Consider the following 71,784-nt stretch of genomic DNA (forward strand, 5'->3'; position numbering starts at 1 on the left):
ACACACGGTGTGACTCTCACTCCTGAAATGAAGCCGGGCGTACTTGGTGCCAAGAGTGTGACACAGTTGGGCATTTAGGCCAAATGAGAACTGAGGGGGCCAGAGTTCATCAGGCACCCCTGTAGTAGGGATGCTGCTCACGGGAGGGGGCCTGCAGGCTCTGTCAATACAGATAGAGCAGGAGGACATTCCAGAATGGTGAAACATCGTAATCATGGCTAACAGACATATAGTGCTTACTTTATGCTTTGCCCTGTTGGAAGAGCTTCTCATATCTAAGCTCAGTTAAATGTCACTGCAGGCCCATGAGAGAGCCACTTTCATGATTCTCATGTTACAGAGGAGGACACTGAGCGTTTCAGTGATTTGCCTAGGTTCGCGCAGCATGTAAGTAGCAGAGCCAGGATCAAACCAAGACTTTGATAAACTCTTTCTTCTTGCTTGTTCATTTTTTTCCCCCTATTCCTTTTACACTTGCTGTGGACTAGAGAATTTGATAAACTCTTAACCATCCCACCAGACAGTCCCTCCATGGATGGGGTCATCGGACTATATTCATGAACAATAAATGTAGATGATTTTAGCAAGAAAAATGTCCAAAACAATGTAAGCTGAGAGGTTAAAGTGAGATGTTTTGGTGAGTTGGGAAAGAATAAATATGACACATGATATGACCCTTTGACACGTAGCTGTGGTTCATACAGATGGAGTTAATGGAGAATGACTAGGACCTGGCATATGTGAAGGCCAGAGTCCAGGAACACGGCTTTTTTTTTTTTTTTTCTTTTTTTGAGACAGAGTCTCGCTCTGTCACCCAGGCTGGAGTGCAGTGGTGCGATCTCCGCCCACTGTAATCTCCGTCTCCCGGATTCAAGCGATTCTCCTGCCTCAGCCTCCCAAGTAGTTGGAACTACAGGCTCCCGCCACCACGCCTGGCTAATTTTTTGTATTTTTAGTAGAGACGGGGTTTCACTGTGTTAGCCAGGATGGTCTCGATCTCCTGACCTCGTGATCCGCCCTCCTCGGCCTCCCTAAGTGCTGGGATTACAGGTTTGAGCCACTACGCCCGGCCCAGGAACACTGTAAATAATAAATGCCATTTACCGGGCAGCCAGGACTGTGCTGGTGCAGGCAGGTGTCTTATCTCACTCCATCCTCAGAGGTGCCCTCGAGGGAGAAATAATCCCCTCATTTTGTTGATGAGGAAACTGAGGCTCAATGGGGTGAGGGGCTAGGATTTGAACTCCTTTCCATCTGGCCTCCATGCCAAGCCCTTCCCAGGGCTGATTTGTGTCTCCTCTCCCCAGCTCATGTGTTGCAGTCCTAACCCCCTCGGTGCCTCAGAATGTAACTGTATTTGGAGATAGGGTTTTAAAAGAGGTAATTAAGTTAAAGTGAGGTTATTAGAGTGGACCCTAATCCAATAGACTGATATCCTTATAAGAAGAAGAGATTAGGACGCAGACACGCACAGAGGAACGAGCAGGTGAAGGCGGGAGAAGACGGCCATCTATGGGCCAAGAAGAGAGGCCTCGAAAGAAACTGATTCTGTAGATATCTGGATCTTGGACTTCTTGCTGGTAGAACTGCAAGGAAGTAAATTTTTGCTCTTTCAATCATTCTGTCTGTGGCTCTTTGTGATGGCAGCCCTGGAAAGCCAACATGCTATCCTATTATGTCGCCTCCCAGCAATTCCAGGTCTTAGATAGTAAGGGGCACGCTGCCCTGGTACTTCAAGGCCCGGACCTACCATCTCAGATTTAAGATGACACAGGGCTCCCCTGCGTTGGAAGCTTAGCACATCTGGGCCACGCATCACCTTCTGCCTTGCCTTGGGAATGAGCTTCTAGTACACACAGAATAGGTGAGTATGTGAGAAAGTCCCATAGAAAGCCTTCCCAGGTGGGTACAGGGACCAAGGGGACTGGAGGCAGTGAGAGGAGCTGCAATGTGGAGTCAGTGCTCTCTGGGGGTCTTCAGGACTCTGCGATGCCTTCTACTCTTATAGCCCACAGCAAAGGGGAAAGGTGCTTGGTTTATTATATGCTTACAAGCCAGAAGGCCATGGGCTCAGAGGACTGCAGAGAATAGAGTCTAAGGACTCCATCTGGCACTCCTGTCTTCCAGGACCAGGGAGAAGCTGAACATGCTCTGTCTTGGCAAAGCCAGGGCAGGCACCAGTATTCTGAGCCCTCACCGTGTGTGGAATAGGTCATGCCTGCATCCACCAGAGGATGAGTAGAGGCTGGAAGCAGGTCAGCTGAGGAACCAGGATGGAAACGGGGCTGCACCATCTCCATGGCGGGGGTGGGGGGATGACCTGGATTCTGACTCCTTCCAGCTCCAAGTCAATTATTCATGCAGTAGACAGTCTTTGTGTTGGAAAGTCAGGCCTCAGCACATGCCCTTTGGAAGAAAGCATCTACTTCTTGGCATTTCAGGCCTTTTATCATTTCCCCCAATCTTTCCTATCTTACTCTTTCCCCTTTCCCTGCATGTCCTCTGCTCCTGCCACACTGTCCTGCTTACCATCCCTCCATCACACCTTTTCATTTACTCATTCTTGAATTCATTGATTTATTTCTTAAAAAATTTTATTGAGCACCTAATATGTGCTGTGCTAGAGAAGCTGGGAACTCAGAATCAAGCAGGACTTGGTCCATGCCTTTGTGTAGGTTTTGGTCTAGAAAGGAGGGCAGACCTATGTGTTCATCTTGTTGAGCACACAATACCAGGGTGCTGTGTTTTATCAGGAAGTGCTGAGTGTTATGAAAGGCTTTAAATGGCTTCCCAGGCTAGGGGCAGGGCACCAGAGAACACTCCTAGAAGACATATGGTAGAGTTGGTCGGAGGATGAAGTACAGAGAGAACGTTCCACAGAGAAGGTCAGCACACACAAAGGCCTAGGGTCAGAGGGCCCTTGGTGCAGTTGAAGAACTGAGTGGCCACCACTTGCAATCTGAGTGATACCCTGGAGCTGTGGGAAGCCTGTGTGCTTGTTTTGTATTTGGCCGGTGTTGATACATCACTATTCATGGAGCTTTCTCTTTTCTCTTTACCTGTGGTCCTTGCCATCATGGAGCTTTTAGTCTGGAGTAGGGGTTGGCAAACCTTTTTCGTAAAGGACCAGTTCATAATTCTCTTAAGCTTTGCAGGCCACATAGTCTCTGATGCAACTCCTCAACTCTCCCATTGTCCTGTAAAAACAGCCACAGGCAATATGTAAATGAATGAGTGTGGCTGTGTGCCAATAAAACTTTATTTACAGAACCTGGTGGTGGGTTGGATTTGGCTCCTGGGCTATAACTTCTGATCTAGAAGAAAAGATAGACCTCGAACAAATCTTGATAACCTGGTGGCAGCTCTCAGCAATGATTTTTCTTCCACTTTCTGGACCACAGTGCAGAGGGTTGAGTTACTCTGTAGTTCGTGAAACATTACCTCATTGATTCATGCCAGGCTCCTCTTCTCATTTATCTACTTAAATTCCCATCCCATCCCCCTCTTCTCATAGGCAACTGCTCCAACACATCTGCTTTGTATCCTTGAAATTACATGCATCTCTCTAAAGCACGTTGCCTTGTGTGATGTATTCTCAATTTATATAAACGATATTGTGGTATCAACTGTTCTGTTTCTTACTTTTTCCCCATTCAGCATTGTGTTTTTAAAATCTAAGCTGTGTGTACATTTAGTTAATTGTTTCCAAATGCTGCAAAAAATTTCACATCGTGCATCACTAAGTTTTCCTTACTCATTCCTCTGGTGATGGCCACTGAATTTGCTGCTAGTTCCCCCCCAACTCCTGCACATTACAAGCATCCTCCTGAGTTTCCTGTGTGGAGGCTGCACACCCCTGGCTTTCCCCCTTGGCATGCCCCCTTGTTGTAACATTTGTCCACTGGATGGGATCTGGTAAGCCTGGTGCTCAGTAGAGCCAACAGTATTGGGTGAATGAATGAGTTTTCCTGGAAAGAACTCTGCCAGCTTCCTTTTTGTCTGTCAAACAGTCTAGTAGAACACTTGGTTTGTCTTGGTTGCCCCCAAACAGCAGACTGATGACAGCCCCCACCCTGGCGGCACTGTTCTGTGGGGTGTCTTTTCCCTGGCAATGGGAAAATTCCCTGGCAATTTCCCAATAATGGGAAAGTACAATAAAGTACTTTCCCATTATTGCTTCTTATGTAGTAACTGACTGTTGGGTGGGCTGATTCTTTCTCATATTGCAAACTTGGGGAGCATGATAGCTAATTTTGTACGTCAATGTGGCTAGGCTATGGTGCCCATTTCTTTGATCAAATGCCAGTCTAGATGTCACTGTAAAGGTTGTTTTTTTAGATGAGAGTAACATTGAAGTCAGTAGATTCTGAATAAACATATTATCCTCCAGGTCTTAAGAGAAAAGACTGAGGTCCCGCGAAGATGAAGAAATCCTCATGAAGATGAATCCAAAGGCAGATTCAATTCTAGCTGTCTTCGGACTCAAGACTGCAACATCAACACTTCCCAGGGTCTCCAGCCTGTCCGCCTCTCCCGCAAAATTCAGATTTGCCAGTATCCAGAGTCATGAACAATTCCTTAAAGTAAATCTTTTTCTGTTTCTTTCTGGATACGTATAGGTTGTGTTTCTCTGGAGAATCCTGATTAATGCACGAAAGGTCAGGATAAGTCTACTCCAAGGTAAAATCTTTCTCATGATATTTAATACTTGAAAGCGGCTTCAGGAGACTCCGTCTGCGACAGCATCTAGGAGTGACTCCCAGCCTGCCACCCTACACAGACGTGGGAAGTGCCAGCTGATGTTCCTCAAATCTGAGTTGAATCAGTGTGCTTTAAACTCCATGAAGACCCACATCATTTCTTTCCTCCATCTGACTTTAGAATGTGAAATCCCTCCAATGGATTTGGGGTCCAAGCCTCACTTAAGCCTTGGTCATTATGAACCACTCATCAGACTAAGCTTAGCCATCCTAGAAGGATCACAGCAGCAAGCCACATAGTGCTTTACTGCATGGCCCTCAGAGCACACAGCACCATACAATGGTTCCGAGGGGAAAGGCAGTCTGCCATCTGATCCCTGTTATTTTTCCAATTTATGGAAATTGGGTCCCAGGCACTCAGTAAACTGCTTTTAATTTTCACAACAACCTTGCAAAGCAGCCACCTTAGTTCCATTTTATAGATGAGGAGATGGAGGCCGGTGTTGTTAAGTCACTTGTTTGGAGCATTCAGAGGTGGGTAGTGAAGGCGGATGCAAGCCCAGGTTTGGGTTGTGAGGCCAAGACCTGTGATCATTCCATTGTGCCTCAACTTTTATTCATTCATTCATCCATCCATCCATCCATCCATCCACCTACCCACCCCCACCCACCCCGCCATCCATCCATCCATCCTGTCTTCAGTGCCAGGGTATGTTCTAGGAGTAAGAGGGTCTGGAATAAGACATTTCCTCTTTCCTCAAGAGGCTCACAGGCACACTGAGCAATAATGGGATGGTGAGACAGTCCTGACTTGGGGGTGCGGGCAAAATGAGCGTAGAAGTGAAGACACTGTTCTTTCCTGGGATTGTTGGGGGAGGCTGGTAGTTTCAGCAGGAGACTGTGGCAGAGCTCCCAGCCCAGTATGTATACAGGGGGCCATTGGTGGCATTGGAGGAGGGGCTGCCCAGGTGGAGTGGGGACCCCAGAGGCAGCAAGGACATTCCCAGAAGAGGGAAGAGTATGTGCAGAGGCTGTTTGGAGAGCTGGTCACTGGGCTGGAGTGGGTGTGCGGAGCCTGTGCTCAGGGAGGAGGTGAATGTGCCTGGAAATGCAGGCAAAGGAAAGAGCTGGAAGGCTGTGCTGAGTGTCCTGGACTCAGCCATCATCCTGGGGATCACCTGGGGCTTTTGTTGTGGACTAAGACAAGGGTGAGGTGAGCGCAACACTCGTTTTAGGTGTAAATTTTAAGGAGAAGCCAAAAAAAAAAAAAAAAAAACAAACCCCAACTCAGTTATCAAGATAAATGCTATAAAAATCAGTGCAAAAATGTCCATGATGAGCAATGGAGCAAAGAAACTTTGAAATGAGGACGGGAGTTGACCCTGCACTTGGATGGCTCACCTTGCTCATCTCAACCTAAACCTGGCCCTGCTTTTGTTAAAGACCCGGATTCCTGCTTCTCCCCATGGACCTGCTGACTCAGGCTTTGCAGAGGAGAGGCCCTGTTAGTTCCTAGTGCTCCAGGTGATCTTCACGGTGGTGTTTTTTCTTTCTAAACTGGTTCCTGGTTAACAACCACCTGTGGGAACTCAGTAAAAACAGAGATTCTTGAGTCACTCACAGACCTTTTGCCTCTGAATCTGCCGTAAAGCAGCCCAGAAGGCTGGAGATTGAGCACGGGCCTAGGGAGCTTCACACTGTCTGTGCAAGAGGGCAAGCAGTGGAGAATGAAGAGGAGGCTTTTAGGCTAATGGGTCTTGCTTTGGCTGGCCCAGATACGGGCGCCATTCTGGCTGAGTTTTCCCACTTTTCAATTTCCACATGGGAAAACGTCCTGGTTGTTAAAGACTGCACACTACACTCCTACAGCAGGTATTCTAAGAGACTGCTTACACAGAAAGCCCCAACTCCTGGCCCAACTTTCAAGGCCTTACACGTGTGGCCCTCCCTCTGTCTCCAACAGGCTGTCAGCCCAGGAGCCTCGTCACTGTCGCCATCAGGGCTTCTGGCTTGAAGCCTCTTCCCAGGCAGGTCCCCCTGCTAAAGCCCCTCACCATCTCCCCTCTACTACTCTCAATGCTGCTCTATCCTTAAGGCTCAGCTGAGGCCCTTCCTCTCCAGGAAGCTCCTCCACCCCCCGGAATGCCACTGCCATGGCAACAGTTCTGTCTTCTGAAGTCTCCAGCTCTCTCTGGCAAGAACGGTTCTGTCTCTGCTTTCACATGTTCTTGTGTCTTTGTCCTACCCTCGAAGCTTCCTCTCGTTCTTCTGCCTTCCAGGGGTGCTCCTTGGGAAGCAGCGGGGCACTCACCAAGTTTCGTGGCTGCAGAGTCCAAAAACTTGGCTCTAAGTCTTGGCTCCACTTCTTCTGGTGACCTTGGACCCATCCTCTGCCCTCTGGTTTTTTTGGCACAAGATCTAACTACCTCAGTGGGGGCGTGAGAGCCGAAGGAGATGGTGTTACTGGCAGGGGGAAGTGCGTGATGCCAATTAGGTCATTACCATTCCTAAGTTAGAAACCCGCAAGCATTTGCCGAGGGCAGGGTGGGCATCTCAGGGCTCCATCTTCCCCTCCTCATGGACAGCAGTTCCGTGAGCACCAACTCACTGGCTGGGGACTTGCGTCCCAAATCAGTACCTTGTCCTCTTCAGCAGGAGGTTAAGGGGGTGATTCTAGCCATCCATTCTTTCCACAGATAGGGCAAACTTAGGCTGGAAATGTTTTGAGAGGGCTTGTTGATAGCTTACTTTATTCTACAATAAGAGATTTTACAAAGATTCAAAGGGAGGTAGAGAAAGTTCATTTTAAATTGGCTTTGATTCAGTTTTTAGGATTCCAGGAGCTTCTGGAAAGCAGGCTTTTATGGAAGGACACTTGGAAGGAGGTATGTGTTTTAAATTGCTCTGCAACATGAACATCTTTCAAAGAGACACAGTTCTCTCAAGTGACACACTAGGAGGAACAAATGCTGTCTGAGTCAGGTACTCTGTCCTAGGGGCATGGGAAGTGCTGGGAGGCCCAGGATGGAATGGGGGAGCTGGGACCCGGATCCGACCCTCTTGTGTGTTCCGGTACCGGATGCTGGTGTTGGCTGAACAGACCCCGCTCGTGGTTTCATCTCGGTAAAGACAGAGTAAGCGGGTGGGGGCTTGTTTCTTTGTGTAGCGAGCCTGCTGGTGAGTACGAATGGAAAACTCAATTATCAGTGAGGTTAGGGGCAGGGTGAGAGGTCAGGGCCGAATGCCTGCGCTTCCTCTGGGTGCTGAGAGAGTTGCTCCTGTCTGCACTGCTTGGGAGGAGGATGCATTGATCAGGGTCAAAGGTTGTGTGTCATCAAAGGCGGTCCAGGAATAAAGGGAGCCCTTCCCAGGGATTCTAGGATGGCCTGTGGAAACCCAAGGCAATTCATGCTCAGATGTGCCCCGTACCCAACAAGTCAAGAATTCTTATTACAAAATTCAGAAGAGAATGTTGCTTTATCTTAGGATAGCTTTCAAAGACTTCGGATTTGAAGGTGGAGAGTTTGGAAACACTCTCCGTCTATCCTCCTCAGCCAAGAATTCTCCCCCTCTGGGGCAGAGGCTACACATGTCTTCCTTTTTTGAGAGAAAAAAACAATTCATTAAAAAGTTCTTTGTATAAGTCTGGACACCCCAAAGATAGGACCCTGGCTGCCCTTGTTTCACACTTATCTTTTCCCATGGGAATAATTTCTTCGTAGACAAGAAAAAACCACACACACAGTAACTTGAGAATTGGAAGTTAAATTTGAACAATAACATGGCTAAAGGATTGTGTGGAAAAACCATAAAGATGGGAAGAATAAAAGAAAGACAATCTACCAAAAGACAGACAGAGAGGTAAAAAGAAAGACAGAAATTTAGAGGGAAGGAAAGAAAGAAAGTTTATGTGTGAACCCAGACGAAAAAAAAAAGTACCTCACGGGCAGATGCAGCCAACTATCATCTGCTGATTTAAAATACGACAAACATTCCCAAGGGCAAGATTCTGAACTAGAGGGGAGAAAGGAGTTTTCCAGCAGTTATATATATTTTTTAATAATCATTTCTTGTTTTTTACAGCGAAGTGCAAAAAATGAACAAAGAGGCCCGATGATGCATCTGCTGAACTTTTCAGTTGTCAAATGCAAATTGAGCACAAAGAGGACAGAGTTGATGACATATCAGGAACATTTTTTATTTCCAGAGCAGGTCTGAGTCCCAGCGGAAGACTGAGGCCGACTGAGCCAGAGGTACCACTTCAACAGGTCACTGGTCTCTGCAGAGGAAGGAAAAGGTGTAAGAGTTCTCCCTGCATAGATGCTATTTGTGACTTGGATGTTTTCTTTCTAATACAAATGCATCAAAGTGTTCACAGGAATCTAGCTATATGCAAGAAGTCTGGATTTTCTGCCTGAGAGAACTGGCCAGTATCTCACCCATGGGCACCAGAACCCATTTCTAGATTACTAAGAAATGAGCACAAGAATACTGTGTATAAGGCACTGTGTTCCTAGACCTTTCCAAATTTTACTTAATGCAGATTAACTTCATCAACCCTGGTGAAAATGCCACCTCCTCTAGGAAGCCTTCCCCATTTGTCCCATCTCAGAGACATTTGACTCCATGGGCTTCTCTGCAGTTTTGTTCCGTGTAGGACTGCCTAGTGCCTAGCTTTCTTGTGGTGTTCCTTGCTTATGTCTTGTCTCCCCATTTGATTTGGAGGGTCCTGGGAAGGGACCACTGGGCTGGGCTATAGTAGGTCCCCTGTAAAGACCTGTTGAGTAATTAGAAGAGACAGTGGCCCCATCTGGGTGAATCCTGAATTTAATCAATTCCCTGGATCCCTGTTTATCTTGCAAGTAGGGTAAGAATGTCATTGAAATCCTATGATGTAGTCATGGAAGGGCTAATCCAGTCAGTGTACTACTACTAGTCACTAGGCATACTGTTTAGCTCAGCGGTTTTTTGTTTTGTTTTGATAACAAGACTGTCTCGATGAAGGAAGCTGGGCATTGTTTAATATTCTAATGCAGGCTCCTTATTTCACAGCATACTGGTAGTTACACTTGGAGTCGCGGTGAAATAAAACATCTAGGCCAGCGCCGTGGCTCACGTCTGTAATCCCAGCACTTTCAGAGGCTGAGGCAGGTGGATCACTTGAGGTCAAGAGTTCGAGACCAGCTTGGCCAACATGGTGAAATCCCACCTTTACTAAAAATACAAAGATTAGCCTGGCGTGGTGATGCATGCCTATAATCCCAGGTACTCGGGAGGCTGAGGCAGGAGAATTGCTTGAACCTGGAAGGTGGAGGCTGCAGTGAGCCAAGATGGCACCACTGCACTCCAGCCTGGGTGACAGAGCGAGACTCTGTTTCAAAAAAATTAAAAAAAGAAAAAAGAAATAAAACATATAGCATCGCCCTCTTCATTTGACAGATGTGGACTTTGAGGCTGACAGGGAGGTAACTTGTCCATGATTACACAGCAAGAAATAGAGCTGCAGTTGGTACCAGCGCCTTATAACACTGGATCTATAATAATAATAAAACACCACCAGTGTCAGTGCGTGTAAATTTCACACCGCTTATCACACTACATCTACAAAGTAGTGCTGAGAATTAGGCATGGCAGGCATTAGTCTCTCCACAAGGAAACAAGCTCAGAGACTCTAAAGATCCGTCCAAATGCATAGAGTGGGGAAGTGATGAAAAGAGGACGGTAGGACATCCCAGCCCTGCCCATGTTCAGAGCTTGTTCCAACACATTAGTCTTCAGATGAGCTCATATTTTAGTCTTACATGCTCCAGCAATGGCCTGAGAGGTGTAGGTACATACTGAATGTCCAGGCCTCGTTAAAGGTAACTACAGGATGGGCCAGGTGTGATGGCTCACACCTGTAATCCCAGCACTTTGGGAGGCCAAAGCAGGTGGATCATGAGGTCAGGAGTTCGAGACCAGCCTGACCAACATGGTGAAACCCCATCTCTACTAAAAATACAAAAATTAGCGAGGTGTGGTGGTGGGTGCCTGTAATCACAGCTACTCAGGAGGCTGAGGCAGGAGAATCACTTGAACCCGGGAGATGGAGGTTGCAGTGAGCCAAGATGGCGCCATTGCACTCTAGCCTGGGCAACAGAGTGAGACTCTATCTCAAAAAATAAAATAAAATAAAAAATAAAAGATAACTGCAGGATGAATACACAAGTGCTATGTTTAGAAATTGAAATGCTCCAAGTTTTTAGCAGTTTCATCGTAATAGAACTCAGTTTCTAAGAGGCTCTACACCTGTGTCTTCTGGTAACATACCTACTAACTATCTCAAATCTGTTTTTGAACAAAGTATGGGAAAGATAATACATCAAAATGAGCCTTGATTTACACAGCAGCAGGCAAGTTCTCTGACAGAAAATACTTTGTAAATCACGAACCTCATGCAAATGCTAGGTATTACTTATATTTTGAAGCCTGGAACAATCAGATGTTTGACATTTTTCAATTAGAAGTATGGGGCTGAGATACTTGTCCACTGAAAACATAACACAACCCATAAAATCTTAGTTTTTAAATTGTCTTTTCTTTTTCTTTCTTTCTTTTTTTTTTTTTTTGAGACAGAATTCTCACTCTGTCACCCAGGCTGGAGTGTAGTGGCACTGTCTCGGCTCACTGCAACCTCTGATTCTCAGGTTCAGGTAATTTTCCTGCCTCAGCCCCCTGAGTAGCTGGGATTACAGGTGCCCGCCACCATGGCTGGCTAATTTTTGTACTGTTAGTAGAGACAGGGTTTCACCATGTTGCCCAGGCTGGTCTCAAACTCTTGAGCTCAAGTGATCTGCCTGCCTCGGCCTCCCAGAGTGGTGGGATTACAGGCGTGAGCCACCGCATCTGGCCTAAGTTTCATTTTTAACAACACAAATTAGTTCTATCAAATATCTTAAATCTTAAAATGAAATCTTTTTTAACAGAAAACCAAATACCACATGTTCTCACAAGTGGGAGCTAAACATTGGACACTCATGAACATAAAGATGGGAACAGTAGACACTGGGGACTGTTACGGCGGTGAGGAAAGGGGTGGAGGGGGCAAGGGCTGGAAAAGTGTTGGAGACTATGCTTAGTACCTGGGTGACAGGATCAATTGTATGCCAAACCCCAGCATCACACAATATTCCCAGGTAAGAAACCTGCACATATACCCTAAGAATCTATAATAAAAGCAGAAATTAGTAAAAATAAAATAAAATAAATGTAAAAAGATAAAAAATACTTTAAGCAAACCAAGCCACACACAGGAACCAAGAGGATCCTTACAAAGATTGCTTCTTCCTCTGGAGCAGACACCCACCAAGCCGACAGCCACAAGTAAGTTTCCTTGCAATTTTTAAAGCCAAGGATTTGCCACACTTTCGTAGACCTCACATAAGCTCTTCATTGCACATGGGAAACCTATGAACACTTTATTTCTGCTCACAACTTCCTGTCTGGATGTTGGCATTCAGGGGGCCTGGGAAGGGGTTTGTGGCTGCAGGTCCCCCCCTGCTCTGTGGCTGCCACATAAGGCCTTGTTTGTTACAATGAAGTGAATCAAGCTGGATCTGATAGGCCTAAGTTCCCTTTTCTTTTTTTCTCCAGGAGAAGTGAGATTCCTCAAACGTGGGGTCTAGATTTGCTGGCAGGATGCTCAGCTAAACGTAGTCCGCAGAGAAGGATGGGGGAAGATCTTTGTTTCCTAGACCTGCGACTTTTCTAATTTAAGTGGCCAATATATGATCTTTTTAAGGAAGGAGGTCTTAACACCAGCTTGGACTGCAGCGGAAAACTGGGAATTCCTTGGCAGAAAATCTCTACTCGGTTTATTTTATTTATTTATTTATTTATTTTGAGACGGAGTCTCACTCTGTCTCCCAGACTGGAGGGCAGTGGCGCGATCTTGGCTCATGGCAAGCTCCGCCTCCCCGATTCACGCCATTCTCCTGCCTCAGCCTCCCAAAGCTGGGACTACAGGCGCCCGCAATGGCGCCCAGCTAATTTTTTTGTATTTTTTTTTAGTAGAGACGAATTTTCACAGCATTAGCCAGGATGGTCTCGATCTCCTGACCTTGTGATCCACCCGCCTCGGCCTCCCAAAGTGCAGGATTACAGGCATGAGTCACCGTGCCCGGCCTATTTGATTTATTTTTATTTTTAGTTTTAGTTTTTATTTACAGACAAGGTCCCAGCTGACCAACATGGCGAAACCCTGTCTCTACTAAAAATACAAAATTTAGCTGGGTGTGGTGGCACACGCCTGTAATCCCAGCTACTCAGGAGGCTGAAGCAGGAGAATTGCTTGAACCCGGGAGGCAGAGGTTGCACTGAGCCGAGATCTTGAGGCTACAAGACAGAGTGAGACTCTGTCTCAAAAAAAAAAAAAAAGACAAGGTCTTGCCCCAGGCTGGAGTGCTGTGGTGCAATCTCGGCTCACTGCAGCCTCCACCTTGCAGGATCAGGTAATCCTCTTACCTCAGCCTCCAGAGTAGGCGTGCACTACCACGTCTGGCTTTTTTTTTTTTTTTTTTTTTTTGGTATTTTTTGTACAGATGGGGTTTTGCCATGTTGCCCAGGCTGGTCTTGAACTCCTGGCCTAAAGCAATCCACCCCCCCTTAGTTTCCCAAAGTGCTGGGATAACAGGTGTTAGCCACTGCACCGGCTTCTATTTTAATTTTCTTTTTTTTTTTTTTGGAGACAGAGTTTCACTTTTGTTGCCCAGGCTGGAGTGCAATGGCGTGATCTTGGCTCACCACAACCTCTGCCTCCCAGGTTCAATCGATTCTCCTGCCTCAGGCTCCTAAGTAGCTGGGATTACAGGCATGCACCACTACGCCTGGCTAATTTTGTGTTTTTAGTAGAGACGGAGTTTCTCCATGTTGGTCAGGCTGGTCTCGAACTACCGACCTCAGGTAATCTGCCCCCCTCGGCCTCCCGAAGTGCTGGAATTACAGGCATGTGTCACCATGCCCGGCGTTTGATTTTAATTTTAACAGTACTTTGCAAACTCAACTCACACGTTTTCAGAAAGATTTCAAGGTCTGCTGCCTCTGGGATGAAATGGAAACTCCTAGGCTGGGCCTGAGTGAAAGCAGCAGAGCATGGCCATAGGCAGAAGAGCCAGGCTGTGGAGGTGGCTGGAATTTGGTCCCAACCTTGACCGGGTACATCCTAACAGTGAGCCAGGAAGGCTGCCCCACTTCCTGGAGGTTCAAGGTTTTGATATCTGAGATGGGGCCAATGCTAACATCTAAACTCTTAAAGTTATTGTGAAGATTAAAAGAGATAATGAATAAAATGTCTCTTACCCCCGAACACTGATGACCTCGTCCCTCACCCCCTTTTCCTCTTTTTAATTATCTTTCCTGCCTTTTTCTTGCTTCTTAATTCATTGAGGTCATACTCAGAGGAAGGCCCTAGACACGAGGGGATCGTGTTGAATTCCATGAGGTTCCAGTCCTCAAGGAGAACATCTCCTGGGGCAAACACACAAGTGAATGGAAGGATGGGGTACACAGGCTGCCCACGGGCTCGGAGGAGGACCAACTAACCTGGCAGTTCCCACTGTCCTTCTGGGTCTAGGTGACTCCTTTCCCAGCTTTGTGTCTACAGTTTTATCCATACCTATTGTCTGTCTTGCAAGAAATATCCTTCAGGCATTTGGGGGGAAATGGGTGTGTACACAAAGAGAGGGAGAGAGAGCCAGAGCAAGTGCGAGAGAGAGCGATAGCGAGAGAGAGAGAGAGAGAGAGAGAGAGAGAGAGAGAGCGAGACTAATCCTCTGTTCCCTGACCACCCAGGGCTCCAAGGAGAAATTGAATAGGACATGGCAGTCACTGTCCTTCCACTACTGGAAGCACATGAAAGTTGTCCAGAGAGCAGGTCAAGAGTCATTCGTGGGTGACAACATAGGACTCTGGTGCAGGGAAGAAAGGCACGTAGGAGCGTTCTTATGATGTGTGGGTCACAGAAAGGAGGCTCCAACAGGCTAGGGCTGGTGAACTCTCAACCCCTCCTTTGAGTCTTTAGAGGGCCCCAGAAGTGGCTACCTAGGTATTGAGCAGACAGGGTCCTCAGCCAGTCCTGGCCCCACCAAGGTGAGCCACGGGGGCTGTGACCAGGATTCGGGGGCCTTCTCTCCACCCAGCCTTTCGGGCCTTCAAGGGCTGAAGCAGCAGTGGGGCAGGCCACGCCCAGTGGATACGGCTTATCAAATGTCTGGCCCCCATCTCTCTCCTGAGCACAAAAGCCTCTTGTGTGGCTGAGTGCAGAGAGCGGACACAGACCATCCTCTCTTCTCTTTGTCATTAACGTAATCTATTTGATCTTGAGGGTGGTTTTGTTTCAGTTTTCCAAGGGGTAAGGGGGACAGAGGGTGGCATTTCTTCTGACTTTGAAGAGTAGAATGAAAGGGTTAAGCAGGAAAATTAAGCCCCGGAAAAAGATGCATCTGAGATCCTCTTTACCTTGTGAGAAAAGAGCTTATGCTCAGACCTACAGGAAATTCACCTATTCTTTGGAAAGAAAGTGATTTTGTTATTATTGCTGCTACTAATATGATTATACTTGTCTAAATTTCTTTATGTACCTTTTACCTCTTTTTCAAAAGGATTTTAACATACCAGTAAAACAAGTTTACAATGATTAAATAAAGGAATGATGGTCAAGAGAAAATAAGGATAGAAGAACTAAGATAACAGGTAAAAAGTTAGAAGTTAACATTTCCCCTCTGAAGGCCTGGGGAATGACTAGATGTAGATGAGGACTCAGTTCTGAGCTTCCTAGCAGCCACATTAATGAGGGAAACACTCACATGGTTCACAGCATCAGCAAGAAACAAGCTGTGTCAGTAAAAGACAGCACTGTGTGATATATCAAAAATATGTATTATCAATAAAATCCCTTTATAGATTTAAATATTAGAAGATATGGCCCTTTGGGAATTCCCAGCTACCTCTAGAACAGCATTTTCTGTTTTTTTTTTTTTTTCTTTTCTTTTTCTTTTTTGAGACAGAGTCTTGCTCTGTCTCTGCTGCCCAGGCTGGAGTGCAGTGGTGCAATCTCGGCTCATTGCAACCTCCACCTGCTGGGTTCAAATGATTCTCCTGAGTAGCTGGGATTACAGGTGCCTGCCTCCATGCCTGGCCAATTTTTTTGTATTTTTAATAGAGACAAGGTTTCACCATGGTGGCCTGGCTGGTCTTGAACTCCTGACCTCAAGCAATTGCCCACCTTGGCCTCCCAAAGTTCAGAGATTACAGGTGAGAGCCACCAAGATAGGCCTAGAACAACATTTTCTTTTTTTTTCTTTTTCTTTTCTTTCTTTCTTTTTTCTTTCTTTTTTTTTTTTTTTTTTTTGAGACAGAATTTCACTCTTGTTGCCCAGGCTGGAGTGCAATGGCGCGATCTTGGCTCACCACGACCTCCACCTCCCGAGTTCAAGCGATTCTCCTGCCTCAGCCTCCCGAGTAGCTGGAATTACAGGCATGCACCACCATGCCTGGCTGATTTTTCATATTTTTAGTAGAGATGGGGTTTCTCCATGTTAGTCAGGCTGATCTCAAATTCCTGACCTCAGGTGATCCGCCCGCCTCAGCCTCCCAAAGTGCTGAGATTAAAGACGTGAGCCACCGCGCCCGACCAAACATTTTCTGAATTGTGTTTTCTGAAACATTGATTCTGTGAGACACTAACAGGTATTTCTCAAAAGCAGACACTGTTGCCAGATACGCATGGCGAGTCTGACACTGTAGTCCCCTCTCCCCTCTCCAAGATTTGCAATGTAGTCTACTGAGGACTCTGAGAAGTCTGCAGAAAAAAAAGACCCGTTTAATTTTGTTCAAACAATCATTTTCCAAACTCTTTTGATCACAGAGTCAGAATTTGGAGAAATCTCTAATTTCATGTGGCAAAACTGGTTTTCCCAGGACGCTATCTGGGAAATGCGGCACGTCCTTTCTAGGTCCAGTTTCCACACACACATACCAAACAGGTTCTATCTTTTTGGGAGAGTTATGGTGCACCTAAGACTCCCTTGCCCTTTTCCATGCTCTGCCTCCCTCAGGGACTGGACTCCACTCAGCCAGAATGCTAGAAGCCAGCTGGGCTCTGATCTGAGGCACCTGCACCCTGGAGAGACAGAGAAGACCTCAGGGCCTTTGCACAGCCTTCCAAACTGAGCACCCGCAAGATGAATGGATCTTTCATTTCTAATATTTATCCCCTCTCATTGCATAATACCTATGCCAGCAAACCACCATTTCTATTTTACCAAAGACTTCCCAGTGCACCCAAGGGGTGGGGGTGGGTAGTCCCACCGCACAGGTACCAGGCAATTGCATTACAGCATGACAAATACAGATATCTCTGGGCTCTTGGGAGAAACAGAGCCCTGTGTTTCCAGGTAGGTAGGCTTCCTAGAGGAGTTGACACTTTAACAGAGATTTAAAGGATTGGCACAAGCTATACGGAAGAGGAGGTGTGGGGTTGCATTTGAGGCCTGGATGGAACAAATGGTCAGAATTGTCAGAATTGGCTCTGGGTAGAACAAATGGTGGGGCAGAGGGTGAGACTGGGGAGCAGGAGGAAGCCAGCCCCGCAGGAGGCGGTGTGAGCTTCCTGTCCAGGGTCCTGAGGAAAGGCATCGAGGGACCCCCGGGAGCCATGGCAGGGCCTTCCTGTTAGAGCCTGTTGGCGATGATGGACTGTGGTGTGGAAGGATGCATGCCGGCCGCCGGCTGAGGCTGTGATCCACAGTGACAAGCACCCACCCAGGGCAGCAGCTTTGGGGCTCACGGCAGAGCCCCGGCCCTCGGCTCCAGTGGGATAATAGGGCGACATGACAAGCTCTTCGTGCTCCCTGGAGGCGTGGTGCTCCCCCTGGCTGGACGTCAGAACAAATTAAGGGCACTTGTCTCACAATCCCCACCTGGCCGGCAGCGTTGTGGGGCCGGCTGGCAGGGGAAATGTGTCACCAGCAGCATCTTGGACCTTGGCCATTGGCCTCAGAGCAAGAAAAGCTCTCTCTGCCCTGCCTGTTTAGTGAACAATGTACAGGAGTACAAGAGACTCTATGGCAACCAAAGACCTGTGTCAGGGTCATGGTTTGAGGTTTTCTGTGCTCACTAATGTGGAAAACAGAAGCCTCACGCTACATCAGCATCGCGGCTGGTTTACATAAGCAGTCGGAGGCCGCATAGAGCCAAAGCCGGAGCTGGGGCCGGGCAGCTCCACATCTTGCATTTGCATGTTGCTAAGTGTGCATGTGTGCATGATCTCATTTGACTTCACAATACCCTGTGACTCTGGGATTCCTTGTTATCCCCATTTTACAGACAAGGAAACCCTCTAGGTTCCAGGGAGGGGCAGGGACTTACCCAAAGTCTGATTCCAAGTTCAGTGCTCTCTCGAATTGACTAGATGTGGAAGCGTCTCAGAGCTTGGTGTAGCGTGAGCTGGTGGGCAGAGTCCCCTTTCCCACCAGTGTCTCCCTGAGTCCTGATGCCAGGAGGGCATGGCCCCCTAAGGTAGGGCATCTTGAATGCATCCTGGGCTGATTCTGGGGTCTGAGGACCAAATGGCTGGGAATGAAAGAGGGACAATGAGTTGGATGTCTTCATCCAGTGCTTGGAAGCTGTCCTGGAGTTACTACTGACAGTGCTGAAGAGTGGAGAGCCTCTGGGTTCCGGACAAACACCGGGACCCATGCTGTCCCTTCTTCCTGAAACCGCCTCTTCTCCTGTCCATGCATGAGGCTTCGCCCCTTCACGCTTGAGCTAGCATATCCTGTTATCTGCAAAGTGCCTTGAATCTCTCAACTGGGCTGGGTTGGGTGCCTCTACTCTGTCTGCTCACTTCTCTTGGAAACCCCTCCCACAGTGCTTATGCCACTCTCAGGTCACGGCTTCATTTGTACTTTTCATTGCATGAAGACAGAGACCTCGCATGGGCCCTCAGATGTGTCCCTAGCACCTAGTATTGTGCCTGGCACACATAAGGCTCAATGAATATTTGATGAATGAACAAAGGAAGAAATGAACAAATGAAAGATTTCACTCTCCAGTGGTAGAAAAATAGACCCTAGGGCTCAGGAAAGCTCTCTTCATGGCTGGGGCAGCTGGGCTGGTGGCTTTAATTACGGGTAAATCTGAGTGTTGGATGCCCTGAACTCAACTGAGGTTTGCAGTGGCTCCTGGCATCTGCCTGCCAGTATAAGCTTGTCAGGGTTCTGAGGCAAACAGTTATTTTGTTGAATTATGCAAAGAGTCAGGTTGTTGGAATTCCATGTAGATCTCAGCCAAAGCCTGGTGATGCTTTGAGAAGATGGAAATACAAAATGGAATTCAGAAACAACTATTTTTAAAAAGTAATATGTGTTTGCTATGGAAATTTTAGAAATGTGGTCATACACGAAGAATGAAATAAATAGGCTGGGCGCGGTGGCTCACACCTGGAATCCCAGCACTTTGGGAGGCTGAGGCAGGATCAGTTGAGGCCAGGAATTTGAGACCAACCTGGCTAACATGGTGAAACCCTGTCTCTACTAAAAATACAAAAAATTAGCAGGGCATGGTAGCTTCCACCTGTAATCCCAGCTACTCGGGAGGCTGAGGCAGGAGAATCTCTTGAACCCAGGAGGTGGAGGTTATAGTGAGCTGAGATCACATCACTGCACTCCAGCCTGGGCAACAGACCAATACTCCGTCTCAAAAAAAAGAAAAAACAAAAAGAAAAACAAGAATCAGTGAAATAGACAAAACGATTATCTCACCACCTAGTGGTATTGTGCATTAGTAGCTGTGACCACCTGTGAACCTTTCTTTGATTCCATGTGGCCCCTCCACATGGTCTCTCCAGCACCGTGGCTTTAGGGTAGCCAGACTCCTCCCGTGGCGGCTCAGGGCTCCAAATGTCCAGGTCCCAGTAAACAGACCCAGGTGGAAACTGAAGTCACTCAGACTCATTTTTGCCAGATTTCATTGCTGGAGGCAGTTAGGTAGCTCCACCCAGGTTCAAGGAGAGGGAGTATGAATCCAGTATAAGGAGAGTTTACCAGATGGGATATGAAATACATTGATGTGCTCATCTTTGGAAAAGATGACTTGTCACAATTAAATCTCAGTGTTTATTATTACACTGTTAATTGAAGCCAATGTTATTTCAATTAGGAGTCCTTTATTTATTTATTTATTTATTTATTTTTTGAGACGGTGTCTTGCTCTGTTGCCCAGGCTAGAGCGTAGTGGTGCAATCTCAGCTCACTGCAACCTCTGCCTCCCGGTTTCAAGTGATTCTCCTGCCTTAGCCTCCTGAGTAGCTGGGATTATGGGTACACACCACTGTGCCTGGCTAATTTTTGTATTTTCAGTAGAGACAAGGTTTCACCATGTTGGCCACGCTGGTCTCGAACTCCTGACCTTGTGATCTGCCTGCCTTGGCCTTCCAAAGTGCTGGGATTACAGGCGTGAACCACCGCGCCTGGCCTGAGTCCTTGATTGTTGCACTGAAGTCAAAAAAGAATTCTTGGCCAAACGATGTATAAGCACCTTACATTGTGTGGTGTTTCTCAGGTACCAAAAATCTTAGCAGAACTCATTTCATTCAGTGCTTACAATTTCCTGGTAGGGATCATCAACCCCATTTTACAGTGATGGAAACAAGTCTAGAAGGGAATTAACAAAGATTTCTTCAGTGTCAGCAACTGATGGAGCTGGAGGTAGATCTAAATAGCTTGTTTCAAACCCAGAATTCTCTCCTCTACTCCAGGTAACACCACTTGTGCGCAAAATCCACCTGGGAGCCACAGTCTAGCCTTAGGAAATTGTAAAACGGATGCAGGGAGTGAAATTTCCTTTTTAATGTTTTAACTTTAGCTTGGCCTTCTGCCTCTGACTCTAGAATGGTTTGTACTGAGTAAATATTAACCCAGGGCTCCATGGCCAGTGTTTTATGAGCTGGTGGAATGCCCCACAGCAGGGGCTGGGGAGAGAGGAATTGGTTGGCCCCACATTGAAGATGGCACCTGATGCTTGGGTCAGCAAATGTCTGAAAGGCTTTGCAGCTTGCTGGGCAGCCCAGGTGGGAACTTATCTCTTGGTGAAAGCATCAGGAATCCCCCAGTCCCTCAGGAAACCCCGATCCCTCAGAATAGATCAGATGATGGCCAGAACTTGTATTAGTCCATTTTCACACTGCTGATAGAGACATATCTGAGACTGGGTAATTTATAAAGAAAAAGCGATTTAATGAACTCACAGTTCCAAGTGGTTGGGGAGGCCTCACAATCATGATGGAAGGCAAAGGCACGTCTTACATGGCAGCGGCAAGAGAGATTGAGAGAACCAAGTGAAAGGGGTTGCCCCTTAGAAAACCATCAGATCTTGATCGTGATCAGTACCATGAGAACAGCAGGGGGAACCTGCCACCATGATTCAGTTATCTCCCATCCGGTCCCTCCCAATTATGACAGCTACAATTCAAGATGAGATTTGAAGCCAAACCATATCAGGACTCTTTAAAAACCTCTGTAGGCCTTCAGCATTCTTTTTTTTTTTTTTTTTTTTTTTTGAGATGGAGTTTCGCTCTTGTTGCCTGGGCTGGAGTGCAACGACGTGATCTTGGCTCACTGCAACCTCCACCTCCAGGGTTCAAGCAATTCTCCTGCCTCAGCCTTCCAAGTAGCTGGGATTACAGGCATGCGCCACCACACCGGATAATTTTGTATTTTTAGTAGAGACGGGGTTTCTCCATGTTGGTCAGGCTGGTCTCAAACTCCCAACCTCAGGTGATCCACCTGCCTCGGCCTCCCAAAATGCTGGGATTACAGGCGTGAGCCACCATGCCCAGCCTAGCATTATTATTTTTGGAGACCCTGCCCAACATCACAGCAAATATGTTATGATATACTTACATTGCACATCATGTTATTTATTTATTTTTGCTTTAGAAAAAGCTTAAGCCAGGCTGGGCGCGGTGGCTCAAGCCTGTAATCCCAGCACTTTGGGAGGCCGAGATGGGCGGATCACGAGGTCAGGAGATTGTGACCATCCTGGCTAACAGGGTGAAACTCTGTCTCCGCTAAACAATACAAAAAAACTAGCTGGGCGAGGTGGCGGGCGCCTGTAGTCCCAGCTACTCGGGAGGCTGAGGCTGGAGAACTCCTCCGCCGGTAGGCGGAGCTTGCAGTGAGCCGAGATGCGGCCACTGCACTCCAGCCTGGGTGACAGAGCGAGACTCCGTCTCAAAAAAAAAAAAAAAAAAAAAAGGAAAAGCTTAAGCCTGGTGGGTGGCACATACCTGTAGTCCCAGTTACTCAGGAGGCTAAAGTGGGAGGGTCGCTTGGGCCCGGGAGTTGGAGGCTGCAGTGAGCTGTGATTGTGCCACTGTGCTCCATCCTGGGTGACAAGAGAGACATCATCTCTATTTTTTTTTTAAGTTTAAAAGAAATTTTATAATTTTACCTTTGAAATTATTTGGCTATAGATACTTTACTTTCACAGGAAGTTCTGAAGTTTTTCTCAGTCTATTTGGGTACTCATGTAAAGTAATGAAATATAATCAACAAACTTTTTGAATGTAATGATATTTTCATGAATGACAAATTCATCAATTAGGGAAGTGGTGTATGAAAGAACTTTACATTTCTCAGACATTTGACTTACCATTCATCTGCTTTGACCTTGCAGTTTTCATTTTGTATTGTAGGGCCAATCTTTTTTTTTTTTTTTTTTTTTTTTTTTTGGCAGAGTCTTCCTTTGTCACCCAAGCTGGAGTGCAGTGGCGCCATCTCGGCTCACTACAACCTCCACCTCCCAGGTTCAAGTGATTCTCCTGCCTCAGCCTCCTGAGTAGCTGGGACTACAGGCACCTGCCACCACACCCAGCTAATTTTTATATCTTTAGTAGAGACGGGGTTTCACCATGTTGGCCAGGCTGGTCTCAAATTCCTGACCTCAAGTGATCTGCCTGCCTAGGCCTCCCAAAGTGCTAGGATTACAAGCGTGAGCCACTGCGCCCAGCCCAGGGCCAATTATTTTTTGTTTTCAGATCTCAAATAATTTTGCAGGACTCTAAAGAGCTGATAACCCAGTCCTGTAGCTCTAGTGCCTAACAGACAAGATGATTCTGATTGTAATTATGCTGGTGTTTCCTTGAAAAAAGAGCCCCAAAGTCTCTATAGTTGTGTCTCCAAAGTGGCAAAGTGGAAGACACATAAAGCAATCACTCCCCATAACGAATTGTCTTTTCAAGTGTGTCACTTACACTGCTCCGCTGCTGCTCAGCCCATGGAGCATACTGGGCAGGGATAATTACCAAATAATTCTGGAGGCTCATGGCTTTGAAATACCAATGAGGCAGAGAACCTGATGGTGGAAAAACTCCTCCAGAGAAGAAAATAGGCCATAGATGGGACTTGCCTAAGTCTTCCTTAGGGAGTGGGAAAGAGAAGGGAGCTCACACTGCCAAAAACCCAACACAACCCATGGTGTACTGTAGATTTTAGGAATTTCATTTGTCCCTCTGATATCTTTTCAAAGTGAAGATTCACTCCATTCTACAGAATAGACCACTGAGGCTCAGAAAGGCCAATACTTGACCCCAGTGATATAGGGACAAGACCTCGGACCTGCCTAATTCTAAGGCTCTGCTTTGTCTTCCTGCCATTGTGGATGGACAGAAGTGCATGTCATTTTTAGAGGAAATTAGTACTATGCTGTGTAGTTTGTGCTTGGAATACCAGCAGGATTAAGGAAATTGCAGGACCGATACCTTTTAGAATTTTCCATTTGCAAAAGCCACAATCCTGTAACCAACACCCCATAACAAAAACTTAAGATGAAAGAGCCAGAGAGAAGCAAATTAAAGGCTTGGAAAGATGCAATCAAGTCTTTGTCTAGAGTAGTGGAGCCAAGAACCTGGTGGCTTTACTCAACAGGTATTCATTGAGCACCTACTCTATGCAGGAGGCCCTGAGAGATGATAACCTCTCAGTCTCTTTTCTTTTTTCCTTTAAATAGAGATGGGTTCTCGCTATGTTAACCAGGCTGGTCTTGAACTCCTGGACTCAAGTGATTATTGCCGGAACTCCTGGCCTCCCAAAGTGCTGGGATTACAGGTGTGAGCCACCATGCTTGGCCAACCTCAGTCTTAAGTCCTCTGTTACATATAGACACCAAGGCACAGTGGAGAGAGAGGGGGCAGGAGAGTTGGCCTATGACACAGAACACTGGAATTCTCAAACTTTCCACTCCCTGGCTGTGTGGCCTTAGGCAAATGATGCATCTCTGAGCCTTAGTTAACTATTTGGTAAGATACAGGTGACCATTCTTGCTCATGGCCTGTGATGTCTACCTCATGGGCCTGTGATGTTCTCCCAGATCCCTGGTAAACAGGTGTGTGGAGAATCCTCATTATGGCTCTCCCTAGAGTAGGCCCTTTTAGAGGGCAGGAGTGTCTGTCTCTGTCTTCAGCACAGGCCTGGCAGAGAGCACGTGGGCCCTTGTGAGTATGGGAATCAATCTCTCAAATCTTAGCCGAAATACAACATTTGTCAGGATCTTCCTGCTCTGTTCACACTTTACACAAGAATCCAACCTCATGTGGCACTGACCAGGGCTCCCTTCTTTGAATGTGCAGAAGATGCTTCATTAAAGGTCAACTTTGTTTGCAAAATAACTTTATGGCTCTTTCTGTAAAAGCTGAAGGACTCCAGTGGTCATCTCGCTGAAAAGGAAGTTTCTTCCCTAGCAGCTGAGTCTTCACAAATAATATTCTCTTTCAATTCACAACGCAGATTAGGCAAGGATGCTTTGTAATTCCCAGGACCACAGAATCCTGGACTATCAGGTCTGAAAGGGCCCTTGGAGGTCACATATTCTTATTTCTTTATTTTATAGATGAGTTGGCTGCAGAGTGCAGAGGAACTTGCTCCAGGTCATAGATCAGGGCTGGTCTTACAGTTATGTCTCCTTCCTTCAGCTTGATGAAAACTGTTCTCTTGGGACTTCTCTGGAGCAAAGCCGGTGGTCCTCCTTGGATACGGCGAGCCACCAAGCTGGGCTCTGAAGCAGGTGGACAAGTTCAGGGCCCCCTGTTCTGATGGGCTCACAGTCACTCCGAGGCTTTTGCAAGTGTTTTTCTGGTGCAGGGCTCTGCACTGGCCCTCCAGAGAGAGACACAAAATGGCTGCTTTCGCAGACGCACTCATGGCTGGAGTGGCCATCAGCCGAAATGGCCCTGATGTGCTTCTCAGAGTGTGTGGATAGACCTCCCTTCCTCCTCCAGCCATGAACTCACAGGGCCATGGGAGAAGACGGGTGTCCTGCGGGTCAGGGCTGAGAACAGTGGCTGACTGATGGCGACAAGGGCAATCCTGAGTGGCCTGCACAGCCCCTTGATCTGGAACCCAGAGGAGTTTTTGGCTGCAACAGCAGATTAGTGAAACTCCCAGATGGCATCTCCAAACCGGGAGTTGGAGGCAAAAAGGCCTGGACTTCCTTCCTCTTTCACTAAAACAGGTCTGGAGAATGAGGTCCTTGCACTGTAATTATACTCTGGCAGGAAACAAATAACGAAGACATTTTTCTAAGTGAGGAAGGAAGGAAAACATCCAAGGCTCTGGGGATCCTTCAGCTTCTGCTCTTGCGGCATTGGAATGATAAGAACAGCCATCTACTCTTCAATCTTTGCCAGGCCCCATGAGGTAGGTATTTTCCACCTTAGTCTATAGACGCAGGAATGGTGGGTGGCCCACAGCTGCAGTGCTGGTCAGTGGTGTCACAGAGCTGGGACTGAATTTGTACTTGGGCCCAACTCAGAAGCCCCGCAGGTCTTTCTGCCCCCTCCACTGTTATGTGGAGTGGGCACTGTCTCTTATGAGCTCAGCGTAGTCACAGTTGCACAGGGATGCCCAACGAGGGAGGCTGAAGTTCACCCTTCACTTTCCCTGGCACCTTGAGTGCCTGGGTGCGTTTCTGCATCTGACCAGAGGAAAGGGCTCCTGTTCCTTCCTACAAAAGTGCCGTCTGTCCACAAGCCATGCCCCCTGGGGCTGCACCCACCCCACGGGGGCACCTTTTGTCTAGTTCACACGAAGGGAACAAATAGGCTAGTGGTGGCCTTATATTAGCTGTTGTCAATTGAACTTCTCTGGGCCTGATTTTTTTTCTCCTGAGAAGTGAGGCTCTTAGGATGCTTTCTTACTTACAAAGTAAGTGTTGGGGCTGCAGGACCCGTGAGATGTTGGCAGATGTTTGTAGGCTGGCGTGTGTGTGTGCAAATCCCTGCTTAGACTCCTGTCTCCCTGGGCTCACGGTACTTCTACTGGTCATCCCAGTTCCTGGGTTGGGGTTCACCCAATACAGGCTGCCTCAACCTGAACTTTGCAGTGATGGGTTGGTGAGCAGGCTCTCACCACAGGGCTTCCAGGGACCACCAGTCTCTGGTGTAGGCATACACTAGGAGGAAGGGATTGAGCAGCCAGCGGCCCTGTGCCCTGTAAGGACCCATGGTGCACCCCCACTGCAGCCACTCTGGGGATGGGCCCTTACCCACCTCTTTCTCACTGCCCGGCTTATGTAAATGTCCCTGGCCTCTTCTTGGCCCAGCAGATTCCTGTTCTGCTTCCTCTGTCCCATGCTGAGCACACAGCATGGAGCACAGCCCTGGGCACACAGTAGGCGCTCTGCCCTGCTCCCTGAACTAGTGGTCAGGTGAATGAGTCCTGACTTTGCTCTGCCATTGCTGGGCTGTGTCCATTGGATTGCTCCCCCTTTCCCACAGGCCTGGGCCCATTAAGCTTCCATCTTCTCTCACCTGGTTATCGCCCGGACTTGGGAGTTCTCGGCTGGGAGGTCTTGGGAGGTCGGAGGTGTCCCAGCTTCCCCCTAGGCAGAGCCCCTGCAGGTCATGTTTAGGGAAACCCCCACACGCAGAGGGGCATTGTCTCAGTGGGTTGAAAAGGCCACTTTCCTCCAGCTCATTGATCAGATCCCAGGGAACAGTGGGGAGCCTGAGCCCAGGGGCCGAGGCATCATGAGGGACTGGGGCTTCTGAGAGCCTTTATCTCAGCACAGGAGATAAGACTCCAGTGGCTGCAGGAGCCATAAAGCAAGGAGGGGCTGGCAGTTGAGGATCCCGGGGAGCCGGGCTTTGAACTCTGCCCTCCGGGGGGTGGGAAGCCTTTATGGTGGGGCTGCTCTGGGGCCGAGGTGGCAGCAGAACCATTACAGGAGAAGAGTCCCCAGAGCCGGCCCCCTGGCACCCAGACTGCACGGTGAGACAACGGAGCCCGGAGAGGTGGGACCAGCGGCGGAAACAGCACTCCATCCGGGCTTTATTGACTTGTAAACGGCACCATTAAAGAGGAAGGCCTCACCTTGGCTGGAAGCAGCTGTGTGCACTGCCGTAAATCTAGGGCGAGCTCCGAGGCTGCAGCCGGGCCTGGCAAATGCCAAGCATGTCCTGGGCAGAAGGGGGTGCAGGCCAGGGATCCCCACCACACCCAGCCCCTAGCTCCACTGAGGCACTGAGTGTGGGAATTTATAAGAAGGATGTTTACCAGGGGAAATATCAGTGGCGAATTAGACTTCGCAAATAAAACTTTTCAAACTTTTTCTTTTCCACCTTTTTTTTTTTTTTTAAGAGAAGGGATCTCACTTTGTTGCCCAGGCTTGTCTCGAACTCCTGGACTCAAGCAGTCCTCCCGTTTTGGCCTCTTGAATGCTAGGATTACAGACTTGAGGCACAGCACCCAGGTATCCAAAAAAATATTTTTTAAAAAGAGGAAAATTTCTAGACATCTTTGAGTCTCCATTTGTAAAGTCAGCGCAGAAAGAAGGACATTGAGAAGCTGAGGCTTAGAGTGGCCTGCAGAGGAGTGAGCGGAAGTCCATCGCGGCTTCTTGCTCATAGTGTGTCCAGGACTAGCTCCTGAGAAGCCCAGGTCTCAAGGTTTTTTTTTTTTTTTTTTTTTTTTTTTAACATAAAGAAGGAACATGATACCAGCTCTCAAAGGTTGGCTATGATGAGCGAATGGGATGAACATAGAACCCCTCACCAGTGGGAGGTGCTCGACAAGTAAATTTTCTTTCTCCTCCGATTGACAACAAAACAAAATGGAAATTTGAGATCTTGGCCCTCTTTCCGTTTTGTTCCCATGGAATTAGCTAACCTTGCACAACAAAAGAGTCGACTGCTAGCTGCCCAGGGGCAGGGACAGCCCTGCCTGGTTCACTTTGGTAGGCTTCGTTGTTAGGTAGGAAGCTGGTGTAGAATTCTGAGAATGTTTTCTACAAATGTTGGGTGAATAAATAAAACAGGAGACCAAGAAAAAAGAAGGAAAGAAAGAGTGGAAGGAAAGGAGGGTGGAAGGAAGAACACAAGGTCCCTTTTCCTCTGGACAAAGTCCGGAGTTTTTGGAAGAGAAGGAAACGAGAAGCAACATTTGCCGCCTCCCGCTGTGAGCCCAAATGTTAGAAAACTTACTTCTCACAACCACCAGGAGGGCCCTGAGGATAATTGCCCAAGCTCTGCTATTTACTTATTAACCAATAAGTAAATCTGTCTTCTGGGCAAGTTATTTGCTCAGTGGGTGAATAAGTTCTTTGTGCCCCTGTCTTCTCCTCTAAAATGGTGAGAATTAAATGAGATAATAAGTGTAAACCCATTACACAGTTACTGGCAAATACTAAGTGCTCGATACATGTTGGATATTGTTTTGCTTCACGATGGAGTAACAGGTTAAGTAGCTTGGCTGATTCACAAATCTGAGAAGCACGTGGCCGGATTCCCACTTTGCTTCGAAAGCTCACACCAGTTCTCCTGGGTCTGCAGCTGTTGAGGCATCACAAGGAGTGGTTTGTGGAATCTCCACTCCGCGTGGTCTCAGAATATATTACTAGACAGAACTACTAAAAGGAACTCTTTACGGGACATAATTTTTAGGCTGAGCTGCTGGAAAGGGTTAAATGGGCCACTGGGATTCTTATCTTTGTCTGAGGGATTCCTTCATTCATTAAATAACAAACAGATAAATAAACAAACAAAGCCAAAAGGAGGTAAGATCCTTAATGCTTACAGAGCACTTACCCAGCCCAGCCTGAGCCAGGAGCTGCAGGAAGCTCAAAGCTCTAGGACAGGGTGCCTCACCTCCCAGTCTCCAGGGACTTAGTATTTGCCAATCACTGCTTGTCACAAGTAGGACATCCTTAGTGCTGTGCGTTGGTGGGAATCAGTTTCTTATCATATAACAAGGAGGCTGGATGGTCAGTGGCATTTTTCACCATCTAGAATTCTCGAACGATTCACAGTGAGAGATCTCAATCCAGGAACTACCGTGGTCCCTCTGCATCTGGGATTTCAGCCTAGCCTTTGTAGGTGCTTGAGTATTTTGGATCGAATGCTTAGATAGCTGTCAGGGCAAGGCACTGTTCTGTATGTCCACACATACTAACTTATTTAATACTCACCTCACTTCCACTCCTTTACTGTCAAGGAACTGAGACACGAAGTTTAAGCCCACACAGCCAGCATGTGGTGAAGAATTTGACTCTGCACAGCCTGGCGGCAACGTCGGTGCCATGCTATACTGCCTCCCTGCAAAACGGACCCCAGCAAAATGGAATTCAGTTTACAAAGCGATTATTCATCTTCCAAGGAGGGAGAGAGTGAAGGAGCTAAAGACAGAGGGAGAGAAGAAAGAAATGCAGAACAGGGAGGGGAAACGGGGGCTCCTCCCTTGTAGCACCTGAGACACGCGATCTCTCTGCCTGTTCCTTCCTCCAGCACCCAACCCCCTCTGCGCGCAACTTCCTGATAATCCCACTAAGAATTCCAAGCAGGTCTCACTGCTTCTTGGAAAGTAGCCGGCAGAGGCCCACACCCTGAGCCTGCGAGTCCGGTTCTGAGTCCTGACACCAGCAGAGAACGCTCCTGGGAGGGGCCGGGCTTCCCATTCCCCTGAGTCTGGGCCCAGGCCTGCCACATTCCATTCTTCAGGTCTTAAAAGCCTCCTATTCTTTTACAAATCACTGGTTCAGACCTAAATTATCCAGATAATTGAGCCGCCTGGCCCGTCATTTTGTTGGCATAGACACCATTTATGTGTAATCTGAGAATATTCTATCTGCCGTGGAGTTTCTTCCAAAGGCATTATTTCTAACCTTCTTTAAGAAACAACTTTCCTGTTGCCATGGAGATCATCTTTTGGCTAATTTTATCAGGCTCAGGAGCCAGGCTGGAAGCAGCTCTCTCCTGTCTCCCAGGTTCTCTAGTTTGTAGAGTCCCAGGTTGTCTGTCAAACGAGGCTCTCGGATCTCAGCAGCCAGCGCATGAGACAATTCAGATGATAGCTACATTTTGGTTTGGAATTTTAAAAGCCTTGACATCATCTGCACAGGCATTTTTGATTTGTTTTAATGAGAAAACGCATACAGTAAAGATTCAGAGCTGATAAATTTCATAAATGCATGCTCTCTGGAACCTGACTGTGAGGAAACTGTTAAAATGAGAAGTTTCTGAGCTAGCAAAGACTTTAGAAAATTCAGAAAGAGGAAAAGGCATTGCGTGGGCACCAAGCCTTTCGCTGCCCTGAGGTGTACTAGGGGAATTGGGGAATGGAGCCTGCAATCTGCCTCTTTCCAGCTATCTGGGGATAATTAAATTGCTTCAGCGCTTCGAGGGACTGCAAGGGTCATCTCTTTTAAAACTCTCATTTTATAAATTGGGAAATTAATCCAAATTCTCTGGAGTTAGACTTGGTTCTTGGGAGGGTTTGTAACCAAAGTCTCTGGACTTGTGGTCACTTGGGATAAAATCCAAAAGAAATCCTCCCAGGCTGGACCAGGCACAGCTGCCTCCAGACTCTGAGGCACTCACAGCTCCCGTGCAACCTGCTTTTCTCACCTCCGTGTCTTTGCACATTCTACCTCCCGCTCTTTGGAATGCATTTCCACTTTGGTACCGTCTTGGACAGTTTTCCCTAGCCTTCAAAACTCACCTCAAGTGTCACCTTTTCAGGAATTCTCTAGTCTGGGTCGAGTTGTCTTATGAAGCCCTCACACTGTGCAATTATTTGCACATGTGCCATTTTGTCTACTGGACTGGGAGCTCTGTGGGGATCGTGTTCTAGTCACCTCAGAGTTCTGGTGCATAGGACAGCACCTAGCTTGGAGGAAACACTGAATGTTTGAAGAAGTCAATAATCTCAACAGTTAACATCGGAGAACCTACTAAGCACAGGTATTGTATTAATGTATTAGGTTACTTAATATGAAGTGATATTAATATTAGACGGTTGATACCTCCTAAGATTAGTGGGAATGTTAAGTGAGCTAATACATTAATAGCTAATACATTGTTTGTGAAGGAAACTGAGGCATAGCAAAGAAACTTGCCAAAGGCCACCCAGCTAGACAGTATTGGAACCAGGATTCAAACTTTGGCGATTTGTGTCCAGATTTTTCACTTTTAACAGTTATGGGCTCAGGATATGCTACCCCAAAATATGGCACCTTGGCATTTTAGAAAACACCAGAAGCAGGGAAGTCTTCCTGACCTTCTGCCATTCTCCCCTGAAGCAGGCCAGAAAGAATTCTCTGACCTTCCTCTAAAGTGGGTCCAGAGGGATCCTCCTCATACCCAGAAGAAAGGAATGAAGACACAGAGACACAGAGAATAATCTGGATAAATGGGTCTCACTAAGATCCCTGCCACTGCAGTTTATTCACATTATTTTTAATTTTTATTTTTATTTTATTCGAGACAGAGTTTTTGCCCTTGTTGCCCAGGCTGGAGTGCAGTGGTGTGATCTCAGCTCACTACACCTCCCAGATTCAAGCAATTCTCTTGCCTCAGCCTACCGAGAAGTTGGGATTACAGGCATGCACCACCACACCTGGCTAATATTTTTGTATTTTCAGTAGAGACAGGGTTTTACCATGTTGGCCAGGCTGGTCTCAAACTCCCGACCTCAGGTGATCCGCCTGCCTCGGCCTTCCAATGTGCTGGGATTACAGGCGTGTGCCACTACACTGGCTGATTTTTATATTTTCTGTAGAGACAGGGTTTCAGCTTCTTGACCAGGCTGGTCTGAAGCTCCTGACCTTAGGTGATCTGCCCACCTTGGCCTCCCGAAGTGCTGGGATTACAGGCGTGAGCCACCATGCCCGGCCGGCTTGTTCACATTAGATCAGAACATTTTGTCCTTCAATCTCACTTCGGGATGACTGTCCATAAAAATACAGTTCTCCTGGTTTCTTTGGGTCTTCATTTCTGAAGGCTTTGTGTCATGTAAAACTTACATAAATTTGTACGTTTTTCTCTTGTCAATCAGTCTTTTGTTATCGGTGCCTCAGCTATGACTCTTGTGATGGGTGAGGAAAGGTATCCTTTTTTCCCTCCTGTAACAGGTATTCTAGATGCCTCTTGGATCAGTGAGCAGCCCTAGAGTGCGGTATAAACCACTATTTTGTAGCTGAGGAAATGAACGCGATGGTAAGATGCCTCTTCCCAGGTCACGTGGGCAGTGAGTGATGGAGCTGGATTCAAGCTGGAATGTCTGACTTCAAAGTTGATTCTCTTGCCGCTTCACTCTACTGTCTGCAACATTAAGTATGAAATTATGTGGCACTGACCACAAATGTTGTAGAGACCACTTCTCTTGTGAGGCTTTCTAATTTTCTCTTATGATTTCTATTTAAAATACTTCAATTCTGGGATCACTCCTACTCTCTAGCACAGAAAACCCCAAAGCTTATCTCTTCTTTATTCCTCTGAGACGTGTAACAAGTGTCAGGGTGACAGAAGGCCGTTCTCTCCATCGCGGGGGACCTTTCCTGGCACCAAGATTGGGAGCAGATGGTTTTTATCTTAGTTCTGTTTCTTCGATTTAAATAATACATGAATGGGTCATTTAACTTGAACTTTTCAATCAAATGAATACATGGAAAGGAACCGAACTCTCTTCACTCAAGAGACAAAGATGCTGATGCCTACTTGTAGAGATGATACCTGCAGCAGTTAAATACTTGCAATGTGTCCTTGGGATGTGATCTTCTTCCTCAGCAGGAGGTTGGGCATTTCCTCTAAACTAGAAGCAGAAGGCTGGCCGGAGGCACTGTCGGTCTTGGCCTTGCCATTGGTGCCACCACCTCGTGGCGGCTCCGTGTGTTCAGGTCAGGCTCGTTACTGTGTGCAGCAGAATGGTACGTTTCATGCTGCCACCCTTACTTGTATATGTACAGCTTACGAAGACAAGATTGACATGCTCATGGCCTCGGCCGCAAGGTCTTGGAGCTACGCTGACCAGAGCATCTTTTTGGTAAATCCTCAATTTGTCCCAGTGGTCACATTCCTGCCATCTGCTCTAGCCTCTAGCTCTCAATGTTTCCCTGAGTCTTTAATTTCAGCCTATGAAAGGGGTCCCTGTCAGACTGACTGGCCAGGGGGCAGATTTCAATACATACGGTCCTATGGCTGCCTTTGATTCTCCCGCATCAGACTTCCCCTTTGTTGCATCACTGATGCAGAGGTAGGTACAGCTCCGCATCAGGTGCAAATGCTGGAACCAACCTTCAATGACATGCCCCAGCTGCAAAGCCGGATGGGGCTTTTATATCCTTAAATCTGCAGTGGTCTTGAGTGCATGGGCACTTGCCCAGCCAATCTTTTGTTTTTCTTTCTCTGAATTCCGGGAGCACATATTCAGGCTCTGTTCCACTTGGTATGTTCTGATTTGTCTCCCATTTCTCCCGGTAAGGGTCACGTTCCTCTTGGGCCATGAGACACCCCAGGCAGTGACTTTGTGTCATCCTCTCTGAGTCCTCTGTGCCTGACAGGGAACCCGGTGCAGGATGAGTGCTCAGAATGTACTTGGTGAATGAATGAATAAATGGATGGTAAAACAAGGGACGATAATGGCAGGTTCTCTTTTTCATTTCAAAGCTGAACTTAATGAAAACTAGGTCTTTATTCAATAACTTTTAATTGGAAGCCTTTAAAAATTTGGAATGAAGCCCCAAGGTCGTGGGTGTGCCGTTTTGTTTCGCTTATTATTCTTTTTTTTTTTTTTGGTGGGGGAGAATTATTTAGTTTGGCTTTCTTGTGTGCATTGGTTGCCTTTCTGCTTGCTTTAATTCAGCTTCCATTTGGGATGTGACTCCTTTAGAAAGTGCTAACTTCTGAGCTACTGGAAGAAGTCCACACCAAAAGCCTGGATGTCTGGGTTCGAATTTCACTCTGCTGACATCAAGGTGGCCTTTGGGACAATCATTTCTCCCCTCGGCATGTTATTGATTTATCTATTCGTAAATCTCTAAAATGTGGCGGTGAACTAGATAATCTGTAAGTCAACCTTCCTCCATCTCAAATGTTCTCTGACTGTACTGCTGATGGTACAGTTTCATTTTTGATGCCTGATTAGGTAGAGAGGAAAGAGATCTTCATTGTCAATGCCACAGTTATTCAAGCACAGCAGTGGTTAAAGGGTCTGAGGAGGAATTCACCCAGCCAAGCTCGAGGAGTGGGAGGAAGAGCCATTCTCTGGGAGGGTCTTCTCCACCCTCCAGATTTTTCACTTTTAACGAGTGATGGGTTCAGGATATGCTACCCCCAAATATGACACCTTGGTATTTGAGAAAACAGCAGAAGCAGGAAAGTTATTGAACTTCTTCTGCCATTGTGACTTGAAGCAGGCTAGAAGAGAATTCTCTGACTTTCCTCTAAAGTAGGTCCAGACAGCACCATGTTCAAAGGTGTGGTGTCCTGAAGCAGCTCAGTGTTGCTGGAGTGTGAAGTGTGAGGAAGGGGAGGAGGCCAGCAAGGTGTGGCTGAAGCCCCAGGCCAGGAAGGTCTTGGAGGTCCTTCACCCAGCGGCTGGGAGGTTGGGCTTTGTTGCAGAGGCAACGTGGAGACTCCAAAAGACATTCAGTGGAGGGGGGCAGGGAGGGGCCTGGGGCGAGGAGTAGCCTATTGTAGGGGATGAACTGTCACGGAAGACCGGGAAGTAGGGTGGCCAGCCTGGAGGGGGTTGCAGAGAGTGCAGGTGAGAGGTGAGAAGGGCTTGAATGGGGCAGGGATAGAAGGAGAGGAGAGGCTGACAAGGCTCCTAGAAGTAAGTAGAAAGTGAAACAGGAGTCAGCTCTGGTTTGGACGTAGAGTTTGGAGGAAATTTGCAGGGGCCTCTTTTGGCTGCTCCACCTTATGCAAAGTACACAGGGGCACAGGAGCCACCATGAGTTCAGCGTTGGGCATGTGGAGGTGGATGGCAGGTCAGTGGCCTGTCCTGCTGGAGCTGTCTTGTCATCCGAGTTGGAATTCCAGCAGATCACAGCTGGGAATGGAGGCCTTGCGGCCTCCTCCCCTTCCTCACACTTCACACTCCAGCAACACTGAGCTGCTTCAGGACACCACACCTTTGAACATGGTGCTGTCTGGACCTACTTTAGAGGAAAGTCAGAGAATTCTCTTCTAACCTGCTTCAAGTCACAATGGCAGAAGAAGGTCAGACAGAGTCACCCATGTAAATTGTTAATGGAATAACCAAGAGTGAGCTTTTAGGGCAAGAAGACATTGGTCCAAAACAGGGCTGAGGCGACAACTCTGTTTGAGGGATGGACAGAGGGACTGTTCACTGAGAAGGAAGCAATCCCAGGGGGTCTGAGTTCAAGAACTCTAAGAAAAGAGCTTCAAGATAGAGAAAGTGGTCAACAGAGTCAGATACGGTGGAGGGGTGCCGTGAGATGAGGACTGAAACCATTCCACTGGGTCTGATGAGTGAGTGGTACCTGGCGGGGTTGGAGGAATGTAAGTTCGTTGGAACACTAAGAACATCGTCAACTTGGGATCTGTGGAACCCAACTTAGAGTGTAGACTACTCTTTTTTGCCTGTTGAAAAATGAGAGAGATACATTAGAGATAGAGATGTGGTGTCAAGGAAAGAGTCTTTCAGGGTGGAGGAGATCTGAGCCCACTGCATCCTGGAGGAGCAGGGCTGCAAGAGAGGAAGCAGTTAAAGGCACGCTGTGTGCGCGTGTGTCTCTGTGTGGATGTGTCTGTCTCTCTGTGTCGGTGTGTGTGTATGCCTGTGTGTCTCTCTCCATGTCTCCGTGTGTGTGTCTGTGTGTTTGTGTGTCTCTCTGTGTCGGTGTGTGTGTATGCCTGTGTGTCTCTCTCCATGTCTCCGTGTGTGTGTCTGTGTGTTTGTGTGTCTCTCTGTGTCGGTGTGTGTGTATGCCTGTGTGTCTCTCTCCATGTCTCCGTGTGTGTGTCTGTGTGTTTGTGTGTCTCTCTGTGTGAGTATGTGTGTATGTGTCTGTGTTTTGTGTGTCTAAGAGTGTGTCTGTCTCTGTGTTTGTGTCTGTGTTGGTGTGTCTGAATGTGTGTCTGTGTGTGTCTGCGTGTATGTCTGTGACTATGTATGTGTTTCTGAGTGTATGTGTATGTGTCTATGTGTCTGTGTGTCTATGTGTCTGTGAGTGTATGTCTGTGTGTGTGACTGAGTGCGTGTGTCTCTGTGTGTGTGTTTGTGTGTCTCTGTGTCTGTGAATGTATATCTATGTGTTTGTGTGTCTGTGTGTATCCATGTATCTGCCTCTGTGTGTATGTGTCTGTGTGTCTGTATCTGAGTGTGTGTGTGCCCGCGTGTATGTCTGTGTGTGTCTGTCTGTGTGTATGTCTATGACTGCGTGTCTGTGTGCCTCTGTGTGTGTCTCTGTATGTCTTTGTGTGCATCTGTGTGTATGTGTGTATCTGTGTGTATATCTGTGTGTGTATGTGTATCTGTGTCTGTGGGTGTCCCTGTGTGTGTCTGTGTTTGTGTATGTCTAGAGTGTGTGTATCTGTGTCTGTATGTGTCTCTGTGTGTCTTTGTATGTGTCTGTGTGTATCTATGTCTATGTGTGTTCCTGTCTGTGTGTGTCTATATGTTTGTGTCTATGTGTGTCTCCGTGTGTGTGTGTCTATATCTGTGTGTATGTGTGTCTATGAGTGTGTCTGTGTGTCTGTGCGTGTGTCTCTGTGTCTTATGTGAGTGTGTGTCTATGCGTGTCTGTGTCTATGTGTGTCCCTGTCTGTGCGTCTGTGTGTTTGTGTGTGTGTGTGTGTGTGTGTGATATGGCCAGTATTCCAGGGGCGGCAGGAAGAGAGGAAGACCAGGGCACGGGCGGAAGAGTTGGGCAGCAAACAGGGACCCTCAGGATGGAGTCGAAGAAGGGCCTAGTCTGGTAACCTGTTCTTCCTGATGTCATAGATGGCGAGGACGTCTGTGAGGGTGGGGTGAGAGTGGAGCTGAGGGCTTGGGGTACAGGCTTAGACCTATCTTTGAGGAATGGGAGGGAGCTGTCCAGAGACAGGTGGAGAGGCTCCTCAGGGATCCCCGAGGTTGGCAACCACAGGTCGGTATTGCAGCAGTTTGCACAGTTGTGAAATTCAATGTTCCCCGTAGCTTTTGGCCTGCAGCTGTGGGAGTAAAGAGGGTCAGCAGTGACGCTGGCACAGGACAAGGCTTTGCTGGGCCCATTCAGGGGACGTGGAAAGATGCTGGCATGGATCGTTCGGAAGCTCCTCTGCAGTGCTGGTGACAGCTGGAGACATTTGCTCAGGACCCACTGCTTGCCAGGCCCTGCACGGGGTGTTACGGTGGTGAGATGGACAGACCTGAAACTGGACTCTGGGGCGATGTGGCCTGGGCAGCTGTGGAGACAGCACCAGCATTAAAGTCACTGGACCCGGGTTCCAACGCTGGCACAAGCACGCTCAGTACGGACTCTCCTCTGCTCCAGAGTCCTCCTCTGTGATTGATGTTAATAATATTTGCATAGTCATTATTGTCAGGCAGGAATCGATGGAGCTTTCTTTGACCCTGTTGGAAGCAAGAGTGAGGGGTGAGTTCGAAACTCAATGCTATACTTGCTGGGCTCCTTGAGGGGTCTGCATGTGCTCTTTCTCATCATCCTGGTCATCATCAGACCCGCCCACGGCGGGCTCAGCTCCCAAGTCTTTTCTGAGCCATGTGGCCCTGGTCTATGCTATGACGTTGTGCTGTGCAGATGGGCTTGTGGCGCTGGTCGAGGCCCAGCTGAGCCGTGAGATGCTACTGGCCCGGATGATGGGTTATCAGAGCCCTGTGCAGACCACACAGATGGCTGCCCAGAACCCCACTGCTGCCGGCTCTACCACCCAAGCAGTCGCTAGGCCCCCCTCCAGCTGCTCTGACATTCCCTTCCCAAGGCCTAAGAAATGCTCTGGCCAAGCTAGATGTTCACATGCTTCAGTGGACTCCTGGTGCACTAAATGAAAACACACACAGTATTAGGGCTACGGAGGGCATGGTCAGATGTTTGAGGCAAGACTGCTGTTAACCAAGGAGGAGGGGAAGGGGCCGTGTGGGAAGAGGGAGGACGTCCTAAAGGATCCAAAGGTCAAAGGAAACAAACGTTGAGAAGCAGCTACTTTAAGCCAGGAATTCTGCAGTGGTTGTTTCTTTGGTCCTCTCTGAAACCCCGTTAGGCAGGCATTCTCATTTCCAGTTCACAGATAAAGAAACTGAGGCCCAGGGAGATTGTGCCGAGTCTGACTCCAAAGCCTGTGCCCTTTCCACTATACAACCCTTGTCAGAACCAGCCCTTAAACAAGGTTCACATTCCAAGTCATTTATTATACATGGAAAGAGCTTCTGAGGCCTGTTGAGGCTGATTTGCATAATTCATTTTTAGAACATTAATTAGCCGGGATGTGTAATAGTTCTTGTGCCAATTTGTGTTTCAATTTCAAATGCAAATACAAATTAGCAAATGTTATTCCTGTGGCACCTTAAGGATGAAACATTTGCTGCTCGTCGTATTAATCTTTACATTTCTGAAACTATCACTGATAGAAGCAATAATATCCTCTAATTTTCAGGATTGAGAAAAAAAATGTAGTCTGGTGGGGGCTGGGGTGGGTGAGAGGTAATTCTCTTTCAGGGAAAGAAAACAGCATCCATCCATCCATTAAATAGTGCTGAGTACCTACTAAGTGTCAGACGTTGTGGTAGGAAGCAGAGATAGGGCCAGGGAGCACCCACACTTAAGAGTTCTATAAATACACAAACATGCTATGTTGTGATGTGTATTAGAGCAGGCCTACACTTTAAGTGGTGGAACCGAAAGATCGGAAGGCCTGAGATTGCTTCCCAAAGACAGGATGTGGGGCCAACCGAGTCTTGGAGGGAAAGCTGGAGGAATCCTGGTCAGGGTGGGTTGTCCTGGGCGGTGAAGGGAGCGATGGTGGCAGTGGGGTTATGATGAGAGAAGACAGAGACAAGAAGAGACATGAGAGCTGGTGTATTTGGGGAACTCCAAGCCATTCTGCACCGCTGGAACTCAGGATTATTCGCAGGTGTGACAGCAGGGGCAGGATGATGGACAGAATGCGTGCTGGCTGTTCTTCGGAATTCACTCTGCAAACCTGGGGGAGCCATTCACAGAAGCAGCTGGTCAGACTGACATTTTAGAAAGCTCACCCTGGAGGCTGTGTGGAGAAATTTTGCAAAGGGGGATTTAGTTAAGGAGTAGAGAAAGCATTGGGATAACCCATCAGTGGAAGAGGAAGTAGAGATGGGGGGTGGGTGACACTGTCAAGGGATATTTTAGGAATATCACTATAGGGAAGCAATATGGGGAGGTGCTTAGAGCTCATCCCACCCTCTTGCCATCTTAGCTCTCACCTTGGGCAAGTCTCTGACCTTGAGCGGGTCTCTGCTCTAGCATGCTCCTCTGTAAAACAGGCATGATGATAAAAATGAGCCCCATCTCATAGAGTTGTTTTTCATAAAGGAAACACTCACGAATTGATAGAAATGATAGGGATGATGATGGTGCGATGGTTTCTAACTGGATGTGGGGGCTGAAGGAGAATGAGGTCCAGATAAATGTCCAGATTCCTGACTGGGTATGCTGAAATGGATGTGGTGACTCTTCATTCAATAGAGAACCTATGGAGGCAGAGGTGTGAAAAGGAATGAGTCAGTGTAGACAGGGTAAGGGCAAGGATTTGGTAGACAATCGATTCAGGTTCTAGAAGCGGTCTTCTAAAGGCCTCTCATAATCATCAGCCCTTGTGTCCTTCTCAGCAAGTCCAAGGTTATTCTCTTTAGCGTCTCTAAATAAGTACATTACAATACAGTACAATACATTATTGTTGACTGTAGTCACCCTGTTGTGCTAGCTAATACTAGATTTTATTCATTCTAACTACATTTTTGTACCTATTCACCCTTCTCACCCGCCCTCCTCTGCCTCCACTTTGGCCCATTTTGTTGGCTAAAACAATTCACAGAGGCAACCCACATTGAATGTGGAAGAGTCCACAGAGGGGAGTGACTCTAGTAGGATGTGGTTCATGAAGGGCCATTTTTTGAGCACCCCCGTGACAGATGCGTACACAGGTTTTCTGTCTTCACAATGATAAAGTAATCGTTATGATGGGCCATGCAGCTATTAGGTGGCAGCCACTCCAGCAGACCCTTTGCATACAGTTTTATCTTTGCAACACCCCTTCAAGGCTGTTGCTACTCTCATTTCACATTTAAGGAAATTGGAAATTGAGGTTCTATAACTAGACTTTGGTCACAAAGTTAGTAAATAGTCTAAACTAGATCTGAATATGGATTTACTCTGACTATAAAACTCATGCTTCCTTCTCTTCCTCCGTGACAGATGCTGTAACAGATTTTTAGAAGCCCAGGGATAGCATCTAACCTAGTCCAGTGGTGATGAGGTACACTTCATGGTGGTTGTGATACTTGATTGCCAACCTTCCTCCCAGTCCTAATATTTCATGTAGGTCAGTTACAGTCTAGTGTAAATGGGGTTTCATTGGGTGTTAACTTTACATAGGATGAGACCAAATCACTTTGGTACTCTGGGACTCTGACTAGAACTACAGGCTTTTGTTACTGTCCAGCATCCAAAATAACCTTTTTTTTTTTTTTTTTTGAGACAGAGTCTCACTCTGTTGTCCAGGCTGGAGTGCAGTGGTACGATCTAGGCTCACTGCAACCTCTGACTCCTGGGTTCAAGCGATTCTCCTGAGTCAGCTTCCAAGTAGCTGGGATTACAGGCATACGCTACCACAACTGGCTAATTTATAGTTTTAGTAGAGACAGAGTTTCGCCATGCTGGCCAGGCTGGTCTCAAACTCCTGACCTCAAGTAATCCCCCTGCCTGGGCCTCCCAAAGTGCTGAGATTACAGGCACAAGCCACTGTGCCCAGCCCAAGATAACTTTGTTATCCTTTTTTTTTTTTTTTTGAGACGGGGTCTCACTCTGTCGCCCAGGCTGGAGTGTAGTGGCACGATCTCGGCTCACTGCAAGCTCCACCTCCTGGGTTTACGCCATTCTCCTGCCTCAGCCTCCCGAGTAGCTGGGACTACAGGCGCCGCCACCTCGCCCAGCTAGGTTTTTGTATTTTTTAGTAGAGACGGGGTTTCACCATGTTAGCCAGGATGGTCTCTATCTCCTGACCTCGTGATCCGCCCATCTCAGCCTCCCAAAGTGCTGGGATTACAGGCTTGAGCCACCGTGCCCGGCAACTTTGTTATCCTTAAGTTAATAACATATATATATAAAAATATACCTGGACATCATTACACAACACATGGTGGAAAATGTTCTGTACCAACTTCTATGCTTCTAAGATGGAGACATGAAGCATGAGCAGTCGTTTGGTAAAGGAGAGTGTTGATAGATTAGTGATATCAAGTTTAACAGTGACTAAATTACCTCCTATTGCCATGGAAAATATACAAAATAGAGCAAATCTACAAAGAAGTGAAGTTACAGTATCACATTGAGGGTGGCACACCAGAAATTTAGTTGAAAGAATATTTGTTTTTAGCAGATGACAGCTACTCAATTACTGGAACATCATGCTGGGCAAGGCCAACTTTCCCTGTGAAAGTTAAAGCTGAATTTTGTGTTTTTCCACCGAGAGTGATTGTCCACCTTCTACAGGTGTGTATCAGAATTTATAACCTTTGAATAAGTGTTTAGAAACCCAAGCTAGAACATATGCTAAGAAAATATAGCAGTTTAATAGTGAGAGTTGACAAGCTAATGTCATACTACTGTGGGATTTTTGGTAATGATTAAACTGAGAAATGAGCAACAGAGAATCTCCCTTGGGTGAGCCTGATGAAAGCGCCCTCAAGCCTAGGCAACATAGTGAGACCCCGTCTCTACAAAAAAATAAAAAAATTAGTCGGGTATGGTGGTGTGCCTGTGGTCCCAGGTACTCAGGAGGCTGAGGCAGGAAGGTCTCTTGAACTCAGGATACTGAGGCTGCAGTGAGCTGTGTTCCCACCACTGCATTCTGGCCTGGGCGACAGAGCAAGACTCTGTCTCAAAAACTAAAACAAAACAAAACAAAAAACAGTGACTCAATTTGAACCTACAAACTTTTAGTTCCCCTTCCATTTGAGGAACATGATGGAGGAACTTGGGTTCTCTGGGACTCAGTTTACCTAACTGTGGACTAAGGAGGATAGATGGGATAATTATTTTTTAGACCTCAGTCTGTTCTTTCTACAATTTCTTTAGGAATCCTTTATTGTGAAAATTATAAATCCGTCAGTCTATAATTGTTTTATATATTATATCATGATAGTGATTTTGGATTATTGGGATTCCTCAGATATGGAAGGACAGGCTGCCTCTACAAAAATCAAAACCAAAACCAAAAAGTCTCAACAGTATTTGATAGGACTAGATTTTCACATTTATTTAAAGCTATCTGATATAATTTGGCTGTGTTCTCACCCAAATCTCATTTGGAATTTTAATCCCCATATGTCAGGGGAGGGACCTGATCAGAGGTGATTGGATCTTGGAGGTGGTTTCCCCCATGCTGTTCTCATGATAGTGAGTGAGTTCTCATGAGATCTGATGGTTTAAAAGTATGTGGCAGTTCCCCACTCATTCTCTGTCTGTTTCCTGCCACCATGTAAGATGTGCCTTGCTGCCTTATCTGCCTTTCGCCTTCTACAATAATTGTGTAAGTTTCCTGGGGCCTCCCCAGCCATGTGGAACTGTGAGTCAATTAAACCTCTTTTCTTTATAAATTACCCAGGCTCAGGTAGTTTTTTATAGTAGTATGAAAATGAACTAATATACCATCTAAATGTATTTGTTCTAATTTTCTGAATTCCACTCTTTCTTAGTCAATGTCATTTACTAAACTTGGCAAGGCTGTGAGTTCAACTTCTGTTGTAATTCTGCAACCTGTAGGATTAAATTTTGGGTTTCACTTTCATCTGTATCAGTCCTGAAGATATAATAAAGTGGAGATTCCTTTAGGGCTTACATAGAAGTTTTCTGGTTTTCACATTGTGCTTTAAGCTAGGTGTTTAAAGTCAGATCTTTTCATTCTCTTCATGTAAACTCTTCAATGCAATCAGAAACGGCTCCTCTCTACCCATCCAAGTTGTTGTAATTATTATTCTCTACATCAATAATAACTTGATCTCTTAGAACTTTGCTTTCAGTGAGGACATTATCACAGACAACCACCCGTAGTAACATAAGCAACTGCTTCGTCCCTACACGGTTACAGTTGTGGTCTACTAGTATTTGAAACTTGTCTGCTGGTATGCCATTTTCTTTCTCTCTCTCTCTCTCTCTCTTTTTTTTTTAGATGGAATTTTGCTCTTGTTGCCCAGGCTGGAGTGCAATGGCACAATCTTGACTCACTGCAACCTCTGTCTCCTGGGTTCAAGTGATTCTCCTGCCTCAGCCACTCGAGTAGCTGGAATTACAGGCATGTGCCACCACGCCCAGCTAATTTTTTGTATTTTTAGTAGAGAATCACTGTGTTATCCAGGATGGTCTTGATCTCCCAACCTCAGGTGATCCACCCACCTTGGCCTCCCAAAGTGCTGGGATTACAGGGGTGAGCCACCACACCCGGCTAGTATGCTGTTTTCACTAGACATCTAGATAACAAATCTCAGGTTCTCAATTTTGAAGTTGGTCACCAGGGTCCAAGACTATTGATGCCACAGAGCTGTTGGAATGACTGCTGCTATTGCTGCAAACACATTGCTTTCCAGGAAATCAGATGCCTGCTGCTGTTAAGAGCACAGGCTCTTGGGAGGCCATGGTGGCCTGCTTCTGTTCTGTTCCTCCAGGGTTAGAACCCTCAGGTACCAGGCCCCTCAGATTGCTGACATGCTGCTGCCACTGCTAGAGTCAGAGTTTGTGAGTGTCATGCTGCTGGCACATCCCTTCCATAGTGTCATTACCAAAGGATCTGTGCTGCCTGAGTATCAGAAACCCAGGATCCACACTTGCCTGCCACTTTTGTTGCTGCTGCTAGAAGCAAAAGTAGGAAAAACAAAATAGCTTCTCACTTTCTCCTGCCTTTCAGGAGGAGTGTCTCCAGGCAGTGTCTCCTATCTAAAGACCTATCTAAAGCCAGCTGGCAAGGGAATATGGGCTGGGCATGTATGTAGTTTTCAGGCTTCCAGGCTTCTGCAATTCTGAGTAGAGAGAGAGAGAGAGTGAGGGGCAGGGTGGGGGGGGAAGGAACTGGGAACGGAGCTGTTAGCAATCTGTAAAATGGATGGTGCCTATATTATACACCAGATAAGTTACTAGGCATAATATAGAATTGAAAAAAAATTGAGCCTCATCACTCAAGGATCCTTCCTTTATCCATGCAATCTGACTTTTCACCTCCTCTCACTAAGAGATCGGCCCTACTTCTTCATTTCATGAATCTTGGCTTGCCCTGTGCCTTATTTTGGTTAATAAAATATAGCAGAAGTGATAGTGCCGGTTCTGAGCCTAGACCTCAAAAGGCCCTCTGTGTTTCCACTTAACTTCTTTGAGTCATGCCTCCACACAATAAAAAGCCCAGGTTAGAATGTTGGAAGTTAAGATACATGGAGCAATGACAAGTTGTACCAACTGAGGCTTCACTGTAGACCAATTAGCCCTTAGTCAATCTGCCAGCTAACCATGGACATATGAGTGAGTTCAGCCAAGAACAGCTAATTCCAGCTTCCCAGACAACTCAAAGATTTGTGATTTTAAGCCACTAACTTTTGGAATGGTTTGTTATGCAGCAATAGCTAACTGATACATATGTTCTCGAGAGTGCAAAAACCAGCAACTAAGAGATAACATATACATAGAATGAAAATACATGGCTGTGTAATATATATTTACTGCTCATTAGATTATACAGTATGTCACACTCAAAAAATTTCCAAGGAGGGGAAGAAGTTCCTGTGGATTGAATTTTTGTGGATGGAGTCTTTCAGTAAGAGATAAAACATGAGCAGGGCCTTGAAAAGTTAGCAGTATTTCAGTTGACCCAGACACAGCAACACATGTAGGAAATAGTACAGCAACAAACAATCTTTTTTTTTTTTTTTTTTTTTTTTTTTGAGACAGAATCTTCCTCTGTTGCCCAGACTGGAGTGCAACAGTGCAATCACTGAAACTTTGACTTCCCAGGCTTAAGCCATACTCCCACCCTCAGCTTTGTAAGTAGTTGGGACCACAGGTGCATGCCACCATATCTGGCTAATTATTTTTATTTTTTTTTGTAGAAACAATGTCTTGCTATATCACCTAGGCTGGTTTTGAACCCCTGAGCTCAAGCAATTTTCGTACCTCAGCCTCCCAAAGTCCTGGGATTACAGGTGGTGTGAGACACTGCACCCAACTGACAACCAACAATTGAACACAAAGGTCAAATGTATTGAGTAAAAATTTGAAGTCATCACTATCTCTTTCACCTACATAAATATTCCTTGTTGGGCAATAGCTAGTCTTGTCAGAGTAATGAAATATGTGAACAAACCCATATATTTTTGAAACAAGTTAAATTACTATAAACGTCTTTCAAACTAGCACAAAAGTCTGTAGTTTTTGAAGAATAGTTGGAAATTACAGAAAAGAAACATTTCTCATCTAATCTATAATCCCACTTACAGAAGCAGTCACTACTACTGTTTGAATATATTTTTCCAGTCTTTTAAAAACACATATTTACATGGTAAGTATCAAATGGTAAATATAATTTGTGTAATTCTTTTGCCCTTTTTGTTTTAGACAGGGTCTTGCTCTGTCACCCATGCTGGAGTGCAATCTCAGCACACTGCAACCTCTGCCTCCCAGTTCAAATGATTCTCCTTCCTCAGCCTCCTAAGTAGCTGGGATTGCAGGGATGTACCACCATGCCTGGCTAAGTTTTGTATTTTTAGCAGAGACGGAGTTTTGCCATGTTGGCCAGGCTGGTCTTGAACTCCTGGCCTCAAGTAATCTACCCACCTCTGCCTCCCAAAATACTGGGATTACAGGCATGAGCCACAGAGCCCCGCCTACCCTTTCTATATTAATAAACATTTTCACATTTATTAAATTGTTTAAAAAAACGTAGTTTTTAATGACATCATAATATTTTACTTTATTGATGTACCGTTATTTATTTAATCTTTTCCTTTTTTTGGACAATTACGTTGTTTCCTGTTTTGTTTTATTATAAGTAGCTCTAGGAGAACCACCTTTCTATACAAAACATATTTAGATTATCTTCTTAACATAGCTTGATAGAACAAATTTTGTGCATTTTTAGGGGGTGGTGGTATATATTGTCAAATTTCTTTCTTTTCCAGGCACTACTTATTTTATTGCATCTTTCCTGAGTTGAACACAGTCAAGTATATACATGTTTATAGAGTTACTTTAATAAACACAAATCGGAAAACCTGTTGTTGTTTTAATTTGCATTTCCTTGAGTATGAGATAGGCTGAACATTTGTCATGCACTTATTGACTTTTTGCTTCCCTTTTTTTTTTTTTTTGCGTGTGAACTGACTGTTCATGGTCTAGAGAATTGATATTGACATCAAAGTTCTTTTGTGGATGACCAGCTGCTCCTTGCCTCCCATGGGATGTGGGCAGTGCAGTAGGGAAGCTGTCATCTCCGATAAAAATGCCTATAGGACAGGCTGCCTCACATGGCCATCACCGCAGCTGTCGCCAGGGTGGCATTGCCAGGGCTCTGCTATAGACAGCCCATCTATGTGGGAGGACCTGGAATCTCCGACCTGAGGCTCCATTCATGCAGTCGCCTCCAGGTCCCTGAACGCTACAGCACTTGTGCCCTGGGGGTTATTTGCTATATGTGATAGAAGCATTTTAAGGGCTTTCAATTTTCCAGTGGTATAAGGCCCTGCTGTGACCAAGAGGAAAGTGGGTACCATAACGCCATGTTGCACTGGGATATTGTGGGCTACTTGGCCTGAACTTGCCCCTTTTTTCTCTGGCTCCATGGTGTGTAATACTGAAGTCTCTAGTAGTGAGCTTTTGAGCCTCATTACCTATCTAGAGTACCATGCGGTTCTGCAGCAAGCCACCTGTTAATGTCAAAAGAAACCCAAATTTGTGCATATTCCACTGGAGGCAATATATCCATTTTGGGTCAGGTCGAGCTTGGTAGTGCGAGTGATAACGATAACTCAGAGATCAGCTTGTTGCTGTTCTGTACCCTGTAGCATTCAGGACACCCTTTTATTACAGCATTTATCTTTCAGTGGTTTAATTATCTACTCACTCAAATGCTTGTGCCTCTGGAGTCTGAGCTCCGAGTGGGAGTGGGAGCAGACAACATTTTATCCATTGCTATATCTCCAGTGCTCTGTGCAGGAGCTAGCACACAGCAATTGCTCAGGAAATATTTTTTTGAACCAAAGGAATATCATCATTTGGATTCCGAGGAAGAGAAAACCTTGCAAAACTTTGGGTGAAAAGGTCATTTGCCAATGAAGTTTTCAAAAGCAGCTAGCAACAGGATGGCTCTGGTCCCATTGCTACTGCAGACTCCCTGCCCAGTACTCTGTCCTGTGCACGCTCTGCAGTCCTGAGCCAGAAGGCCCTGCAACAGAGAGGCAGCCACAGTCCTCGCAGTGGGAGAAGAAGGCCAGGATTCACTGAATCTTGCCCAACTCTCATAACCAAGATTTTTCCATTTGGTATGTTGTCACAGATTGAATTACGTCCCCTAGGCCAGGAATGGTGGCTCACGCCTGTAATCCTAGAGCTCTGGGAGCCTGATGAGGGCAGATTACTTGAGTTCAGGAGTTTGAGACCAGCCTGACCAACATGGTGAAACCCCATCTCTACTAAAAACACAAAAATTGGCCAGTGTGGTGATGCACACCTAAAGTTCCAGCTACTTGGGAGGCTGAGGCAGGAGAATCTCTTGAACCTGGGAGGCAGAGGTTGCAGTGAGCTGAGATAGCCCTGCTGCACTCCAGCCTGGGTGACAGAGTGAGACTCGGTCTCAAGCAAACAAAAACAAAATTATGTCCCCCAGAAATATTGTTGACATCCTAACCCTCACTACTTCAGAATGTGGCTTTATTTGGAAATAGGGTCATAGAGTCATTGCAGATGTCATTAGCTAAGTTGGGGTTACATTGGATCACGTGGACCCCTACTGCAATATGACTGGTGTCTTTATTAGAGGAGGGAAATTTGTACATGGAAACAGAAAGGGAGGACAGAGGCAGAGATTGGAGCGGGAGCTGGGACAAGCCAAGGAATCCCTGGGGCTGCCAGGAGCTGGCAGACGCCAGGAAGGATCCTCTCCTGGAGGCTTCAAGAGGGAGCATGGCCAGATGACATCTCGATTGTAGACTTTCATCCTTTAGAACTGGGAGAACATTCAAACCCTCATGTATCCTTTAGATTTGGGAGAACAGAATAAATCTCTGCTGTTCGAAGGCCCTGGGTTTGTGGTGCTTTGTTCCAGCGGCCCTAGGAGATAAGCACACATGGTCTGGTATTGCCTCCTCTCCTGTGCAGCCCGCGTGGGGCCAGCGTGTGTGGGTCATGTGCCTGCACACACCGATGCAGCAACGCTCTTCTACAGCGTGGGTCTCACTTCTGAGAAATGATCAATACACCTCAGGTGTGTCTCTGTGTCTACCCTGGAGTTGCATTTTATTTCCCTTGTGTGGGTCAGATAGAGAGCTTGTTTTTCAGCCTGAGCTTGATTTTGACGATCTAGCCCAGCTTGTGGGAGTCTGAGATTGTCTCTGCTACCGGGGGTAGGGAGGGCCCCGGTTTTGCATAGGCCACTGGGGAGATATTCTTGGCCTCTTGGAAGGCACAGAGGTCCTGGCAATTGCCTTTTATTTTGGGGGTGGAAGGCAGAAACGCAATCAGCTGTACTTCCAAATTGGATGTTTTAAAAACTGGGACTGTGCTCTGACACCAGAGGCAGCGCTGTAAAAAGAAAGGGGAATTAGGATCTGAAGTCCAGGCTGTTGGATCCCACATTTTTCCTCTCTGTGTGGTCTTGGACAAGCCACTCCTCCTTCCTGGACCTCAGGTTCCCCACAGATATGATGGTCGCACCTGTGCCCTGTCAGAGCTCATTCCTCCTCGGAGTCCCAGTGGGGTACGGCCCCTCTGATGGTCCAGGCAGGGCAGGGATGCCTGGGACTAGGCTGGGAGGGCCAGAGGTGGAGGCAAGGATCTGCTGTCACACAGGAGCCACCTCCCCAGTGACTGTGGCACACCTGCCTTGGGGTAATAGCGATAAAGATGAAACCATGGTTTCTTAGTGAAATCCTTCTGCTTGAAAGACAAATTCAGCACCTGAGGACCTGGTGTGAGGTCTGGTTTGAATGTGGTCAAGAAGTGCATCCTGTGGCAAATCCCTGAGCCTCCCTGAGCCTCGTTTGCTTCACCTGGAAAATACAAATGACAACATACACCTAGTGGGGCAGTTTTGACCTCAGATGAGAACATGGGCGTGAGCCTGCTTGGCTGGCCTGCTGCTGGGATGGGCCAGAAATGCTGCCCAGCCCAGCCCAGAGCCTCTGTGTTTTCTCCCCTTCTATGTCTCCTTCCCCCATCCGTGGACCTCTAATGGCTTTGGCATCTCTGTGGTCCATTTCCTGGAGGGTGTAAATTATTTATGGGACGGACACATCAGCCAGCAGGCGGAGGGTGCTGCATCAGAGGCAGCATTGTGCCTGCAGGAGGAGGCTGGGGATCAGCCCGACCTGGCCCTGTCCCCCGCTTCCCACCCCACGGAGGCTGCCTCCAGCCCTGTGCCTCCACCACTGGGACTTCGCACTGCTTCCCGGGCTGTCCCTGGAGCCCTCCTCCCCTGGCCTGAGCCACTGCACTCTGAGCCAGTGGGTTTCTCTCTTGGAAGGAAGCTTTGCCTCTTACTGGCCATGAATAATAGATGAGCGCTTAGGGAAGGGGTCGGTGAGGACACTCCCCCCATTAGTGACCCTGATATCACCCCTGATGAGCCCCCTCTCCATGCAGCTTCTGCCCCCGGCACACAGACTTGGACTGGGTTGAGTGTGGGAAGCGGGGTTTTTCTGAAATGTTGATAGAATGGCCGAGAAGAGGCTCTGAGCCCACTCAGGCTGCTGCCTCACTAGGGAGAGTCCAGAGTGACTCTGGTTACCCACCTGACAATGCACAGGATGGTTTCCCAGCAGGAAATGGTGTGTCAATATCCCTGTGCAGTTCTTCTTGGCCTGGGGGAGAGGAGGGAAGTAATGGATTCTTTTCAGTGTCCAAGGATGCTACAGATGCTCCCCAGAAACCGCACATGTGCACAGACACAAAGACTTGCAAGCAATCTCAGCAGGTCCCGGTGGGTCCCCGACCTCCTAGCTAGTGGCCTCTTATACTGAATTGAGCCCAGTTTCTGAATTCAGACAGACTCACACGTGAATCCAAACTTCACTAGCTCTCCACCCATCTGCCTGGCACACCTTCCCCCTAGCCTCTCCCTGCCTCAATCCTCATCCTTCAGGTCTCAGCAAAAGCCTTCTCGGGCTCCCAGGATGAGTTTAGGTTCTGGCACTCTTTATTTTTCTTTCCTTGACATTTGTGACACTGGTTCTTCTGGTTTTATTGTTGGTTTTCTCTACAAGCACAGCAATCACTCTGTTTTCTTCACCGTTGCATGCCAAGTGCTTAGCACGATGCTTGTTACCCAGCAGGCACTGAGCCAATATTAATCTCGGATTAGTCACTCAACTTTTCATACTACTCTGCCCACATAAGGAATGGTTGGATCCACTTGCTAAAATAAAGCTAGGTTATATACTGAGAGAGGATTTCCATTTATCTTATAATGACTTTGAGATGAGTCCTTATTTTTATCTGGTCCTCTAAGCTTGAGGGTTTGTGGATCAAAGGTGATTTGCATGGTCCTACCCCATACAAACACTGGAGGCAGTGTTTAGGCCCCTCTGTCACTTATCTTGACTGACTAGTTCTGGCCTTTTTACTGCAGCAAGACGAGTATACAGGTACTAGACATAGCTTTTCCTAATCAAGGAAATGCATAATTAAACCCTGGATAAAGGAGATTGAAGAAGCTTTTCAGGTTGCTTTGTAGTTTACCAAAGGTCTGGGGCAGCAACGTAAGGATTGAAACCACCTTGGGGGCAGAGTAGGGGACGGGAATGAGAGGGGAGAAATGAGATCACCACTTGTGAAGCAGCTGCCATGGACCAGGGATGGTGCTGGGTACTTTCTTTATTAGGTTATTCATTTCATGTGGGCCCAGGGATTAAGGACTGTAATATCCATTTATAGAAGAGGACACTGAGACTCAGAGTGGTCATACGCCTTGCCTAAGTTCACCCAGTTCATACACCGGGAAGGACGGGGCAGGGATAATATTTTAGCATGCCATGTGTGCTGAGCTTCTTTCTTTCAAAGCACCTGTGCATCTTGTGAATGGTCTTAGCCATAAGTTCACATGCTGGGTGGGGCAGATATCACTGTGTCCATTAGATTGGTGAGGGGTGGTGATGCTTGAAGAAGTGAAGTGGCTAACTAAGGATTGCATGTCTTGGAGAGCCTGTGTGGCCAGGGGAGGACTGCTGGTTGAGTGGAACCCGAATGAGTGTTCCGAGATATCAATTCATCCTGCCCGGCCCTCCTCTCCTTTGATGTGCCAGGCCTGAGAGCCCCGTAGCCGGGGATCTCTACTGTCATCAAAGTAATGTCTCCTACAGGGACAACATTTTGCAATTTCCAAAGTACTTTTATATATACTAGCCCCTTTAACCTCCAAACCGCCCTTCAGTGTAGGTACTATTGTTCACAGTTTAGAAGTGAGGAAACTGAGGCTCCACAATTTTGTGCAACCTGCACAGGGGCACACCGATAGGAGGTTGTGGAGCTGGGATTCCCTCTGACCCATCTTCTGGTCTTCCACAGTCGAGGTCAACCCTGGACCGTGCAGGCCAACGACCTTGGTTTCCCTCTGATCTCCCCCTGTGCTGGGCTCGTTGTTCCTGGATGGAGGGCTGGCTCCCTCACTTTGTTAACCCAAGTGATAAGAGGAGAGCTGCTTTCCAACAAACTGGAGACTTGCTTGGGGTCGTGCAAAGGAAACATTGACTCCCTCGTGTCACAAGGAGCCTGTGGGACCTTGGTTTGTGGCCACATCTCTGGATAGCGACTATCTGGAAATGTCTTGTTAGCTTCCTGCAGCATGCCAGGGCAGAGCGTCAGCCAGCCGTAGTGAGAAAAACACACTCAAGTCACTTGTCCCTCACAGAGTACATAACCTTCACTCAGATGCAGTTTAACAGCTGCCCAGAATGTATTTGTTTCTAGTGTATCTTAAAATTTTCTTTGTGCTGCTAGATCTAACAGAAGTGATTTCTGCGTGTGAGTGACTAATAGATCCTTTTACCTTGTGATTCACTTTTTAAAAATGATTTGCCAACAACAATTGCATTTGGTGTATAATAAAAGGAATGTCACAGAAGCTTGGAAACATACAAAGATAACAGGCTGACTAATGAAGACCACAGAACACGTCTAAGCTGTGGACCTTTGGGCAAAGATGTGCCCCTTCTTAGTTTTCTTGTTTGTGAAAGTAGAGGGAAGGGAACTAGCTGACCTGGACACAGATGGCCCAGCTCCCCTTTCTGGCTCTGATCCGTAGAGGACAAATGAGTATTTCCCTCAGCCATTACAGCTGAGACCAGGCTGTTGTAGTCACACAGACCTTACTCATAACGTCTCGGGGATAACACCAGGGACGCAGACATGTAAAGACTTGTGTGGAGGTAGCCTGATGTACAAGGCCCACCCATTCCCTAGGACTAGAAAATTCCATGCCACCCCAGCTCCCTATCTCCTGGGCACTGTCTCAGTTTCTACCCAGGAGCTCTCCTCAGCTCAAAATATGGCCCTGAGACAGTGGGACCTGGAGAACCCTGAACTTCATAGAAAGCAATTCCCTGTGCTTTGTCTCCAAGGCTTGGATTCTGTGTCAGAGTGTCCTGTGTGAGCCCCACTTCTTCCTAGGATGACCAGCATGAACATATCTGTTCACTCCTTCCAGAGAAGACCCTTCCTATGCACTGGGGTGTAGCCATAGAGATCCCTATAGCATAGTCCTCAGAATACAGCCCAGCTGTGTCCACTTGCAAACCAGACACCCACCCAGCCACGCCCACACACACCCTGGCAGGAGGTGCTCCCTTTTACTAGTACACTATCACCAAGAGCACCATACATTCTAGCTTGCCTGGGACAGTTCCATTTTGTGCCTATTGCCTGGGTGTAAATCAATAGCTCCCCTGTTACTCCCAAAGTGTCCTGATATGGTTTGGCTGTGCCTCCATCCAAATCTCATCTTGAATTGTAGCTCCCACAGTTCCCAGGTGTCATGGGAGGGACCCAGTGGGAGGTGGTTGAATCATGGGGGTGGATCTTTCACATGTTATTCTCATGGTGATGAGTGAGTCTCATGAGATCTGATGGTTTTGTAAAGATGAGTTTCCCTGTGCAAGTTCTCTCTCTTTGCCTGCTACCATGTAGGACGTGACTTTGCTCCTCTTTCAGCTTCCACCATGACTGTGAGGCCTCCCCAGCCATATGGAACTGTGAATCCATTAAAACTCTTTCCTTTATAAATTGCCCAGTCTTGGGTATGCCCTTATTAGCAGCATAAGAACGGACTAATACATGTCCCGTTTGGGGTGATAAATTGTATGTTACCCTATTTATCATTATTATAGTGAGAGAGCTTCCTGACCCTCAGTGCTCAGCAGAAAACTTACTCTCTCCAGGAAGCCCTCCTACCAGATACCTTGCACTGATCTGTTCTTCCAGGCAACTAACTACCAAAGTGCTTAAGCATCTTCTCCATCCTGACTCCTTTACCAGCCTTTCCCCCACTTTATTCACTCAAGTATTTCATGCCTCTTTACAATGCACCAGGGAGTAGTGAAGGCATTGGGGAAAAATAGGAGTACCAAAAGGAAGACTGACAGGAAGTCTCTAGCTATATCTACTTATTTATAGCATACACTGAACACTATATGAATAAAGACATGAACACATACATTTGTATTTTTAATATATACTTTATTATATTTTATGTTTTTAATATTTTTATATTATATTATATTGTGTATTATAATAACACATATTATTATATTTATATGTTTATAATATATATTTATATGGTATATATACACATACACACACACACATATATATATGTATAAATACTTCCCAGTGGTAAGGACTGTGAAAAAAGGAGAACCAGGCTGAGGTGAGGCAGGAGCGATGGGAATGTTCATGCTATCTTTTATGGGATGGGCAGAGCTGGTTTCTCTAATAAGGTGATAATTGAACGGAGGCCTGATTAAGTGAGGGAGTGACTTTGGTGTGGACAAAGCATTCCAGGCCAAAGAACTTCATGTGCAAAAGCCCTAAGAAGGGAGGAACAGCAAGGTCACTTGTAAGGCAGATGCCATTGATGTGCACGTGGATTGGGAGTGTCTGAGGCCATCTTCCTCTGTCCTGCCCACAGCCTGGCCAGGCACTGATGCCCACGTCCCGAGGACCTTGGTAAATGTGACTGGTTGATGATTGACAGGTCACACATTCCTCTGGTTCTCTCGGTCACTGTGGCACTGGGTCAAAGCTTCGTGGATCAGCCTGTTTCTAGCCACACCAGTGTGGCTGGACTGCTTGTACTCTTGTTATGGACGATGGAGTTTCCCAAATGATCTGAACCCATGGCAGAAAGGCCCATGCCGCCTCTGTGCAGCTGAGCCCACTCCACAAAACTACCCGAGGCAGAGGTCTCAGGGACATACCATCTTCACTCAACGCCGATCTGTATGATTTTATAAAGCCATACAACAGGCTGTGTATTCAGAAGACAGAGAGTGCGGCTCAGACCTTAGGAGAAGTCCCATAGTACATGTTTGCTTCGGATGTTACATTTGTTAATATTGCATTCTTGTTTGTTGGTGTATTTCAGAAGGTGTTCCCTGGACAATACAGACTTTAAAGCTGATCGTGTTTCTCCTCTGCACTGGCTGCCAGGAAGCTCCTCGTCAACCCTGAGACTCATCGGTGAAAACTGAGCGGGAACAACCAGCATGAACTGCTCTGAATGAGCCCATCCTTGGTTTCAACTGACCATTCTACTCTTTCTCTTCTATGTTAAGTTTTCATCTTAGTAAACCACTTTAAACCTTCTTAAAGTGGTCTAGATCTTAAATTTATCCCTAAGTAAATCACTTTTCTAGACACTTTTATTTGTAAATAAGTTTTTAGCACGTACTATGTCAAAAGAAGTATGTTAGGCCGAGAGGCTCATGCCTATAATCCCAGCACTTTGGGAAGCTGAGGCGGGCAGATCACCTGAGGTCAGAAGTTCGAGATCAGCCTGACCAACATGGAGAAACGCCGTCTCTACTAAAAATACAAAATTAGCCGGGTGTGATGGCACATGCCTCTAATCCCAGCTACTCGGGAGGCTGAGGCAGGAGAATTGCTTGAACCTGGGAGGCAGAGATTGCGGTGAGCCGAGATCACACCATTGCACTCCAACCTGGGCAACAAGAGCGAAACTCCGTCTCAAAAAAAAAAAAAAAAAGAAAGAAAAAAAGAAAAAAAAGAAAAAAGAAAGATGTTAGGCTCAGAAGGAAGGACTCCAAGTGCTTAAGAGTCCCTGCCCTCCAGCTGAAGTTCCTATTTGTCTGTCCTTTTCTCATGGGTCAGATCTCAATGAATGCAGCCTTCTACAGAATGAAGAAACTGACCTCTAAATTCCATCCCTCAAAAGGATTAACTATTAGCATAATTTACTTTGTTTTAATAATGGGGTTGAGCCTAGTACCTGCAGAGAGGAAATAGATTTTTTAAAAAAGAAGATGGTTGGGTCGTCATTACTTCAACATGTCTGCTTGTGTCTTTGTCTTGAAGGGAATTAAGAACCTTGGTGTGAGTTTTTAAATGTCTGACCAACCATCCCCCACACTTTCACCCAACATGGCCACAAAGGAAGGTTGAAACTAATTCAAACCAGCACTCAGCTGCCTCATACAGTCCTATGCATGAGGGGGGAGGGAAGGGGTTTGGGGAGAGAATATATTGAGATCTGCCCTTTGATCGTGTTCAATGCGACTTTGCATTTACCTGAGGGATTAAAAGTTCTCATTGACCAAGGCTCCTGGCTTCCTACTCAGCCTTTGACGGGACAAGTGTTAATTGGACAATATAATAGGGACAATGTTAATTCCCCTCTTAGAGTTCCTTTTCTTGTTCAGTCAAATAGAAAGGCCCTTTTAAATGGCAGAGAGAGGAAGAAAGGAGCTGGTTTATAAGGGTAATAGACTGCACATCTTCCCCCTTGTCTCAAAACAAGTGCAATGGAGTCAGCATAAAGGCAGGCCCCTGAACAGGGAAAGAAAGGGAAACGACATGGTGGTTTGCCTGGAATGTCACCCTGGATTAGGGATCAGGGAAATACAGCCAGTAGGTTCTGTCTGTTTTTATAACAGCAGTGGTGGTGGGGAGGGATCGAGGGTGAGGAGGGGGCAAGAGTTGCAGAGGGCAGAAGCTCATGAGACTCTGGGGTAAGGGAAGGGCAGGTGAGTAGAGGTGGGGGATGCGTGGCGGGGGTTGACAAGGACAATCGAATGTAAACAATCACAAACCTGATTGGGACCCCGTGAGCATTTGGGCTGATGCTGATGCTCCCAAACAGCAGAGAGTTCACCACTGTGCATGGAAGATGGGCGAGAGTCAGGGATTCTAGAAGCAACACTCTGCTTTTAGGAGTTTCTGTAATTAGAATCTTCCTCTTGCCAGATCTCAAAATAGATGGATGTTAGTTCCCTGTGGGTTCTGGGAGCCACCTCCCTACTCCCTCACATGCATGGGAATCAGGATTTCCCTGCCAGCTTCCATCTCCATCCTGTCCTTATGACTGGTTTCTCTCCTAACAAAATCTTCTTCCCATTGAACTCCAAGTCTGACGCTTCCCTCAGCTCTGGTTTTTATGAATGATGACTCTGGCCTATTCAGTTTTTTATTTGATCATTTATTCAATAAAAACTTTCTGGGCATCTCTTATATGGTAGGTACTTGACTGTGTGCCCTTGAACAAGTTACTTAAACTTGCTGTGCACCATACACTTGGAGATGGGAATAACTGCCTTGGCCTTGGATTTACAGGATTCTCTTGGGGATCAATGGAGATAATGGATGGCAAAAACATCTTATAAACTCTAAAATATGTAAAATGGACTATTCTCTTTCTATTTTTATTCACTGGCAAGATAAAAGAAATGCAAAAGTGGTGAGGAAAAAAGATGGTCTGTGTTAAAAGACAAGCTTGCCCTTGTCAGGCATGACGCAGTACAGGTAAGGCCGGAATGGTCAGAGTGGGCTGCGGCTGTCCAGGCTAAGTCACCTGAAGTCCTTTCCATGCACTTCTTTTCTGGCAACTAAGGTTTTTGGTCAGAAAATGAACGGGTTGAGCTGCCTCTCTGATGGAGCATTTATGATCCTACCTGGGCAGACCTCTTTCCAAGTTTTTCTGTGCAAGTCTTTCTTAGTAACCACATCAATTTGGGATGATTTGAGACTTGCAAACAGAAATGAAATCTGCAAATTTTAACCAAATTAATCATTCTTTTGGTTTTAGGGTTGATCAAAAAAAGAGAAGTAGCTAATCCCCCATATTTTAGGATCAAATCCTGGAGAAACTCCACAAACTTGTGAAGGTTCCATTTTATAGTAAAAGAGCAGAAAAAGGTAGGGGAGGCCAAGCTTCACTTGAGCCTGGAGTGATTTGCCTTAGGTAGCAAGGGGTCAGTGCTTGCGATTTACGCGTCATTTCTTAGTTCTACACACTTCTTTTTATATTCTCTTGGAAATAGAAGTCTGCGGACTCCATTTCTTAGGTTTCTTCGCCAACAGGCTTCTGTCTGCTTCTGCTAATAGGCGATGCAGATGGGAGATTGACCTGAGAAGGAAGGAGGAGAAAGATTCTGCTGTGACTTGGGATGGTGTTGCTGGCCACGTTACAGGCTGATGTCATGGCAGCAGGAGGGGGTGTCTGGCTGGAAAGAATCAGTGTCTTTTCAGCAGCTGCAGTTCTAGTTGAGAAGATGTGTCTTTGGCGGATCTAGAACCCACTGAGACACCGTCCCAGAACTCAGCAGTGAGAGCGGGCTCTGATCTCTGAATATGTCCCCCCCATCCTTTTGGTCACATGAATGCCAGTTGATTCTCTTTTTTGCTCTTCCAATTCTTCCAAACCTTTTGGAACCAATTTCGTGTATTAAATTCCCTCCATGTAAAACTGGAGAGCAAATGATATTTTACTGATGCAAAGACTTCACAAGAATTATTTATCTCTGGTGCTCTTAGGGCCGAGAAGACAGCAATTTCTCCACACGGGTGAGTCCAGGAATTTAGTTAAGGTCCACTCCTCGCTGACACTAAAACCTGGGGTGATTCCATCCACCTCCCTGAGCCTCAGCTCTCCCATCTCTGAAATGCACAAAATGAATTCGGGTCTTCATTCCTCATGGTAGTGAGTTGTTACTCACAAACGGACCAGCCCTGTATGCTGTCCATGATTTCAGCACTTTGGAGCACCCGAGGGCGTCTGGGCGTACTTGAGCCTGGCACAGTTCCTCACCAACCCATCTTCATGCATTTGCTCCATCATCTGGTATCCAGCCTTTGACAGGGCTCTTTTCTGCTCTGGGCTGAAAGCTGCATGCTTCAGACTCACAAGCCCTTAAATATTTCATAGCAGACTGGCTGGGAATTAATATTTAATCACAGACTCCTTGGCACTTAAATATTTAATCACTGATGTGGCTGATGAGTAATGAATCAGCGCCCAGAAAAACTTTTGGTCTCTGGTGCCAGTTTTTTATTTTTATTTTTATACTTTAAGTTCTAGGGTACATGTGCACAATGTGCAGGTTTGTTACATATGTATACATGTGCCATGTTGGTGTGCTGCACCCATAAACTCATCAGCACCCATCAACTCGTCATTTATATCAGTTATAACTCCCAATGCCATCCTTCCCCCCACCCCCTCCCCATAATAGGCCCCAGTGTGTAATGCTCCCCTTCCCATGTCCAAGTGATCTCATGGTTCAATTCCCACCTATGAGTGAGAACATGCGGTGTTTGGTTTTCTGTTCTTGCAAAAGTTTGCTGAGAATGATGGTTTCCAGCTGCACCCATGTCCCTACAAAGGACAATAACTCATCCTTTTTTATGGCTGCATAGTATTCCATGGTGTATATGTGCCACATTTTCTTAATCCAGTCTGTCACTGATGGACATTTGGGTTGATTCTAAGTCTTTGCTATTGTGAATAGTGCCACAATAAACATACATGTGCATGTGTCTTTATAGCAGCATGATTTATAATCCTTTGGATATATATCCAGTAATGCGATGGCTGGGTCATATGGTATTTCTAGTTCTAGATCCTTGGGGAATTGCCATAATGTTTTCCACAATGGCTGAACTAGTTTACAATCCCACCAACAGTGTAAAAGTGTTCCTATTTCTCCACATCCTCTCTAGCACCTCTTGTTTCCTGACTTTTTAATGATTGCCATTCTAACTGGTGTGAGATGGTATCTCATTGTGGTTTTGATTTGCATTTCTCTGATGGCGAGTGATGATGAGCATTTTTTCATGTGTCTGTTGGCTGTATGAATGTCTTCTTTTGAGATATGTCTGTTCATATCATTTGCCCACTTTTTGATGGGGTTGTTTGTTTTTTTCTTGTAAATTTGTTTGAGTTCTTTGTAGGTTCTGGATATTAGCCGTTTGTCAGATGAGTAGATTGCAAAAATTTTCTCCCATTCTGTAGGTTGCCTGTTCACTCTAATGGTAGTTTCTTTTGCTGTGCAGAAGCTCTTTAGTTTAATTAGATCCCATTTGTCAATTTTGGCTTTTGTTGCCGTTGCTTTTGGTGTTTTAGACATGAAGTCCTTACCCATGCCTATATCCTGAATCATATTACCTAGGTTTTCTTCTAGGGTTTTTATGGTATTAGGTCTAACATTTAAGTCTCTAATCCCTCTTGAATTAATTTTCATATAAGGAGTAAGGAAAGGATCCAGTTTCAGCTTTCTCCTTATGGCTAGCCAATTTTCCCAGCACCATTTATTAAATATGGAATCCTTTCCCCATTTCTTGTTTTTCTCAGGTTTGTCAAAGATCAGATGGCTGTAGATGTGTGGTATTATTTCTTAGGGCTCTGTTCTGTTCCATTGGTCTATATCTCTGTTTTGGTATCTGGTGCCAGTTTTAAAGGATCTTCGGTTCTGGTCTCAGAGAACAGATAGATACTGGACAAGTTTATTTCTATCCCAAGTTTATTCACATTTAATATTTTTCAGGGTCAAAAAAAATTTGCTTCAATACCAACCTGAGACTCTGGATCAGAAAATCTCATCGTGGAAGACCATAAGCCCTTAGGACTAGCCATGGATGGCTAAAGTAATACACATTTGTGTCAGTTCACATTCTAAGAAAAGAGAGGTGCTGGGTATGACATAGGGATATCCTCAGAGGCACAAGAGTCGGGGTGGGAGTGGGAACCAGAACTCCTTATATTTCCAGTGGTGATTTAAAGTATGGAGTGAAGAGAAGGTTTCAGGAAAAAACCCCAGAAATTCTTGGGATCAAAACAGTAGGTAGAGAAAAGAGAAAAAAGTGAGGTTGGAAAAATTCATGGAGCTCCATGTTGAAAAGTAAGGGATGCGAACATTGTACGAGTTGAACATCGAAAACCACTGATATTCATGTCTGCGATAAGAGGAGCTCCATCACCAGAATGAAGGATGTTTCTAGAATTCAGCCTTAAAGGACTTTATTTCTCAACAGTGGCAGATACTTACCTTTGTTACCCAACAGTCATTGTCCCCATTCCTCCTTATTGCTAGTAGAGCCCTAAATTTGTTCAGAGACTCAACCTTCCATGTGCTTTGGAGAGAGGGACGTTCTGTTGCTTAGGATGAATATTGATTAATCCAACTGACCAAGGAAACTCCATTCCCCTTTCTTGTCATTCCTTTAGCCGTGAGCGTGTAATGCAATTCTGACCAATATGGTATGAAGGAAAGCAGGGACACCTGGTCAGAGGGCCTCTGGGGAAGGTATTTCTCACTGAAGAAGAGACACAGGAGGAGGACTTACCTTCCTGCCTATGGGTGAGATTGTGTGGAGTTGTGGGGCAGTGAATTTGCTATCATTAGGAGACAAGCTGAATACCAAAGCTCACGATGGTGAAGAAAACTGGAAACACCTGGTCCTAGTGCCACTAAATTGACGATTGACCAGCTGTAAAACAAACCCTACTTTTAGGCTTCTTTTTATGTGTTTCAGCTGCTTTTGAGTGTTTTATTATTTGTAGCCAAGAGTATCTAATTAATGGACCACATGAATAAGGGAGGTGGCAAGATAAAGATTAAAGGCAAATAAGGAGTAAATGAGAAACTGTTTCACACCCATCGGATTGGCTAATAATTAAGGCTGATATATGCTGACCTTGGGTGAGCGGTGCAGCCACGGGACCTCTCCTACACCGCCAGCGGAAGTGTAACTTGCTCGATAACTTCAGGGAACCAGTTGGCAGCATCCAGTGAAGCAAGAGATGCATGTAATCCATGATCAAGCAATTCTCCTCTTTGGCTTAGAGCTGGAGATACTGTGGTCCATGTATGGAGAGAAACATGGATAGTCATGCTTATTACAGCATTCTTTGTGATAGAGGAAATTGGAAACAAATCTTAATGACTATCAACTAAAAAAGAAATAAATCACCTATACAGTCTTTGGGATACTACTGATCAGGTACGATGAGTAATTTATAGCTACGTGTATCAACACAAGTATCAAAACAGTTTTGAGTGAAAAAAAGTGAGTTGCAGAGGGATATGTAGAATCTGAAACTATTCATACGAAGTTTTAAAACTCAAGCAATACGATGTAGTAAAAATATAAAGAAATGCATTGGGATGATAAATAACGTGTTCTAAATGGCAGCTTCCTTTGAGGAAAGAGGTGGTACAAAGGAGGGTGTAGAGGAGGCTCCAATCAAACCCGAACTATGTGCTTTCTGAAGCAGAATTGTAAGTAGATGGGTGGCTCATATATATATATATATATAATATACATAAAAAACTATTTTTTTGGGAGGGATGGAGTCTCACTCTGTCACCCAGGCTGGAGTGCAGTGACACCATTTTGGCTCGCTGCAACCTCTGCCTCCCGGGTTCAAGCGATTCTCCTGCCTCAGGCTCCTGAGTAGCTGGGATTACAGATGCCCACTACCGCATCTGGTTAATTTTTTGTAGTTTTAGTAGAGACGGGTTTTGCCATGTTGGCCAGGCTGGTCTCGAACTCCTGACCTCATGTGATCCACCCACCTCGGCCTCCCAAAAATGTTGGGATTACAGGCATGAGCCACTGCACCCGGCCATCTGTATTTTTGAACATGTTTGAAATAGTTCATTAAAAATCCCTGAAGACTGAGATTACTGGTTAGAGTCAACGGAGGGAAATTGAACAGAGATAAACATACAGTCCTGGGCAGTAACGCGGCGAATTCTGTTTGAAAGTGTGGAATGAGGAGTTTCTCTGTGCTGCATAGGGACTTACAGGATGTTCCATCCCAGAGCAGCAGTCAATGAGCTGTATTTGTGGAGAATGTCACACAGAAAGTGAAATAAAATCCAGGAATCCAATCAGATGCAGAAAATGAGGATACAAAATAGTGTAGAAGGAAAGGACTAAAAGATTGGCAAGTTTGGATGCTTAGTGAAACATGAGAATATCTTTTTGTTTGTATGTTTGTTTGTTTGTTTTGAGAGGGAGTTTCGCTCTGTCGCCCAGGCTGGAGTGCAGTGGCGCAATTTTGACTCACTGCAACCTCTGCCTCCTAGGTTCAAGCGATTCTCCTGCCTCAGCCTCCTAAGTAGCTGGGACCACAAGCATGCACCACCATGCCTAGCTAATTTTTGTTTTTTAGCAGAGATGGGGTTTCGCCATGTTGGTCAGGCTGATCTCAAACTCCTGACCTCAGAGGATCTGCCTGCCTCGGCCTCCCAAAGTGCTGGGATTACAGGCGTGAGCCACTGTGCCTGGTTTTTTGTTATTTTTTGAGACAGGGTCTCACTCTGTTGCCCAGGCTGGAATGCAGTAGTGCGATCACAGCTCACTGCAGCCTTGACTTCCTGGGCATATGCCATCCGCCCACCTCAGCCTCCCGAGTAGCTAGGACTACAGGTGTAGGCCACCAAGCCAAGCTAATTTTTGTATTTTTAATAGAGACGGGGTTTCAAAATGTTACTCATAGCTGGTCTTGAAATTGTGGGCTCAGGTGATCCACCTGCCTAGGCCTCCCAGAGTGCTGGGATTACAGCCACGAGCCACCGTGTCCAGTCTGTTTGTTTGTTTTTGAGGTAGGATCTCGTTGTGTCACGCAGGCTGGAGTGCAGCAGCACAATCACAGCTCACTGTAGCCTTGACCTCCTGGGCTTATGGGATCCTCCCACCTCAGTCTCCTGAGTAGCTCGGAGTACAGACATGTACCATACCACTTGACTAATTTTAAAATTTTTTGTAGAGACAGGGATTGTGTCTATGTTGTCCAGAGTGGTCTCCAACTCCTGAGCTCAAGTGATCCTCGCAGCTCAGCTTCCCAAAGTGCTGGGATTATAGGCATGAACCTCTGCGCCCAACCTCAGAAAATACCTTTATTTTTATTTGAATTTGCTGTTAATGTTTCTCATTGCCATATAGCTTTCAGTTTAGCATACTTACCTTTATGAATACAACTTTATACATATGCTTTTATTTTATTTGTAAAACCATATTGTATGTCTGTATCTATTAATACTTTGTATAAAGAATTTTTGGGCCACATGCAGTGGCTTACACTTGTAATCCTAGCACTTTGGGAGGCTAAGGCAGGTGAACTGCTTGAGCCCAGGAGTTCAAGATCAGCCTAAGCAACATGGTGAAACCCTGTCTCTACAAAAAATGCAAAAATTAGCTGGGCATGGTGGCATGCACCTGTGGTCCCAGTTACTCAGTGAGGCTGAAGTGGGAGGATTGCTTGAGCCTGGGAGGCAGAGGTTGCAGTGAGCTGAGATCGCGCCACTGAACTCCAGCACTCCAGCCTGGGTGAAAGAACGAGACCCTGTCTCAAAAAAAAAGAAAAAAAAATTGTTCAATTAAAAGAAGGATGTTGTCTTGAATTAGGTCCTCAAAGTGAGTTTTAAAAGATTGGGTGGTAGTACTTGACTTAATAGCAGTTTAAACAAAAATAAGGTTTTTTTTTTTTCCCCCCCCCACAAGATTACTGTGAACCAATAGGGTAATGTAGTTTCTAAATAAGTTCGTGTAAAACTTGCATTTATAATCGAATTATAGTAATGACACCAGAGGAAGTAAAAATCCAGCTTTATTTTGCACTGGCTGGATCTTGTCTGGAGGATGGTACTCTGTTTAGATTCTTCATATCCCAAAGGATGGAAGAGGAGAAGAGTGAATGATTGGATGAAAACCCCTCCAACAATGTCATCTGAAGATGAAGGGTAAAGACATGATGCTGGGGTAGCCCAGGCACTGTCACTACTTCTTTGATGGGCTGCCATGGAGCAGAGGGACAAGGTGTGTCACATAGGGCTAGACGGTAGAGCTGCACCCAGTATTGGAAGGCATTCGGTGCATGTATTAAGTGGAGGGCTAATTTCAGCTCATTAGGTGCTAAAGCTATCTAATGTTAGAGGTATCCTAGGATGGGATCAGTGCTCTCTGGAGGTAGTAGGCATCCTGTCACTTGGAATGTCCAGGAGGGTTCTGCAGTGGGAGTTTCAGCACTGAGTAAGTGGCTGAGCTAGACAACTTCTGAGATCCCAGTTTTGAGGTTGTATAGTCACGGGACAGAATGTACAATTCGCCTATTACTGGGAGATGCCAGAAGGTCATGTGACTAGAAATGAGTTTCAGGTCCGCCAAGGAGTAGAATCCTAGACCTGGCTTGTACGTCGGCTCTGTGATTAGAACCATCAGTTAATCTTTGGCCTTTCTTTTTGCTGAAAGGTGGAAGAGAACATCTTGGACGTAGATGAAGGGTTGTTTCTTCTAGATGAAGCTAGTTGATGTAGAGGTTTAGGGGGAAATGGCCCCATCCTCTGTTAGTGTTGGGATCTCATCCCATTGGGATGAGAATGTTTATGTGACATCCTGGTGTTTGAGGATGGTCGATTGTAAGCTACAGCCTATGAGATGAAGTCTTGTCTTATGGCTGACTCCTCAGTGTTGAGTGAGGGAAGTCCTGGGGCCTTAGATAGCAATAGGCACCTGCCTAAGTAGGCAGATAGGACTCAAATAGCCTTTTTAGCTATTGTAACTGTTGGAAATTGAGATTTCTATACAGGTACTCTAGGGTTCTGGGTTCCTGGAGGTACAAGGAGGCAGTGTAAAGATAAATATGTCTTTTTTTGTAAATGAAATTTTGTCAATGGGTTGTGTTCTATGTTTCTTTGTGATCTTCCCAAAATCTTTAGTAAAGTGTTGTTTCTCTGTTCTATTCAGGTTTCCGCTGTGTTTGGTAGAGTGTTAAAAGCAGAGTGCCAAATGCCAAAAAGCATTAGGAAATCAGTGAAAGATCCCCCCTGCCGCCCCCAATGGGATGTGAAATCTCTGCACTAGAGGGAAGAGCCAGGGTCTAGCAGTGTCTCCTTCCCATGGCAAATATAGAGGCGATGGATGCTATTTTTGCTAAGGACAGAGACATGTTTGTATACCCTCAGCATCTTGGCCTGCTTCTTCATCTGCTCCTTTTGTGGTGGGGTGGAGGGGGGTGTCATCCCTTTTCTCCAGTGAGGGATCAGAGATCATGACTGGGGGTTGGTGGCCATTAAGTAGGAGTGTATTAGTTACTTATTGCTGTAAAACAAATTGCCCCAAAACTTAGCAGTTTAGAATACCCACAATTAATTTTTTTCCCATAGTTTCTGAGTGTCAGGAACTGGTTGGGGCTCAGGTGCGGACTCTGGCTCAGGATCTCACATGGGATTGCAGTCAAGCTGGGGCTGCAGTCTCTGCAGGCTTGAGTGGGTGTGAGGATCTACTCATTTCCAAGCTCACCCATGTGAGAGTAGGCAGGAGACCCAGGAGATTCCAGTTCCTCACTAGGTGGCTCTCTCCTTAGGGTTGCTCGTGAAATGATTTCCCTCAGAGCAAGTAACCCAAGAGCAAGGGAGTGACAGAGCAACAAAAATGGAAATTGCAGGCTTTTATAACCTAGTCTTGAAAGTGACATACCATCACTTCTGCCATATTCTGTTGGTTACACAGACTCACCTTGATTCAAAGCATAAGGTGTGAATACCAGGAGGTATGGATCACTGGGGATTTTAACTCTAATTGCAAACATAAAAGTTTAAATTAGCTCCAGAAAGATCCATAGCTGGGCAGAAGGAATTGATTCATTCAGCAGACTCATTAAGCACTTCCTTTGTGCCAGTCACTGTTCTAGGTGCTGAAAATACCACGATGAACAAGACTTTCAAAGTCCCTGCTTTTGAGGATTTACATGTTAATGATAGAGACAGAAAATGAACAAATACAAAAAATAAGCAGTTTTAAGTGCTGTAAAGAAAATAAAAGATAAGCTAGTGAAGGGGAGCATACATCTGTATGACTTGGTTACTTTCAACTTGGTCTTCCTTCACAGGACCTCATGGGGTGGTGGCATCAGTCCTTTGTCCCCTTCGAGGCCTACCGGGGCCACTTCTGGGTGGCTCAATCTATAAGAAGTTTGAGCCTACCCTAGACCTGGGTAGGCACTTTATTTATTTTTACTATTTTATTTTATTTATTTTTAGACATAGGATCTTGCTCTGTCATTCAGGCTGGGGTGCAGTGGTGTGATCAAAGCTCACTGCAGCCTCTAACTCTTGGGTTCAAGGAATTCTCCCTTCTCAGCCTCCCAAGTAGCTAAGACTATAAGCACATGCCACCATGCCGGGCTAATTTTTTTTTTTTTTTTGTAGAGATGGGTGTCTCACTATGTTGTCAGGCTGGTCTGAAACTCCTAGCCTTAAGCAATCTTTCTACCTTGGCCTCCCAAAGTGCTGAGGTTACAGGCATGAACCACTGTGCCTGGCTGGGTGGGCACTTTAGAACATCTGTTGAAGCCCTACTGTAGAACGAATTTTATTAGATTGTAGGTTTCCTGAGGGCAGACTCTCTGCTTTCTTAGTTAGTCTGTGTATCCCCTAGACATCCAGGGGATATTGTCAGATGGCTTGGCTCCCAGTCCTGTGCACTTCTTAGGTTCTGTTCTGCCCATGTCCATCATTATCCTGGAGTTTGCTCCCATGTGGGAGGCCATTCTCTGGAAACTTTTCTGGTGTTTCCACCAGACATGACTACCAGAGTTAATGTGGGGAGGTGGGAGCTGTGGTCACATCTGAAAGCCTCATTTGCAGCAAGAGTACTTTGAAAAAGAAGAGTGTTAACCATTTGTTAGCAAAAATGGGTACTCAGACCTAAAGTATTTTCACATTTGTTATCTCACTGCCTCTCAAAACAGACTTGTGAAGTAGGCAGAATATAGTTTATCAGCCAGTTTTACAGATGAAGACACCAAGATTCAGAGATAAAAGTATTTTTCTAGCATCTCATCACTATGATGGGAGGAGCTGGAGAATCTGACCACATGACAGAGGTATCCCATTTTCTCTCTGTAACTATCCTATGTTATGTTCTGCACAATAAAATCCATGTGGTCTAGCAAGAAGAGCGCTTCTCAACTTTGATGTACTGACTAATTCCCTAGGGACCTCAACTGCAAATTCTAATTCCATAAGATGGTGCCTAAGATTCTGCATTTCTCACAAGTTTCCAGATGATGCCCATGCTCTGCTCCATGGGCCACATTGTCAATAACAAGGGTCACCCTCTGTCCCCATTTCCATACATCAGAAACCAAACCATCCATTAAAATACAGGGCCAAGATCCCTGTACCCTTGAAACCCATCTAATGTCTGCGGTCAGAAGTACCATGTTCTCCCTGCACATCCATGCCAAGGACTGGCTCCCCTCAGAGAGCACTGGTCACGTACTGCTTGCATAAAGTGACCTGTGTTCATGGCTCACATTGAATTTGACTCAGAGTGCCTCTGAATTTATGTCTTTTTAAAATATCATTGACTGTTTGTACCATGTAGGTGGTATCAGTGATGAGATGGAGGGCATTGGGTTGTACAGCTGAGCTGAATCTTAATTCTCTATTTCTTTTCTACTAGGACATTTCACTAACCAATATAATCTTACAGTGATATTGACAAGGCTATGCTTTCAGGCTGTTGGGACATTCTAAGTTTAAACTGAGAAGACAGCTGACAAACAGACACTGGGCTTTAAGCCTTTGTATAATCTTTATAACTGGCAAACTTTGAGTCCATTGCAGCTGACCTTTACTTAGGAAAAATTCTCTTCTCATAACATGGAAGATCTATACATATGTTGAGGATCTTCTCGGTACCAGGCTCTGATTAGCAGCAGACACAAGATTCTCGTGGGCAGGAACCAGCTGGTACTCTTATCTAAATCCCCATTATCTAGAACATGTAGATGTACTCAATAAATTCTCAGATACCCACTGTGCTGGGCCACATACATATGTTACTACTTTAAAAAAAATCCAGGAAAGCATTATAACATATCCTCTGTGAATTTCTTCTATTGAGTCTCTGTTTTGAAAGTTTAGGATTAGACAGTTTCTAGGTGAGGAAGTTGGTGATTCCTTTTTACTGGACAGATGGGCACGCAGACGCTCTGGGAGTTGATTAACCCCACCTTGACATTTTTGCAGTCCTGGCTTTGTCTTACAGTGGGTCTTGGAACATGTCCAATATATACTTAGACATACTTCTCTGGGAGAAAAGCTTTTACACTTCAGAAACACATACACACACGCGCACACACACATACACACACAGACTCTCTCTCTCTCTCTCTTAATTTGAGGTTGAATTTTTCTGCCCTAATTAGCTGTGTCTTTGAGCTTCAAGAGCTAGTTTTACTGTGGTTATTAACGAGGCCAATCTCTGATAGCTGGCCTTTTTCAAAAGCATTCCAGCCTGCTAAACAGTGGCCTTTTATGATTTACAAGTTTGGAATCTTTGAGAGTTTTCAACAATTAAGGTGCTAACTTTTCACACTCCCCTGGTCTCCAAACTTCTTAATCACAAAACCTTGAAACTGTGCCGTGGCAAGGGGAGTTCAGTGCCCTTGCATCTTGCCTCCTGGATTCAGGAGGGTCCAGCAAGCTTGCTCAGTCCAGGCATCATTTCCCAGAAGGATGGTGGCAGGAAGTCACTGGTGCTCCTTTTGAGCGTGAAGCCTGAGCTAACTTCGTGTGAAGTTACAGTCCGGAGCAGGCACCGTCAGACAGGGACTCCAAAGGCACAGGAGGAAACACTCCCTTAGCATGTCACTGTTAGGGTCTTTCCGACTGAGCTGGTCTCGGCAAGTGGCATCCACACGTGGGGGCTCAAATCCAGGTCTGGTTCGTTTCACCTTGGAATTTTTTCACACTGATGATGAGGATCAGAGAGGTAAAACAACTTGCCTGAGGACACACAGTCAGTGGCAAAGCTGGGACTTACGGACTTTCTGGTTTCTTGTCCAAAGCTCATTCCAACAAGTGTGTCAACTCCTTTGGTTTAAGCATGTGCTTCTTCTTTGGTGAAAGAATTAAAGATGTTGGCTTAAGACTTCTCTACCATGATCAATGAACTGCATTCTACTTTCACAAGACATTTATAGATCCTTTGGACATCCTATGTTCCTATTTGATCTAACAATGAATCCTGATGCACAACACCAGTAGAAAGTTAAAAGATCAAGTCCGAAAATGTTTCAAAGCATCTTTTCTTACTCATTTATTTCATTAGTTATTTCTAGTGATTAGTGAAAAAGTAGTAAAATACACAACGTTCATTATAGCTATTTCTGTCAACAACGGAAAACAGGCACAAATGCAATTTTGACATGTAATGTCTAGAATAAATAAGCATAATATGCAGTGTAATTACTTACATAAAAGCTACATGATAATGTGTGTCACAAGTTAATTCTGAATGTGATTCACTCTACTATTTCTTTTTTTATTCCTCCTGCCAAACAATGAAAATATTTATTAAAGGATATTTGAACCCTTTCCCAAAGACTAGGTAAACAAACAGAAAAAAATACAAAAAGGGAGTAAAACGGCAAGCAAATATTTTGACTTTAAGGCTAATAGTTTTGTATTTTAATTGCCGTTTAGCTTTTTTTTCCTCTAAAAAATAATATATTTGTATAATATTTTAACATTTAGGAAATACTTTTGCATATATTTATCTTGTTTCATCCTTAACATACACCTGTGAAGTAAACAGGGTGAATAAATTTTTCACAAATATTATTATTATTATTTTTCCAGATGGAGTCTTGCTCTCTTGCCCGGGCTGGGGTGCAGTGGTTCAATCTCAGCTCACTGCAACTTCTGCCTCCCGAGCTCAAGCAATTCTCCTGCTTTAGCCTCCAGAGTAACTGGGATTACAGGCACACGCCACCATGTCCGGCTAATTTTTGTATTTTTAGTAGCGATGGGGTTTCACCATGTTGGCCAAGCTGGTCTTGAACTCCTGACCTCAAGTAATCTGCCTGTCTCGGCCTCCCAAAGTGTTGGGATTACAGGCATGAGCCACAGCACCTAGCGTATTTTTTTATTGGTGAAGAATCAGAGGCAGGATGAGGCTTGCCAAGTCCCAAATGGTGTCTTCTAATTTATAGTTCCATATTCATTTTACAGTTTTCCCCACTTTACCCATCATTGTAAATGGAGAAGGGTGTATATGTTTGTGTTGTTGGGTGCAGCTCAGTATGTTTTATAAAGTACTTCATGCATAATCAAGGTTCAAAAATAATATATTAAGACTTTTTAAAAATCCTTATGTTATTACTTATATATTAAATTACATTTTCCAATATTTGTAAGTCCTTTAATCCTTTTGGAATAGCTTGCAGATGCTACTAACAGGTTTTTAAAAAATTAGGCATATAAATATAACACATCTAAGCAAAATTCCTGACTCAATTGTCTTATTTCTGAAACTTTTAATAAAGCACCTTTTTCTCACAGAGAAAACTAACCTGTTAGTATTAAAATGAATAAATAAGTGGCATTACGCGTTATGGCATCATGTTATGAAAACGTAGACAATAAAAAGAAGTGAGTGTGTATCAACAGTAGGACTCAAAGACTACGTAATGAATGTGTGATTTGGTATATTTGATCATTGTGGAAACTGTCCAGAATTCCATTGCTGTGTGGATTTTTATTGATCTGAAATAAGACATGTGAAGACTTGTATTCTGCAAAGTGTACATTTTAGCTGTTTTCTTACTATGATCACAGTTATGGGTACCTACCAAGTTCTTGCAACTCTTGGATAAGTCTCATTCACTAAGTAAAGTGTGTTGCTCCTGGAAGTGTAGAAGATAATGTCCCCAGCACTTTAACTTGAATTTTTAACTTCTCCTCAAATCTATCTTGCAAAAGATCTTCACATCTACCCACTTCTCACCACGTCCATTTGGTCTAAATCTCCACTGTCTCTTGACCAAGTGCTACAGTCTGAATATTTA

At 45.8% G+C, this 71,784-nt stretch overlaps 2 long non-coding RNA genes across 6 annotated transcripts; one reads left to right on the top strand and one right to left on the bottom strand.

Moving 5' to 3' along the window:
• The first annotated feature begins 6,878 nt into the window (after positions 1-6,878).
• LOC105486450 (uncharacterized) lies at positions 6,879-14,177 on the top strand. 5 transcript variants are annotated; one of them, XR_011611474.1, is made up of 4 exons: positions 6,879-7,194; positions 7,526-7,585; positions 8,187-8,561; positions 8,784-14,174. It is a non-coding gene; the product is annotated as an uncharacterized lncRNA (long non-coding RNA). The 5 variants fall into 5 exon arrangements; XR_011611472.1 differs by having other exon boundaries at positions 8,423-8,561; XR_011611473.1 differs by having other exon boundaries at positions 7,526-8,561; positions 8,784-13,640; positions 13,756-14,173.
• A 3,933-nt stretch (positions 14,178-18,110) lies between these two features.
• Positions 18,111-33,178, bottom strand: LOC139358018 (uncharacterized). Its single transcript, XR_011612220.1, has 3 exons — positions 31,664-33,178; positions 29,196-29,322; positions 18,111-18,308 (listed from the first exon to the last, which is right to left on the bottom strand). It is a non-coding gene; the product is annotated as an uncharacterized lncRNA (long non-coding RNA).
• Between the last annotated feature and the right edge of the window lie 38,606 nt (positions 33,179-71,784).

The sequence above is a fragment of the Macaca nemestrina genome, chromosome 13 (genome assembly GCF_043159975.1).
Source record: "Macaca nemestrina isolate mMacNem1 chromosome 13, mMacNem.hap1, whole genome shotgun sequence".
NCBI classification, from domain to species: domain Eukaryota; kingdom Metazoa; phylum Chordata; class Mammalia; order Primates; family Cercopithecidae; genus Macaca; species Macaca nemestrina.